The sequence below is a fragment of the Gossypium arboreum genome, chromosome 2 (genome assembly GCF_025698485.1).
Source record: "Gossypium arboreum isolate Shixiya-1 chromosome 2, ASM2569848v2, whole genome shotgun sequence".
Lineage (NCBI taxonomy): Eukaryota > Viridiplantae > Streptophyta > Magnoliopsida > Malvales > Malvaceae > Gossypium > Gossypium arboreum.
Window position 1 is genome coordinate 70863215 of NC_069071.1, and position 72089 is coordinate 70935303.

The following is a 72089-nucleotide window of genomic DNA, read 5'->3' on the forward strand; positions in this document are numbered from 1 at the left end:
ATCAATAAATCAACTAGTTTAACCCTCTTGCTAAACATTCATAATTCAATTACACATGCATATGTATGTTTGTATATTCGCAACCATCCTCACTTATTACCCATTTGGTCAACAATCTAAGCCAAGATAAGGCTTCAATATGGTTGCCTCTAACCGAATACATGCACACCAATCTACTTCCTTTGGCCGAATATGCATGTCTATGTGGAGGCCAATTTTACACTTAATACTACACAAAAAAACAGCATACATTTTCCTAATTAACGATTACATATTGTAGTTCTATACACATCTCTCATTTATTTCATAACCGAAACAACATCACAAGCAAATAGACACCTTAAAATAGTATGCATGTCATACCAATTCATCATGTGCAAACATATATTCATGTAGGTGCAATGGCGAATTCTCAAGTGGCTTATATCCAAATATACACACATATCCAAAGCTTAAATCTTACTTACCATGCAACATGCATGAATCATACTTATGGATATAACATGGTCGAATACCACAACACCATACCGTTTCAATTTGGTCATGGTTAAACAAAGAACTTAGTATCTCATTCAAAATGCTAAAAGAAAATCTAAGAATCCCCAATCCACCATCACATGAATCATTATCAAGCTTGATATTTAGCATGCAATGGCATTAACACCATATTCACTTTGGCGAATTTCATTCCCATGACATAACAAAGATTTGAACCATGGGCTAACAAGAACATCAAGCTAGCAACTAAAATATACATGAATCTCATGGCAAAACATCAAACTTACCTTAATCTAGGTACAAGTATGGCCAAACCTCCTCCTAAACCTCTTCCAAACCAACATGAAACAAGAATTCCTTCCTTCTTCCTTAGAATTTTCAGCCCAAAGGAAATGAAAATGATGAACAAAATTCTTCTTTCTTTCTCCACACTCACGACAATGGGCATGCATGAGACCATTTTTTCTTTTTTTTTTTTTTTGTTCCTTTCATTATTAAATTCCCATGCTCACTATTTTATTTTTTCTTACATACACCATTGTCCCAACATGTTTTATGACATGTTTTACCCATAATCTCTTGTCATGGCCGGCCACTAACTATTAGGGGGAAATTTGACATGCAAGTCCTCCCTTTGACTACATGCACTATTAGGTCCTTATAGATTAGCCTATCACTTTTCAAAAGTGTTACACAAGTCCTACTAACTGAATTCACATGCTATCGGCTAAATCGAAGCTTGAAATTTTCACACATTCATAATTACATATTCTAGACAATAAATATTACGTTCAAACATTTCGGTGACTCGGTTTAGCGGTCCCGAAACCACTTCCCGACTAGGGTCAATTTTGGGCTGTCACATAGTAACTTTGTCCTATTTCCATTTCGGTATTTTCTCTGACTATAACCATCTAGAAAATTTCGTCCTTATCTTGCTAGCATATCCATCATTTAAATACAATTTAAGAAATACCACATTTCATTTTTGAGATACTAATACATATTTTCCAAATCATTATGCATTTTATCATTTCCCAGATAAACAGACATAGTACTACTGTAATCATTCATGTAAAATTTTTAGTACAAGCTCTAGTTTCTTCAGTACATAGACTCTTTCTCTGAACAATAGACATTTACTGAATCTATTCTAAAATTCTAAGTCAGAAATTATTTCATACTGTACTCATTTAACTCACGACTCATTATCACTTTTCTAAGTTTCACTGAAATGCTGTAGAAACACTGGTTTAGCTCTATACTTAGCTAAAATTAAGTTATTATAAGACAATCATATTCGATATCCATGGCTTGCAAAATATATAGAGATTTCCTACTCAAAACATCTGTAACCATATTTATTCTTTCCAAGTGATATACAGTTATCAAGTCATAATCTTTCAACATTTCAAACCATATATACTATCTCAGATTCAAATCTTTTAGTAACATTGGATACTTTAAAGTTTTATAATCGGTGAGTATACAACATTTTTCACCAAATAAGTAATGTTATTAGATTTCAATCCAAAATCAATAACTCTCAATTCTAGATCATATATTGGGTAATTCTTTCCATGTGCTTTTTAATTGTCTAAAAGTACAGGCTATTACTTTGGCTTACTGTATCAAGTCACAATCTAATTCCATTCAATGTTACATTATTGTAATAACAAGTTCCTTACTAAATTATGGCTAAATCAGAATCAATACTTTGATTAACAAAGCTTCCCACTGGTCAAAACTTTACTGATATTTATCGGTCCATTCAACTCTTATATCTTCTCTGTAATAACTATATCATCAATGTAGCTACTCCAATTATTAACATTGAAGCTTTGAGTTTTTCCAAAGCCACAACCATCGATAGAATCAAAACCATAATGTATTAATATGACCGAAATTTCAATCGTATAGATAAAGCAACACTTTAATATCAATACTGTACCTCAAATAGATTCAAATATGATTTTTATTGTCTTTTCATCTTTTTAATTAATTAATTTTTTCACTTTTCAATTTAGTCCATAGCCTTTTTCCCATTTTCCATGGATGAATCATCCAAAAATATCTACATACATTTTATTAATGGTCTAATTACCATATAAGGACCTTAACTTTTGAATTCCATAGCTATTTGATCCTTCTAGCTTCTAGAATCTAACTTTTTCATTTTATGCGATTTGGTCCTTCTCATAATTAAGCACATAATTGGTAAAATTTTCTTTTCAAAATTTTCACATGACATTTCTAGTATGATATGGATCATATAATAAAATAAAAATAAATTTTATTTTTCGGCTCGAATTTGTGGTCCCGAGACCACTATTCTGATTTCAATGAAATTGGGCAGTTATAGTTATGGTTCCTGTAAAACATAAATTTGATAAAAATTAAAATCTAGAATAAAAAATTAGTTAGATATAAAATAATTTAGAAACACTAAAATATCAATTTAAATTATCAGGTTTTATAATCGTATTCATCCAACAGTACCATTAATGCATATAAGGACAGTTCTCTGGTTCTTTCAATGTTAGTCCATCGCCCGTCATGACACTTTACCTTATTCTACTTGTCCCACTCCTTGTACCTATAATTTCGACCTGCATTAATTATAGAAAACACCCCCTTGCTCAATGTTGTTAAGGATAGTTGTAGATATTTCGTAACATGAACTCCTTAAATTATCTTTCTTTACTTTGTCTTGTTCGTAATCACATTTAAAAATCTCATTCTCACCATTGATCTTCATTGTTAACTCATTCTTTTCCAAGTCAGTGGTAGATTTTTATCCTAATAGGATAGGTATCTCAAGGTCTTCCTCAAAATCTAATATTATGAAATCTGTCAGGATAAAAAAACTACACAGTTTGACTAACACATCTTCCAATACTCCTTTTGGTTGTACTGAAGATCTTTCAACCAATTGTAGTGTGATCTGAGTATTTTTGAGGTCCCCTAAACCGAGTTTTTCATATATAGATAAAGGCATTAAATTGATGCTAACTCCTAAGCCACATAGAGTTTTATTAAAATAGATGCTCCTTATCTCTATAAGGATTGTAAAACTTCCTATGTCTTTCAGCTTTCGGGGAACATGTCTAGAAATAATAGCACTACAGGACGTGCTTATATTAACTTGTTCTCCTACCTTAATTTTCCTATGCCTAAACATAATTTCTTTCAAAATTTTGGCATACTTAAGGACATTTTCAATTAGTTTAATTAAAGGTAGATTAACATTTAATGTTTTAAACAAGCTCAAGAACCTTACAAACTCGTGTTCATCCCGTTTTTGCTTCTCTTCCAACCTTGATGGGAATGGTACTTGTGTGTTGGTAGGTTCTTTGTTTGCCTTTTTCTCAGGCTTAATTGTTATTTTAGTTACCTTATCTAGTTCTACTTCTTTGTTAACTTCTCGAGGTCTTCTTGAAGACCGTCTACATTCTTTCTTATCTCCTTTTGTGTTAGAGTTTCTAAGCTATTCAAGATTTTTCCCGAACAGAGAGCGGTTGTTTTCACATGATCCTTCCCTTCCTTTTAATATCTCCCATTATACACATCAATGTGCCTTTTAATATCTCCCATCGTACTCATCAATTGGCTTATCTAATCCTCTAGCTTAGTTAATGTTTTTGCTAAATTGGTGCACTCAGACTGTAATTAATTTATGCCAATCCTCATTGATTGTATTTCCCCTTCGATTAAATCCAAGCATTGATCACATATAGTATGGTCATTAGGGTTGGTCCTTTCCTATAGTTTCTGAAAATAAGGAGGTTGATAGTTCGTATTTTTAACTTAGTTCATATTATTACATCCTCTTTGATTTCCTCCCCATCTTAGGTTCAGATGATCTCTCCATTCAGTATTGTAATTATTTGAATAAGGGTTTTCATCCCTATTTCCTATATAGTTCACATCATCAGTAAGATTGTTAATGTAATGGAAGAGTGGTTTTATCTCCTCCATATATAGATGGTGTACCATTTGAAGACTCAATGTGATTAAGTTTGTCCACTACTTGTTGATATCTATCGTCCTCCTGGGTAGTTTTTACTGTGGATGGTCTTTGGCCATATGTATGTCGGTCAGTTGGCCACTGGTAGGAGTTCATCATCATATTTTCTATTAATTCGTGTGCATCCTTGTACATTCAGTTCATTAAAGCACCTCCTGTGGCTCCATCTAATCCTGATCATGCGTGTACATCCAACCCATTGTAGAAAATTTCCAGTCATAACCACTTAGGCAATCCTTGAATGTGGGCATTTCTGAATCAATATCTTAAAATACTCCCATGCTTCGTGATATTCAGTCATCGTTTTAAATGTTGGAGGAACCATTTTAAATGCTGACTCGAATCTTCAGTCATTGTTCCTCAAAACTACAAATTATTCCAAATCATCTGCATCATTGCTAGCTTGATCTCGAAGTTATTGGTCGTGATGGCTGGCCTCGTTATACTCCCTTGAACCATATCAAAATTTCATAGCGCATATTTCCTCAAAGTTCTTTCATTACGCACCATGAGATTGTTTGCGAGTAGTTGTGGTGGTGTTATTGTTGTCAACGATTCCTTCATATTATTATTTCTAGATCTGTGACTGGCTCTATAGGTGTTCCCCTACTACGAGTCATACACTAAACCTAAAGAGAAAAAATTAATAAGAATAAGAAAATAAAATTGTAACTATAATATAAAAATTTCCTAATTATTCTATTAATATGCGAAAAATAAAATTAAATCAATGACGTTGCCTCCCAAGAAATGGTGCCAACAACTTGACCACCTTTAGACATTCCAACATCAATAGTAGAAATCCTGTACAAAATATATGAAAAGGCGATATCCGCACTTAGATGAGTCAAGCTGTAACATAGTTACAATGGAGTAGATGAGTACTCCGAGGATCATACCCAAGAGAGGCGAGCATTAAATTAATTCTAACCTAAGTAGAAATAGATCTAATTAATACTTTAAATGAATTATATTATGATAAAATAAAAATAAAGGTTTTTGTAATCTATGCTAATAATAATAAAAGGAATAAATCATGAGAAATCAAATAATATAATATATCAAATCTGGGCATGGGTGATTAGCTGGCTTTGGTAATCATAATCCACTATCGCTTCAGGTTTTCTTATTCAATCAACTAGTCGATATCCCAATAGGATCTTTTGATCTTCCACTAGAATAATAAGTCAGCAAGAACAACTTATCTCTTGACCTCACAGTTCAGACCAGTTCAGAGTTAAGGTGTTCAAAGATAGACCATACCAATTTTGGGTTAATTTTCACCTTAATGACTTCCTAGGGTTGTCAGGCCTAGGGTTTAAGTTCTTCCTCTCCTAAACTGTTGATTCGTTAAGACAACCCTACAAAATAGTTAATTAATCATACCTCCACTTGGTAATCCCCACAGGAGGATAATTCCTCATTGATCTCATAAACAATATAAACATGGTAGAAAGAGTAGACATTAATAATAATTAAAGAGTATAAATTTTAGAAGAAGCATGATTTGTATTAGAATGGAATACAGAATCTTCACAAAGTTTGATTATATTTCACAAATATGATTTCTCCCACAAAAACAAATAACAAAAACTGAAATAAACCTAAAGCCTAAGAAAAGAGAAAAACTAAAGACTAAATCTAAAAGGAAAATTATAGAACACAAAAATTGTCCATAACATGTGTTAAATGAGCCTATTTATAGACTTTAGAGTGGTCGTCATCCTTAACCTTAAGTCACCTACTGTCCTCTTGCTTAATGTTTGATTGTGCAAGCTAAAATGCCCTGGCTCGTAATTATTTCCCATATAGAAGTGATGTGAAGACACACCAGGTCTTGCGTCGCGATATCGAGGGCAATATTCTCATCTTTAGGGTATCTTTAAGGGTGTGTCGCGACATCATCAGTGTGTGCCACGACATCCTCAAGCTGTGTCATGACATTGAAGGGAGTCTTGGAATTCTTCTACTCTACTCCCTATGTTGTGACATTTAATGCTCCATGTTGCCACACAGCGACCAATATTGAGTTAGCATGCCTTTTATTAGCCTCCTGCGCACTCATAAAGTATAGTAGCTCACCTTTTGGCCTTATTCGGCCCTTAAAGTCAATAAAAGACTTAAATTACACACTTTATTGAATTTAACTAAAATTGCAAAAACATAATTAAAACTTGACCAAAACGCTTGTAGTCAAGCTCCTAAAGTGAAAAAACTAGTTTAATCTGCTATATTGAATTACGACAGATCAGCATCGCAACATCCCATGGTTGTGTCATGACACCAAAGCCAGACTTGAGACTCCTATATTTTACTTCCTATATTGCAAAATTGAATTTCCCATGTTGTAACACAGCGACCAACCTTGAAATCCTATGCCTTTTAATGGTCTCCTACACACTCACTAAGTACATCAACTCACCTTTAGGCTTCATTTGGCCCCTAAGGTCATTAAAAGACTGAAATACATTTTTTATTAACATTAAAAAAATATATGAAAACTAACTAAAACATAATAAAAATGCATGTATTCAAGCTCCTAAAGTATAAAAACTAGTTTAATATACTACACCGAATTACGGTAGATCGCCTGCACGCTCGCTAAATACATTAACTCACCCTTAGGCCTCATTTAGCCCCTAAGGTGATACAATTACTCGATTTACAACTTTTATTAAATTAAAGCTAAAATAGAAAAACTAACTAAAATATAATAGAATTGCTTGTATTCAAGCTCCTTAATTATGAAAATTAGTTTAATTAGCTACACCATATTATGACAAATCAAGATACGTAAGTTGATCTCAGGCGAATCTAGGATAAAGGCACTAGCAAGCAGTTAAGTATATACTCAAGTATTTATAAAGAACGAGGGATTATATGCTTGTATACTCAAGTATACTCAAGTATATACTAATTCTGACATCCAAACATGTCAAGATTCGAGGAAATCAACATCAGACTATGTTTTATTCCTAAACAGCGGATCCATAGTGTGAAAAAGTGTCAAGCAAGGTTACACCACTAACTTCACTATGGAGGGTCGAATTTGATGTATGCAAAAGCTATAACACTGTAACAATGTGGATATAGCTAAACCTAAAAGAAACCACATAAGGACAAAACTTATTAAGGGAGACGAGAGTAAGTTTTGGCCTCTCAAGTGAGGGTTCGCTAATGTTTCAACTAACTAGGGGTTCCATAATACTTTGGAAAATTGGGAAATTCTCCAAAAGAGTATCAGTAAGGAATTCGCCAATGTTTCAGTGAACTAGGGGTTCGCATGTACTTCGACGAACTAGGGAGTTCACTAAAAGAGTATTAGTAATGAGTTTGCCAGTGTTTCAATAAACTAAGGGTTTGTTAGTACTTCGGCGAATTGGAGAGTTCACCAAAAGAGTATCAATAAAGAATTCGCCAGTGTTTCAGCGTTGTACTATACGCCAAAAGATGTGGTAAATGGGTTTGCCAAATTTATTGCAAGTTAGATTCTCTAGTTGGTGTGGCGAGCTGGTGATCGTCGGTTGAGTTGCGAGCTAGGGTTCGCCAATTAAAGTCAACTTAGGCTTAAACTAAGGAAAAAAAAGGTATTGTGTATCTAGGAATAATTTCGTGCAAGTAACCTTCTTCTAAACTGACTAGGTTTCCTAAGTCTAGTAGGGTATCCTAGGATCACTAAGTCACTTAGCGCCTATAAATAAACCCTTCATCCATGAGAATTCCTTCATCGATATTCTGTTGTCAAGTCTTTATTCTGAACCATGTTCATAACAACCAAGGTAAGCCTCTGTCTTGTTAGGGTTGATTGTTCGGAAAGCTAGGTTTTATTGCATGTGTGAACTCTATAAATTTTTTTCTGCTTAAGTAATATTTGTGTAACACCCCTAACACGTCTATATTACTGATTAAGATTACAGAGTGTTACCCAACAAAACAAGACTTTTCACATCATTTCGAAATAGTTATTCAAATAATTTTAAAAAACATAAAATAAATAGTTCCATTCATAATAAAAATACTATTAAGGCCTTAAATTGGACTTACGAGGCCCTAAAAATAGATTAGAAATAAATCAGGGTTAAATCAAAACAAAACATTAAGTATTAAAAGTAAAAATGAAAGTTTAGTAGTTGGTATCGATACCAAACAAAATACCTTCTAGGAAAATCGATACCAAAATTCAATTTTGTTTTATTTGCAAAACAATGGTATTGATAATTAGTTAATCGTATCAATATTTTATTAAAAGGTATCGATACTCACTTGAAAATCGATACAATTTCAGCATTCTATTTTGTTTGGTTACTGTTCATTTGGTAAAGTATCGAATCCAAATGCCAAAGTCTTGATACTTATCCCAATAATGGTAAAAATCTCATCTTAAGAAATTCAATTCATGCCAAAAATTTACCTAACCACGAAAAAAATAACTAACCAATATATCATTGAAAGGCGCCACAATTAAGTTCACTTATTTAAGTAGCCTAATTTGAAATTCACATAACAATAATCATCAATTCAAATTCCAGTCGCCAGCCATAATAGCCATAATAAAACATGCATATCCATCAATTAAGTTCCTTTAGTGATCGAGCCTCCCAAAGAATATGTGTGCATTAAGGATTTAGCCCAAACAGGTAATCCAATTAGGATCTGAATTTAGCCTGGACTAGTAATTCAGATCCGATCTCATTTGAGTATGTGTCATCGTAGGGGATTTAGCTAGGACTGGTAATCCCAACAATACTCTATGAGTTTATATTACAGGGGATTTAGCCTGTGTGACATCCCAAAATTGACCATAGTCGGGATGTGGTTTCGGGACCACAAAACCGAGACACAAGAATAATTAATTATTATTTTTATTGTGCATGAACGTACATATGTGAAAATTTCGTGCCTTAATTTCGTCATTCGTAGGTGAAATTTATTAGAAGGGACTTATGTGAGGAAATTGAGAAATGTGCTAGGCTAATGTTAAAGTGGCCTATTGATACATATTAGAAAATGCTTGGACTTGCATGTCAAATTGCCAAATTTTCCTTATGGTGGCCGGCCAAGCTAGATTGATGATGGGCAATATATTTGTTTGCCTTAGATATTATAATAAGAAATTGGATTATGGGAGACAAACTAAAATAAAGAAAGGAATTAAAAAAAAAGGGGAATAAAATAAGAAAAAAAAAAAAGGGAGTGTTCATCCTTTACCTTGCCATTGCCGTGAGTGAGGGAGAGAAAAGGGAGGAAAAGAGAGTTCTCTCTTTGTTGAACTTGGCCGGTTAGAAGGAAGGAAGGAGGGGAGAATTTCGGTCACTTGAAGCCTTAAGGAGGTTAGTACATTGTGTTAACTTGTGAGATGCTTACTTGTTTTAAGTGAATGATCATGGTTCTTGCTTAGCCATGCTAAAATGTTGAATAATGATGGGGGAATGAAACATTCGGCTATGGAAAAAGGGGGGGGGGACTCTTTGATTGCTTAAGATAGTTTAGTTAGTATGTGATTTTTTGGGTATTGTGAGTTGAGATGTAAGTGTGTGGGTGCGCTTGGCCATAGGGGTTTGCTAGGAAATTTTGTTGGTTGAATGATGAGTGGTCGAATGAACTATGAAATGTTATGAGAAGAATGTGGGAAGCTAAGGTGCGAACCTTAGTCTCGGTGATAGGAATGATTCGGTTGGTGTTTTGATGTCGTGGTGATGAGGCATGAAGTGTTCGGCCATGATGCAAAAATGTGGTGCTTGTGTTAAACTTAGAAATTATTTTGTTAGGGTTAGTATAGGTATGGATGACCGGATATGAGAGCATGATTAGATGAAGAGTTGGTTAATTGATATGTGGTAAATGTTAAGTGTTAAATGAAATGGAAATGATAGATTGATGTTACGAATAGATGTGAAAATATATGCTAGATTAGGAAAATTTGATTAAATGTTCATGAGATGAAATTAGGTGTTTAAAAGATGTTATATTTGACATTGTATAAATATACATAAGTATGCCGCTCGTGATGTTACCTTTAATTATGTGTATAATCGACTAAATGGGTAATTAGTGAGGATGGTTGCTGAATATACAAGCATACATATGCATGTGTAGTTGAATTATAAATATTTAGCAAGACGGTTAAACTAGTTAATTTATTGATTAAGCTCAAGAAGCTAAAGGTGGAGAATCAAGCAAAGGCAAAGGAAAGAACATCGAGTAGCCGAGTTGGAACCATTTTACCCAATACAAAGTAAGTCATTAACACGTATTTGATATTGCTTAAATGATTGTAAAATTTATGCAATTGTGTTTAATGGGATGATATATATATATAAATGAAAATGTATGTGTATGGAGTGATGACATTTGTTGAATGTAAAAGAAATAGTGAAATGTGTAGAAAGTTTGCTTTCGGCACTAAGTGTCGGGCAATACGTGTGTACGGTGACGAGATCGGCACTAAGTGTGCGTGCTGGAAATATATGGCACTAAGTGTGCGTGCTGGAAATATATGGCACTAAGTGTGCAAGCTGGAAAAATATACGACCTTTGGGTGTGCGAGCTCGGAGGGTATGGCTTGTGTGTGCGGGCTTAAATTACGTGGTACTAAGTGTGCGAAATCGAGTAGTAAGCACTGTGTGTGCGTACTCTATATATATGGAGGGTGTGTCTCCATTGAATTGAGTATGGACAGCGGATTGGGTAAGTACCTCGAGCTCATGACGAATAGAGAATATGTTCATGCTTGGGGTTGAATTTGGTAAGCCTTAAATCTATGTGATGATTGAAATTGTATGGTTGTGCTAGAAAATGAGTTAATGTGTAAAAATGCTTCGATTATCTTGTTGTGTAGAATATGAAATGTGGATGTATGAATTGGTACGAGATTGGACCGAAAGGTCCGAGGTATTATGGTATAGATTCGATATGGACGAGTACCTAGCCTCATTTGTTGTACATGTAGTAGTAACTTTATCAGTGGATTGATGAATGCTTATGACTTACTGAGTTGTAAACTCACTCGGTGTTTTTCTTGTCACCCATTTTAGGTCTCTCGGACTCATATTGTTTGCGTGATCGGGACCGTCGTTGAAGTCATCACACCGGCTGAAATCTTGTGGTATTGTTTTTGTTGTTGAAGAACATTTGGCATGTATAGGCTATTATATTTTGTCGAATTGTGGGTTGTAAACTTTAAGCCATGTGAAAATGGCCTATGTGGTCGTCGAGTGGGATGCTAGAACCTATAGCCACGAGTCTTAGAAACTCAAATTTTGATAAGGTGGCCATAATTTGTGTCATGTATGATGGATGATTAAGGCCAAGGAAAATTCATGAAATTGGCATAGTCTACTGCAGTAACTGTTGCGGACAGCAGCAGTGAGATGAGATTGAAAAATCACTAAAAATAGTAGAAGTAGAATTAAATAGTGAGTAAATTATGGAACTGAACCTTGATGAATCTATTTTTATATGGACGAAACAAAACGACCATATGAGCAGTATACTGAGAAATATTAAAGTTCTCGTGAGACAGGGCCAGAACGGTTTCTGGGTCCCCTGTCGCGACTTTGAAAATTTACCATAAATTATCCAGAAGGAATTAGGAGTCATGCCTTATGTGTACAGATTCCATTTTGAGTCTAGTTTCATTAGAAATAAACGAAACCAGTATTAAAGCCCTGTACAGAGAGATATTCAAGTTGTAACGCGCGAAGGTCAGAGCAGTCGATCCCTGTAACATGGGTGACTTTAACTAATAAACTGTACCAATTGGCCCAACCAAAAATTCTAAAAATAAATCCATGGATGGGTATATGAGTCTAAATTCAGGGAAAATTTACGAAACCAGTTTCCGAGTTTTGAAACTCGAGATATGATTTTTAAGGCGACGGTGATGCAGTTTTCCAGCCTGACTGGTAATGTCAAATTGTTTGGTATCTTGAGAGGATTTGGCCGTTAACCCCTCGTGTCCGACACCGGCGTCGGTCACGTGTTAGGGGTGTTACAATTTTATTGGTATCAGAGCTATGGTTTAGTCGGTTCTAGGACTACCATAGAGCGTGTGAGTCTAGCTATACATGCCAAATTGTTAGTGCTTAATAATGTGATGACTTCTGACGGTTGAAATTTTTGTTTTGATTAGCGATGGAACCCGGGATAGAGAGACCCTTGGCGGATGACGTTGAAAGTGTAGCGGCTGCTCCTGCGCAAGGGACACCGCCTGTTGAGCCTCAGTCATCCGCGAATAATCAAAATGAAGGGGCGAAACAAGCCTTCTTCTCCATGATGAATGAGTGGGTCGCGCAATATGCCGAACCAATCCGGTGTCCAACCATTCCGAATTTAAATAATCCACCCCAAGAGCCCGTGATGCCATCGATTCATCGATCCTGTGAGGCTGAGTAAACCACCGTGGACTTGATTAGGAAGCGTGGGGAGGAGTTTAAGGCCATAGTTACCGAGCGATGCCGAAAGGGCCGAAGTTCGGCTTGATAACACCATTAGAGTGTTTGATGAACTGTCATGCACACCGATGAATGTCTTAAGTGTGCGATATCTTTGTTAAGAGACTCACCTACTATTGGTGGAGGACCTTGATTTCCATAGTCCCAAAGGAACAAGTTACTTGGGATTTCTTTCAAACGAATTTGGAAGAAATATATTAGTCAACGGTTTATCGATCGAAGCGTAAGGAGTTCCCGGAACTCAAGCAAGGCCGTATGATCAGATCTCGAATCTGAACATGAGTTCGTAAGACTTAGTCGGTATGCTCGGAGTGTGTGGCTGATGAGGTTGCTATGTGCAAAAGATTTGAAGAAGGATTGAATGAAGAGTTAAAGTTACTAGTGGGAATTTTGGAGATAAAGGAGTTCGTGACACTAGTCGAACGAGCTCGCAAGGCGGAAGAACTTGGGAAGGAGAAGAAGAAGGCTGAATTTGAAGCAAGAGATTACCGTAAAAGATCAACGAGTAAAGCTCCGTTCTCGATCGTGAAGAGGTTCGGGAGGACACTAGTAAGTCGAGGGCGATCGGAATTTCCATTAGAGCCCGACCATTGACGGACTCCCGAGCTACATCGATAGCTAGTGTGGGCAATAATCGTCAAGAGAGACCTGAATGTCCCCAATGTGGAAGACGACACCTAGGTGAATGTTGGGGTAAGTCTGTTAACTGGCTCATTACGGATGTGGTTCAAGGACCACTTCATTAGGGATTGCACGAGCTAGATGAGAAGAATAAGATGCAAGGTGCGAGATCTAGTGGGGCGACGACTAGAGGTAGACCCCAGGGTTTCAGGAGGTAGGGGTGGTAATCGAGGGGAGCCACCGTCACTACTGTTCGATCCGAGACCCGAGCTCTGCTAGAGCATATGCCATCCAAGCACGAGAGGAGGCATCCTCCCCGACGTTATCACCGGTACTTTTACTCTCTTTGATACTAGTGTGATTGCATTGATTGACCGGCTCTACTCATTCATATGTATGTGAAACTTTAGCATCCAAGAAGACTCTACCGTTGAGTCTCATCGAGTTCGTAATTCGAGTGTCAAACCCTTTGGGTCAATACGCACTCGTTGATAAAGTGTGCAAGAGATACCCCTAATAATTCGAGAATCTGCTTTTTTACCGATCCGATGCTTCTACCATTTGATGAATTCGATGTTATTCTTGGTATGGATTGGTGACCGTACATGATGCAAGGTGGACGCAAAAGGAAAACCATTGTTTTGAGGAGTGCAAATAATGAGGTAGTCCGAGTCGAGTCTCATCGATTTAAAAGGAGTGCCAGCGATAATATCTTCTATGACCGCCGGAGACATGTGAAAAAGGGTGTGAAACATACCTTGCGTATGTGTTGGAAAGTAAAGAGACGGAAAAGAAACTCGAATCGGTATCGATGGTTTGTGAGTATTCGATGTTTTTCCGGAGGAGTTACGGATTGCCACCGGTTCGAGAAGTGGAATTCGCATCGGTTGTACCGGCACTACGCCGATCTCAATAGCTCCGTATCGTATGGCATTAACGGAGTTAAAGGAATTGAAGGTTCAATTGCAAGAATTGACGGATAGAGGTTTCGCTCGACCGAGTTTTTCTCCATGGGCGCACAAAGTATTGTTTGTGAAAAAGAAGGACGGAAGCATGAGGTTGTGCATCGACTACCGTCGACTCAATAAAGTGACGATAAAGAATAAATATCCGTTGCCACGAATTGACGATTTGTTTGATCAATTAAAGGGAGCCTCGGTGTTTTCAAAGATAGATTTGAGGTCGGGATACTATCGGTTGAGGGTCCGAGAATCGGACATACCAAAACCGCTTTTAGAACAAGGTACGGTCACTACGAATTCTTGGAGATGCCGTTTGGGCTCACTAATGCCCTGTGGTGTTTATGGATTTAATGAATAGAATTTTCAGCCATACTTGGATCGGTTCGTAATTGTATTTATCGATGACATTTTGGTCTATTCGAGAGATGAAATCGAACATCTTGAACACCTAAGGCTAGTGTTGCAAATCTTACGAGATAAGCGATTATACGCAAAGTTCAAGAAATGTGAATTTTGGTTCAAAGAGGTTAGCTTTTTGGGGCACGTGGTGTCCGTGACGGTGTCGGTGGACCCGAACAAAATTTCGACCATAGTCAATTGGAAACCTCCAAGGAATGTTACCGAAGTTAAGAGCTTTTGGGGCTTGGGTTACTACCGACGGTTTGTAAAAGGATTCTCGATGATAGCCACACCCATGACAAACCGCTTGAAAGATGTCAAATTTGAATGGACGGAAAAGTGTCGGAAAAGTTTCGACCAATTGAAAACCCATTTGACGAAAGCTCTAGTTCTAGTACAGCCCAAATCTGGCAAAGAGTTTGTCATCTATAGTGATGCCTCCCTACTTGGGTTAGGTTGTGTATTGATGCAAGAAGGTCGAGTTGTGGCCTATGCATCGAGACAATTAAAGGCACATGAGAAAAATTACCCAACCCATGATCTCGAATTGGCTGCCATCGTGTTCGCCTTAAAGATATGGCGACATTACTTATTTGGTGAGAAGTGCCATGTGTATTCGGATCACAAAAGTCTCAAATATTTGATGACTCGAGAGACTTAAATCTGCGACAAAGACGATGGCTCGAGTTGTTAAAAGATTATGAACTCGTCATTGATTATCACCCGAAAGGCTAATGTGGTTGCGGATGCCTTAAGTCGGAAATCACCGCTTGTTTTTCTGACGATGAATGTACACTTGTCTATTCTACCCGACAATGTGTTAGTAGCCGAATTAAAGGCCAAACCATTGTTGGCTCATCAAATTCGTGAAGCTCGAAAGTTGATGAGGAGTTGCTTGCAAAACGCAATGAGTGTGTTCGAACAAGGAATCGAGTTTCAAATTGATGATGACGATTGTTTGAGGTTCGAAGTTGTCTGTGTGTTCCAAAGAATTGAACTTATTTCGATAATTCTAAATGAAGCCCATTGTAGTCGAATGTCAATCCACCGGGTAGTACTAAAATGTACAATGACCAAACGCCAATTTTGGTGGCCCGGTATGAAACGAGACATTTCTGAATTTGTTTCAAGGTGTCTGATATGTCAACAAGTGAAAGCGGAACATCAAGTGCCATCGGGATTACTTCAGCCGATCATGATACCCGAATGGAAATGGGATCGAGTAACAATGGACTTTGTGTCCGGGTTACCATTGACTCAGAATAAGAAAGACTCGGTTTGGGTCATTGTTGATAGACTGACCAAGTCTGCTCATTTTATCCCTGTCCGCACGGATTTTTCGCTCGATAAGTTGGCAGAATTATACGTCTCCCAAATTGTTCGATTGCATGGGGTACCTATTTCTATCGTGTCGGATAGAGACCCAAGATTTACGTCGCGGTTTTGGAAGAAATTGCAAGAGGCTTTGGGTACCAAACGCATTTTAGCACTTTTCACCCCAAACCGATGGTCAATCCGAACGGATAATTCATATACTCGAGGATATGTTGAGATGTTGCATCCTTGAATTTAGTGGTGCATGGGAACGGTATTTACCTTTGGTTGAATTAAACACAACAATAGCTTTCAATCAAGTATCAAGATGGCGCCTTACGAGGCTTTATACGATCGTAAATGCCGTACCCATTATTCGGACTGAACTTAGTGAAGGAAAAATCTTGAGGTTGATTTGGTTAAGGATGCCGAGCAAAAGTTCGAGTAATTCGTGAAAGTTTGAAAGTCGCCGGATCGCCAAAAGTCGTATGCGGATTTGAAAAGAAAAGATATTGAATATCGGGTTGGAGACAAGGTATTTCTCAAAGTCTCACCCGAAGAAAGTGCTTAGATTTGGCCGTAAGGGCAAATTGAGCCCGAGGTTCATCGGGCCATATGAGATATCCGAACGAGTCGGTCCGGTCGCAGATCGTTTGATTTTGCCCCGAGCTCGAAAAGATTCACAATGTTTTTCATGTCTCGATGCTTGACGATATAGGTCGATCCATCGCACGTAATTGCTCCATCCGAGATTGAGATTCACCTAATTTGAGCTATGAAGAGGAACGGTTCGCATTATGATGCGTGAAGTAAAAGAGTTGCGCAATAAGAAAATCCCGTTAGTGAAGGTGTTGTGGCATAAACACGGAATTGAAGAAGCCACTTGGGAACTTGAGGACTCTATGAAAGAGCGATACCCGAGCCTATTTACCGGTAAGATTTTCGGGGACGAAAATTTCATAAGTGGGGAAGAGTTGTGACATCCCAAAATTGACCATAGTCGGGATGTGGTTTCGGGACCACAAAACCGAGACACAAGAATAATTAATTATTATTTTTATTGTGCATAAACGTACATATGTGAAAATTTCGTGCCTTAATTTCGTCATTCGTAGGTGAAATTTATTAGAAGGGACTTATGTGAGGAAATTGAGAAATGTGCTAGGCTAATGTTAAAGTGGCCTATTGATACATATTAGAAAATGCTTGGACTTGCATGTCAAATTGCCAAATTTTCCTTATGGTGGCCGGCCAAGCTAGATTGATGATGGGCAATATATTTGTTTGCCTTAGATATTATAATAAGAAATTGGATTATGGGAGACAAACTAAAATAAAGAAAGGAATTAAAAAAAAAGGGGAATAAAATAAGAAAAAAAAAAGGGAGTGTTCATCCTTTACCTTGCCATTGCCGTGAGTGAGGGAGAGAAAAGGGGAGGAAAAGAGAGTTCTCTCTTTGTTGAACTTGGCAGTTAGAAGGAAGGAAGGAGGAGAATTTCGGTCACTTGAAGCCTTAAGGAGGTTAGTACATTGTGTTAACTTGTGAGATGCTTACTTGTTTTAAGTGAATGATCATGGTTCTTGCTTAGCCCTCGCTAAAATGTTGAATAATGATGGGGAATGGAACATTCGGCTATGGAAAAAGGGGGGACTCTTTGATTGCTTAAGATAGTTTAGTTAGTATGTGATTTTTGGGTATTGTGAGTTGAGATGTAAGTGTGTGGGTGCGCTTGGCCATAGGGGTTTGCTAGGAAATTTTGTTGGTTGAATGATGAGTGGCGAATGAACTATGAAATGTTATGAGAAGAATGTGGGAAGCTAAGGTGCGAACCTTAGTCTCGGTGATAGGAATGATTCGGTTGGTGTTTTGATGTCGTGGTGATGAGGCATGAAGTGTTCGGCCATGATGCAAAAATGTGGTGCTTGTGTTAAACTTAGAAATTATTTTGTTAGGGTTAGTATAGGTATGGATGACCGGATATGAGAGCATGATTAGATGAAGAGTTGGTTAATTGATATGTGGTAAATGTTAAGTGTTAAATGAAATGGAAATGATAGATTGATGTTACTAATAGATGTGAAAATATATGCTAGATTAGGAAAATTTGATTAAATGTTCATGAGATGAAATTAGGTGTTTAAAAGATGTTATATTTGACATTGTATAAATATACATAAGTATGCCGTTCGTGATGTTACCTTTAATTATGTGTATAATCGACTAAATGGGTAATTAGTGAGGATGGTTGCTGAATATACAAGCATACATATGCATGTGTAGTTGAATTATAAATATTTAGCAAGACGGTTAAACTAGTTAATTTATTGATTAAGCTCAAGAAGCTAAAGGTGGAGAATCAAGCAAAGGCAAAGGAAAGAACATCGAGTAGCCGAGTTGGAACCATTTTACCCAATACAAAGTAAGTCATTAACACGTATTTGATATTGCTTAAATGATTGTAAAATTTATGCAATTGTGTTTAATGGGATGATATATATATATAAATGAAAATGTATGTGTATGGAGTGATGACATTTGTTGAATGTAAAAGAAATAGTGAAATGTGTAGAAAGTTTGCTTTCGGCACTAAGTGTGCGGGCAATACGTGTGTACGGTGTGAGATCGGCACTAAGTGTGCGTGCTGGAAATATATGGCACTAAGTGTGCGTGCTGGAAATATATGGCACTAAGTGTGCAAGCTGGAAAAATACGGCACTGGGTGTGCGAGCTCGGAGGGTATGGCACTGTGTGCGGGCTTAAATTACGTGGCACTAAGTGTGCGAAATCGAGTAGTAAGCACTGTGTGTGCGTACTCTATATATATGGAGGGTGTGTCTCCATTGAATTGAGTATGGACAGCGGATCGGGTAAGTACCTCGAGCTCATGACGAATAGAGAATACGTTCATGCTTGGGGTTGAATTTGGTAAGCCTTAAATCTATGTGATGATTGAAATTGTATGGTTGTGCTGGAAAATGAGTTAATGTGTAAAAATGCTTCGATTATCTTGTTGTGTAGAATATGAAATGTGGATGTATGAATTGGTACGAGATTGGACCGAAAGGTCCGAGGTATTATGGTATAGATTCGATATGGACGAGTACCTAGCCTCATTTGTTGTACATGTAGTAGTAACTTTATCAGTGGATTGATGAATGCTTATGACTTACTGAGTTGTAAACTCACTCGGTGTTTTTCTTGTCACCCATTTTAGGTCTCTCGGACTCATATTGTTTGCGTGATCGGGACCGTCGTTGAAGTCATCACACCGGCTGAAATCTTGTGGTATTGTTTTTGTTGTTGAAGAACATTTGGCATGTATAGGCTATTATATTTTGTCGAATTGTGGGTTGTAAACTTTAAGCCATGTGAAAATGGCCTATGTGGTCGTCGAGTGGGATGCTAGAACCTATAGCCACGAGTCTTAGAAACTCAAATTTTGATAAGGTGGCCATAATTTGTGTCATGTATGATGGATGATTAAGGCCAAGGAAAAATTCATGAAATTGGCATAGTCTACTGCAGTAACTGTTGCGGACAGCAGCAGTGAGATGAGATTGAAAAATCACTAAAAATAGTAGAAGTAGAATTAAATAGTGAGTAAATTATGGAACTGAACCTTGATGAATCTATTTTTATATGGATGAAACAAAACGACCATATGAGCAGTATACTGAGAAATATTAAAGTTCTCGTGAGACAGGGCCAGAACAGTTTCTGGGTCCCCTGTCGCGACTTTGAAAATTTACCATAAATTATCCAGAAGGAATTAGGAGTCATGCCTTATATGTACAGATTCCATTTTGAGTCTAGTTTAATTAGAAATAAACGGCACCAGTATTAAAGCCCTGTACAGAGATATATTCAAGTTGTAACGCGCGAAGGTCAGAGCAGTCGATCCCTGTAACATGGGTGACTTTAACTAATAAACTGTACCAATTGGCCCAACCAAAAATTCTAAAAATAAATCCATGGATGGGTATATGAGTCTAAATTCAGGGAAAATTTACGAAATCAGTTTCCGAGTTTTGAAACTCGAGATATGATTTTTAAGGCGACGGTGACGCAGTTTTCCAGCCTGACTGGTAATGTCAAATTGGTTGGTATCTTGAGAGGATTTGGCCGTTAACCCCTCGTGTCCGACACCGGCGTCGGTCACGTGTTAGGGGTGTTACAGCCTGGACTAGTAATCTCGCCATAAGATGTTAGGTTCGCGGGAGTGCATACTTGAGATGATCACTTGTATGACTTGATGGTAAATGGATTATCCATCAAGATTCTTGAGAAATTCAATGAGTATTATAATGAATACTGCGATGAAAGTCCCGAGATGGGCGTGGTGATAAAGGTAAAGTTAATTGATATGCTATGGATATGTACAGGTACGTACAGTATACTCATAAGTGATGCCTTATTGAAATGTGATAAATGATGAGTAAGCGAATTCATCCATATGTATGTGCATACATGATGAACAAGTGAAAAGATTTGAATGATGAACCATCCTTATGCTTATGATTATAAATAGTATTGCAATATCATGTTAACTTACATTGTGTAATTGAATATGGGATTTATGAAATAATGAGTCCATGATCAATGTGACAATGAAATTATGATAGCTATTGCGATTTTGCACCAAAACAGTGTTGAATAGCAGCAGTAGCCCGAATTTGAAAAATCACCATAAAGGGTGGAAGTTGAATTAGTGGCTGAATAATATATGAAATTATAGCTTAATGAGTCTCGTTTCACATAAAAGAAACGACGTAAATATAAGAATTATGTATTATGAGATATTTGAATTCTTGTGAGATAGAGTTGGAGTGATTCTAGACTCCCCTGTCTTAAATTTGGAAAATCACTAGAAATTGTACAAAAATAATTACAAGTTAAAATTCATATGACTAAAATCCGTAATGAGTATATATTCAAGTGAAAGAAACAGAAACATTATCTGAGCCTCGTACTACAAGATATTTAATTTTTAGTTGATAGAGGTCGAAGCTGTCAGATAGCAAAATAGGGGAGAGTTTAAAGAATAAACTGTACTTATTGGATAGTGAAAAAATTCTGAAAATTTTATGGTAAGAATATATATGAGTCTAGTTTCAAATAAAATTAACAGATCTTAATTTAGAGTTCTGTAGCTTGAGATATAAATAATTTATCAACTATGACTCGAGTAGACAGCTTGACCAGAATATGAAGAAAAGTGTAATTATATTTGTTTTACCTAAGGAAACATGTTGTTATAATGCTTATTATTTTCATATGGACTTACTAAGCGTAAAGCTTACTCCCCTTTCCATTTCTTTTAGTGTCCTCAAGTCGGCTCGGGGTTGGAGATCGTCGGAGGTAACCTCACACTATCAAGCTATCATCTTTGGAGTATTGTTGAAACTTAATTTCTTCAAGCGAGTGGCATGTATAGGGACTTAATTATTGATATGTGTTTTTATGTTTTGGCCAAAATGCTGGCTTATATTAATTCATTGTATATAGCCATGAGATGTGGCTTATAATGATTTTGGCTTATAAGCCTATTTGTCCATGGTATGTGTTAATGTCTTGTGATGTGGTTATGTGATTATGCTTGTTCACTATGTATGAGAAGTATATGGCTCATGTACATGATGAATGGCCCAAGACCATTCGAGATGGTCGTGGCCATGGAGTGAATGTGTGGCATGGTAGTAAGATGATAATGATTTAACATGGACAATTGTTCAATGTGTAGAGATTAAGTGTTGGGTAATAAACACATGTATGACAACATGCAAATTATTTAATTGAATTTCACCAAAGGTTGATTAAACATTAAATTGATTTTATAATTTGTGCCTATGATGTGTAAAAGTATGGGGGAAAAACAAGGTCAACATAAGGCTTACAAAATAGCCTAAGTGTTAGCTACATGGGCAGAGACACGGCCATGTGTCTCAACCATGTGGAGGACACGACCTAGTACATGGGCATGTGGCCTGGCTGTATGGTATAAATTATTTTGCTGACGTCATAAAAAAAGAGTTACACAGGTGTGTCCCAAGCCACATGGGCATGTGTGACCATACGGCCCCACCGACACGGGCGTGTGACTCTCCAAAGCAAGAAAATTTATTAAGTTGCCCAAATTTTATCGAATGTTTTTGATTTTGTCCCGAACCGCCCTGATGTATGTTTTAGGACTCGAAGGCCTGTATAAGAAATGATATGCATGTGTTTGAAAAGTTTAAATTTTGGGCGAAATTTGGTGACCCGATTTTGTATGTTTGTGAATGTTTAATCCTGGTAACACCTCGAACCCTGTCCCGAAGTTGGATACGGGTGAGGGGTGTTACACATATATACTCATTAAATTGAACTAATCTCTTGCATATCCCTATGTCAATTCAACAGATTTCTTAAATCTAATAAGCACATAAAAGACTATGTGAGGTAACAAGGTATCCCTCCCTTGAAACAGTTTAATCACAATAATCTTGCAAGTTATGCAAGGCAAGTGTATCGCCAGATACATTGCTAATTTAACCTTCAGCTACCTTAAAAGAATAAACATGCGCTGATTAAGTATTGCATCCATTAATTACAATTTCAATCCATTTAAATAATTAATTCATTAGCTACCTTACAATTGTAATGCAAGAATAACTTAGGCATGATTTTACTTAATTAAGCATTTTACCGAGGCCTTTAACAGCATAAACACAATTTTAATAATTTAAGTAGATGAAATGCAATCAAACCAACATGAATTAAATTCAAGCTAAACTGATTAAATTAACCATTCCAACAACATAAATATTCATAGATATGTTCATCATAACAACAACAAAAATTAAAGAGATAGGGAACAAGAATCAAATCCGGTGTTTTTCGTGGCTTGATCCGTCTTTGTTCTTTGTTGTCCTCTCCAATCAAGGCTGCTATGAACACATCAATGTTGCTCCAAAATGGCTGAAGAATAACCCTTTCCCAAGGGGAGAAATCAACACAAGAGCAAGGGACTTAAAATGGAAAAATAAGAGGAGAAACTGAGAGAGAAGAGAAGAGATGTGAATGAATGATCAGCCAAGGGGGTTTTATAGCTGAATGTGGTAGCTAAAATTTTCTAAAAATAGCAGCCAAAGAGCCACCCCTTGGTCGGCCATCTATGTGGCAAAGTTGATGGCTTCAACTTTGCTAAACATGGCTTGGGGCAAATCCATAAAGCCACCAATTGTGGACGGGCTTGAATGCAACTTTGACAAGTCTTCAAGGGCTTCTTTGCAAGCTTAATTAATCAGCTAGTAAGCTGATTTGGGTCAGCATATGGACAGTTTTGGGCTGCCCAATCCTTGGCTGGTTTAGTTCAATCGGTTCGGTTCAACTGGACCACTTTTTTCATAATTAATTAATAATAATTTATTTAGCCCAAATTAAATTGGGTATAAATTAAAATTAATTATATTATGAATTAATATACATAATTGGACCGTCTTAGGCTAGAAATTAATTCTCCTTGATACTTCAAATTGCTTCTCGGTTTTGTGCTTTTGGTAGTGTCTACCGAGTCATTTTTTTCTCTTTGCGCAAATCTGTCGAAAATAACCAAAATTTATAAAAAAATAATTATAAAATTAAATAAATTTTAACATGTTCATATTTTAAGTGCACTTTAATTATTTTAAAAAATTAATTATTTTTTGAGAAGAATTTAATCGAATTCACATGAATTTAAGTTAAAAAGGGTATGAAAAAGTGTGTAATTTTTTGTGTTTCTACACCCCAAACTTAATTCATTACTTGTCCCGAGTAATGCACAAATTTTGAAAAGAATTTCTCGGAAACACCTTTGAAAAATTCCTTTAGAACACCATTTTTCCCAAAATTATGAATTTAATATACTTGTGCTCAAAGACAAGAAAGTTGATAGTTATGCTACTTAAGTATACATATCGTTCAAATTAATCTCAACAACTATTATGATAGCAAAAATTAGACTAAACACTTCCCAATAAAGTCATGTTAAAACTTACCAATGTGATTTTATTCCCTTTATTCAAGATTAAGCTGCAATCATTAAGTTTAACTTATGTCTTCATATGTTTTACGTAGCATTTTCTCTCCACTAATGTAGGTAGCATTAGAACTTTTGAATCAATAGGTCTTTAGCAAGATTGTAACATGGCTGGGCTTAAGGGTAGGTAAAAGATAGATAAATTTAGTCTTTTAAACCCTAGACTCAGCTTGCATCGGACCTTCTAAATAATTATCTTCAATACATCAATTTTCTATGCTTTCACATGCTCTTTTGTACATTTTATTTTAAGAACTCATTTTTCTTTTTTATAAATCGAGCATCTTGCTGAATGTACTACAATTTTAGAGCATTCGATACTTCTTTTCTTCTTTTTAACTCCCTCAAACTTATTTTTAAAGAATACTTCGAACAGTACTGAGTCTAGTGTTTGGGACAATTTTAAGATAGTTAAGAGAGAAGTGCTGGCTAAGTTTGCAAGGGTTCAAAAAAATCAGGCCATATAGTCTTAAAGTCGGGTTTCAAAGGATAGAAATTTCATCATGGTTTGCTTGAAGGGCTCAAACGGTCCAACAAAAGTTGCCTAAATCATTTCTAATGTTCCATGCTTCCTGGGATTTTGCCTCGAGAAACTACTAAGTCAATTCTAATGACTTAAACTTTCATGCACGCCTAACTTTCGTAAGGAACTAAAAATTTATGGTACGATTTGCATGCTTTATTAGAAATACATTCATATCATTATTAAGCTAACATAAGAATTTTTGAAATAATAGAGCTTTATTTATATTGAAGTTTAGCATACTTAACAGAATTTCAAATTATTGAACAAAATATACCCTAATCATAATTAAAAGAAAATTTTTATTCTGAGTGGAAATAATTCAAATTCAATTTTTCGGTCCCCCTACTTAAGATGAACAATGTCCTTATTGTGTAAAATGAATAGATACGACATACCAGGTAGGATTCTAGAAAAGAAGAGGTGAGTCAAATTGATTGTATAAGTACCAAGCTCTCTATAGATCCAATCCTAGACATGTATATACCTATTGCCACACTTTATACTCTGCGAAAATAAAAATTCCTAATTAGACCTAATCCTAAAATGACTTAAGAAGAGAAATAAAGTAAGGTCAAATCCCCCATTTTAATTATTTGCAGACCCTTTCGAATTTGACTCATCTTTTTCTCATGAATCGCTTCGCTCCTTCTTCGATAATGGACTCCATGGTTCAAATGTAAAATCTGGAGATTCAGGCACAAAAATAAACAGGTCATTGTAAATTTTCTTAAGAGCACTTCACATTGAGTCATCCCTTATTTTTAAGTATCTTCAGTAAGCTTGTTGCTGCCATTGCATATGCTGCATTATGTCCATCAACATTGACAGCTTATTTAGAAGATCTGGGCTAGGCGGTTGAGCTCTGACCATTGAGCTTTCGTCATCAGGTTTAACTTCTGGTTCCAGTGGTTCCACCTTATCAAGGACTTCAGCCAATTGCATTAGTTTGATCTCTATGGAATCTTCTTCCTCTTCTTCGGTATCCTCACTTTTTTCAATTCGCTGCTATAGAACAAAATCTCCAGCTATTCAGTAAAGGTCCCAATCTGTGATTTTGAGCTAGCTATAACCTGTAACACCCCAAACCCGGCCCAGACGTTATGGCCGAATCTGACGTGCCACATTGGAGTTGAAAACCCACGTTCCGTTTTAGTGTTTTAAAACCATACATTTTATTGAGTTAACAAAGTGTATGGAAGTGGGCACCGTGTAGGTATCCGAGACAGAGGAGGTTAGCCATGAAGGTCGCTAAGTACCAAGCTCTTTAATTGGATCCAATCCTAGACATGCCCACAACCATAGCCACACTTTGTTATATCGAGTTTAAATTTGTTTAAGTGGACGTCTTTGATAAATCGATTAATCGTGGTGTTGAGATATTTTGAAAACAAGTATCATTTGAAAACACGTCCTAAGTCTAGCCCATTTGAATAATTATTAACCAATTTTAAAGTTATTAAAATTAAAATAATTCAAAAGAAATAAAAGGAAAGTTAAAATTGGCCTTATTACAACCCAAAAATAAATAATAATTAAAGGAAATTAAATGAAAACCAACACTTATTTAAAAGTCCAAAGACAATCACCGTGGCCACTCTGAATCCCTCCGCCCAAGTCCCCACATCAAGGCTCACTGCAAGGTTAAGGAAAGGGGTGAGTTTGGAAACTCGGTGTGCAACAAGCCCTTCGAGCCCAAAACAATAACTACTGTTGGGTCTAAGCCCAAATCCAATCTCAATCATGCACCGGGTCAGTAGCCCTTTTCATATTTCATATTTCATATTTCATAACATTGGGCAAGCCTTTTCATATTTCATATTCTTGGGTCAAGCCTTTTCATATTTCATATTCTTGGGTCAAGCCTTTATCAGAAGCGGTATGGCCCTTAGGCCCATTTCAATGTCACATATAATTTCAATGAAAGAATGAAACCCATTTGGGAGACTACTCAACCCACCATCCGCTACTCTCCACCGTACCAACCAACACACCATGTGGGGATTAACTCGACCCACCCCGCCAAACTCTCCCTTGGCAAAGATAGTCGCTTTATCATATCTTGGAGGCCTAGCCTCTTTTAATAATCTGGGCAAAAGCCCTTTCAATAATGGGGCATAAGCCCTTTTATAAGCGGGGCATAAGCCCTTTTGATAAGCAGGGCATAAGCCCTTTTGATAATCAGGGCATAAGCCCTTTTGATAGTGGGGCATAAGCCCTTTTCACTTCCTCCATCCATATAAAAACCCAACCCAATGCATTTATGATTACCTCATGTGCATATCATACATATCATGTGCATAGCATACATTTCATGTGCATATCATACATACCATATTTATCAAAATCCCATGTATTAAAATCATACATAAACCCTAGGGGTATAATGGTCATTTTTACCGAGGGGCAAAACGGTCATTTTCATATTATAAGGGTAATCTCGTAATTTTACCAAAATTAGGGTTTCCATGTTCATTAACGATTACTAACAATCCATGGGTGCAAACAAGTGATTCGGCCCATTTTAGCGAAATCGAGTTATTAGGCCTAAAACCCTAATGGGCCCTACTTAGCCAATTCTATCATCTAGGCCCACTTAGCCTATATTCCATAACGGTTTTAACAGTCTTATCATGCAATTTAATAGATTTCCGTTTTCTACCAATTTTACCCAAATGGGCCCGAAAGCCCAATGGGCCCCACTTCGGCCCCTCGAGGCCCAACTTACCAAGAACGCCAAAAATCACATTCTTACCGTTTCCATCGTTCTCGATCACTGTCTCATCGATTCTAACTAACTAGTGAGCATTCGCTTGCTCACAAGTCCTCGAAATGCCGTAATTTGACATTTGACTTTTCGACATTTTATCGCTTTAAGTTATGAAAGGGTTCGTTACACACGATTTGCGATATTCCTTGACGAGATCTCCTATGCGATTTCTCCTATAATCAACCACTTATAGATTAGACCATGTTAATATTAAACCAAATCGAAAACTACCTATTATCATCACTTACACATTCTACCACCATCCACAATGGCCCTTGGGTTCATACCTTTGCGAAGTTGATGACTAGATTTAGTCACTCCGATGATCCAAGCTTTTCACACACCTCGATCGGTAGCCTTTAATCTTCACTAGCACCAACAAACCAAATAACACCAAAAACCCTTTTAGCCTTAGTCGACGAGAGGGTTTTCAGCTTTTCTTAAACCACAAGATACAAATGAAAAGAAGGTTCGAATACTTACCAAGAGATCTACTCATTGAAGAACGTTCCAAATACCTTCCTACCCCATATCCGTTGTGAATCCAACTTAAACGTGCGAGAAAATAGATCTAAATATTAATTCCGAATCACTAAAATATGAAGCTTTGCTTTTCAAAGAAATATTAATCTAAGCTATTACGAGGGTTAGTACACACACATTACGGGTTGAAGTTGAAACGTTTCCAAAATCAATCGCCACGATAACCACCACCGTCACTCAAACTTAACTAATCCAATATCAATATATGTAAATCCTAAGCACATCAGTCATACGGAATATAAGGGCATATTCGTCATTTTACCATACAGGGGTATTACGGTCACTTTACCCTACAGGGGCTTTACGGTCTTTTTACCTTTTAGGGGTATTTTAGTCATTTCATCCTACAAGGGTGTTTTGGTAAATCAACAAACCAAAGGTATTTCAGTAATTTTGTAAACCAATGGTACTTCTATAATTTTTAAAAAGTCAAGGGTATTTCTGTAACTTTGTAAATCAGGGGTATTTTGGTAATTTTACAAATTGAGGGTATTTCGGTAATTCTGTAAATCGAGGGTAAAACGGTAATTCGTAAGTCGAGGTAAAACGATAATTATGTAAATCGAGGTAAAAGCGGTAATTATGTAAATTGTGGGTAAAACGGTAATTCTATAAATCGAGGTAAAATAGTAATTACGTAAACCGAGGGTAAAACGGTAATTCTATAAATTGAGGTAAAACGGTAATTTTACAAATCGAGGTAAAACAGTAATTCTATAAATCGAGGTACTTTGGTAATTTTACAAGTTGAGGTATTTCAATAATTTTACTGTGTCGAGGGTATTTCAGTAATTTCACAAATTAGGGGTATTTTGGTAATTTTACAAACTAGGGTATTTTGATAATTTTACAAACTAGGGTATTTTGGTAATTTTACAAACTAGGGTATTTTGGTAATTTTATAAACCAAGGGTATTTTAGTAATTTTACAAAGCAAGGTATTTTGGTAATTTTGTAAACCAAAGTATTTTAAACATGGATAACAATACTAATGGCTCTAAAGCCCATTTTCGGCCCAAATGGGCCCACACGCTCGTGTGGCCCTTTTAGCCCAAATCTAGCCACAAATATTAGATTCACGTAGCCTAGCCCAAATTTACTACACAATCAAACAACTTATCCAATTGGGCTTGTAGGCCCATTAGGCCCACATGACCCCTTTCGACCCATCGCGGCCCGAAGTAGCCATCCTACAGCTAGAGTAGTAAGAAATACACACCTGATAGGAGACTGGAGTTAATCCACACTCCGAGCACCCTTAGCCGACGCCCAACCCAAACGAGCACGCCATACAGCGAAAGGGATCAGCCAAGAAAGGTACATTTACTCTCTTCATGGTTCCCTCTATTTAAAGCCAGCTTCACAACCACTCTTATGTTAGCTTCCCGATGTGGGATCCTCCAACATTAGAGTTTAAATTCAACACCAACTCTTGCCGCCCCCTGTTAGCAAAATAAATGCTCCTTGCTTGCCATGGGATTCGAACTTATGCCTCCCCTTAAATGCTCCACACGCTACTTGCCACTAAGCCACAAGGCTTTTTGTGTCATATTTTATCCCTAATTAATTATAAGGTCTAAAGGCCAAAGTCCAGGTTCCCTTTAAAAAAGAACAAAATAAATTGCAAGAGCCAAGGCTTGAACCCAGGCTCCCATACAACCTTAATGACGCCACAACCACTAGACTACAAGCTTCCTTGTGTCATTTATTTAACACAATAATTTAAAAACCCTCATCCAAGCATCCAGGTTTTTTTTCACTTAATACCAAAATTTTTGCTAAAGCCCAAGTTTGAACCCAAGATTTCTCCAACACTTCTCAAAGCCATTAACCACTAATAGCAAACATTTAATTGTTTCATTTCATTGCACAATTAAATACCTATATACAACCTCCTTACGGACCCCCACTCAAGGCCCAATACTTCTAGGCCCAAATTCGGGGTGTTACATAACCTGTCTTCTTTACGTTTGCAAGAATTTTAACTTTCAAGCACAAAATTGTTATCGTAAAGGAAAAGTAGGCTGGGCCAGAATGTCTAACAGCACAATTCTGCATCACTCTAAGGATGATTTTTCCCACATCAATGGTCTTTCTAGTTAAGATTTAGTAGAATAAGACCATTCGCTCTAATGAAATTGTAGTCCCATGTGAGCTAGGCATAAGGCTGAAACGGATGAAATAGAACCATACCTTTGCTAGTGGTGTCAGATATTCTCTTCGACAAGTGTAGATTCCTTGCTTTGACACAACCCACTTAGAACCTGGAACTGTAAGTTCCTCAAGAATTTCTTGCAAATTTTCAGGCTTGATATTGCTCATCAAGGAAGAATAATCATCATTTTTTAAATCAGGTAATTCAAAGAATTCATTAATAGTATTTGAAGTTATTGGTACCTTGATTCCACGAACTGGAACTTCCGTCAGCTCGCTTGAGGTTAAATTTGCATAGAACTCGTGAACTAATTCCTCATCCACATTAGGTCTCTTCTCACAAAACAATTCCCAATTGAGGGTTTCAGTAACTTGGCGAATATGTGTCATAAAATCTTTGTAGTTTCTCTCTTTCAATGTAAAGCGCGCAATACAGCGCGCGTTGAGGGTAGGTGTGCACGAGGTGGGCCTACGGCATGCGATGGAGCTGGGGCTGCTGGCTGAATGACTGCTTTTCAGTTAGGAGGTTTCAGCACTTGAAGGTTTTTTGTGCTTTAGGTTTTTGAGTGATGAATGATGAAGAAGGTCGTATTTATAATGAAGGGAATAGGACTTAAAGTAGAATTCTTAGAGAAATTTAATAGCTAAAAACTCTAAGTTCTAATTCTAATCCGAGTTAACAATAATTAATAATTAAATATATGCATATTAAATTATTAATGCTATTAATTTATTTAAAAATAAGATAAACTAATCCTAATTCTATGCTAAATTCATAAAAATTAATATATAAATTATAATAGATATAATTATATATTAAAGATTATCATTTAAAAAAACTTAGCAAATAAAATATGATTAAATTCACACTAATCCTAACTCTATATAAAGTTGATAATAATTAATATATATTATAATGGATATAATTATATATTAATAATTATCATCTTTTTATTAAAATCATTTATTCTAGAAACCTTTTGAAAATATTTACAAAAGAGGCATTTAATTTTATTATTTACAAAAAAGCAACCAAATTTTAAAATACTTCAATTAAGTCCCTAGACTTAATGAAAATTTGAAATTGAGTTGCAATTTAAAAATTGGATCAAAATTGACCCTCTTATTTGGAAAACAAAAAATTTAATTTTATTTAGGGAATAATTTCTCGAAAATTTATGTTAAAATCAATTCCCAAGAAAGATTGGAGGGGTCACAAGCGATCCCGCTTAAGTTCCAATCTCCTAGACAGAAATTTTTTAAACATTCTAATCCCGAAAATATACCCTAAATCATTTATTGAAAAGGAAAGTAAGAAAATTCAAACATTTGATAAAATGAACAAAATTTGATTCCGTTCAGTCTTATCTCCCCAGTAATTTGCCTGGATAGGACCTTAATCTGGAATTAAATAACAAGACTTGCTGACCTGCTTCAAATTCTCAAACTTGAATGTGCTTGTCATGCCATTTCTTAAGTCTCTCCTTGAGTAATTTGGCATTTTCATATGTGAACATTTGGAATTCCTCTAGCTCATTGAGTTGGAGCATCTGTTTCTCTTTAGCAAGCTTCAGATCCAAGTTGAGTTGTCGTAGGGACCAGTAAGCTTTGTGCTCTAACTCCAGGGTTAGATGACAAGCTTTCCCTAGGGTGACATCCCTAAAGGTGTCTTGTATGCTATTCTGTAAGCCCATAAAGCATCATCCAATCTTTTGGACCAATCTTGTCGGTTTGGGCAAACTACCTTCTCAAGTATGCCTTTGATCTCTTTGTTCGCCAGTTCAGCTTGCCCATTTGTCTGTGGATGGTAAGCTGTAGCGACCCTTTATTTCGCTCCATGTTTATCTAATAACCATTTCAACCATTTTTTCACAAAATGGGACCCTTCATCGTTGATAATAGCTCTTGGGGTTCCAAACCTTGTGAGCACGTGTGTCTGCAAAAACTTAATTACAACCTTAGCATCATTTGTCGGATAAGCTTCAACCTCTACCCACTTAAACACATAGTCTACTGCTACTAATATGTACTTGTGAGCAAAAGATGGTGGAAAAGGACCAAGAAAGTCAATACCCCATACATTGAATAATTCTACGTCAATGATATTTGTTCAAGGCATCTCATTTCTGTTGGTGACATTTCCAACCCTTTGACATTGATCACAACTCTTTACGTAAGCATATGCGTCCTTGAACAGTGTTGGCCAAAAGAATCCGGCTTGCAATACTTTGGTCGCAGTACGAGTACCTCCGAAGTGTCCCCACTTGGAGCTGGGTGACAATGGTATAGAACCTTTTGTACTTCATCTTTTTCCCGCACACTTTTTAAACAAGTATGGTTCTTCCCAAAAATAGTACTTCACATCATGAAGAAACTTTTTCCGTTGATGATATGTATTATCAATCGACATTAAACCACAAGCTAAATAGTAAGAAATATCAGCAAACCAAGGGGTATTATGAACATGATTTACCTTCAATATATGCTCATCCAGAAACGTCTCTTGAATTGGTATAAGAGGAGAGTTCCCTTCTTGCAGCTCCAATTTAGACAAGTGATCTATTACTTGAATTTTCACTCCCTTTTGATCTTAAATTTTTAAATCAAACTCTTGAAGTAGAAGTACCCATCAGATCAACCTCGGCTTAGCATCTTTCTTAGAAAGTAAGTACTTAATTGCCGAGTGGTCATATAAACATTCACTTTGGTACCTAAAAGAACACAATAGTAAGTAACTATTTTTCTATTACCGTATAATTCAGTTGAGCTCCTATCAGAGTTCGACTTGCACAGTAGATGGGATGAAACACTTTGTTTGTGACAGCCCTAAAGTGACCCTAGTCGGAAAGCGGTTTCGGGACCGCTAAACCGAGTCACCAAATTATTTGAATGTGATATTTATGGTCTAAAATATGTGAATATGAATGTGCAAAAATTTTTAAGCTTCGATTTAGTAAATTGCATGTGAATTTAGTCAAAAGGACTTGTGTGACACTTTTGAAATGTGATAGGCTAATCTACAAGGATCTAATAGTGCATGTAGTCAAAAGGGAGGACTTGCATGTCAATTTTCCCCCCCTAACTAGTAGTGGCCGGCCATGAGCATGAGGATGGACAAAATGATATGGGGTGAAACATGTTGGAAACATGTTGTGTTAGTGGGTTATGGGAGAAAGAAAAGAATAAAGGGTTTGTAATAAAGAAATGAATGGGAAGGGTGATGAGAAAAAAAAAGTTGTCTCATCCATGTTCTTCCCCCCCCCCCCTTTAGCCGTGACTTGAGAAAGAAAGAAAAGAAGAAGTTGGTTCTTCTTGGCCGTGAATTGAAGGAGGAAGAAGAGGGGAAGTTCGGCCAAGGTGGTTCTTGGGATTAAGGTATGATTAATGCTCTTTCATTGAAAATCTTTGTATATTTGGAGTGGTCATCAAGTATAGAAGCTAGCTCATGGCAAATGTTTTTGTAAATTTATGAAGATGACATTCGGTCATGGATGGTTGTATTTTTTTATGTTGTTTTGATGCTTTAGAGTATTGAAGGTTGATTATAGATAAGTTGAGCTTGGTAAAATTGAATAGATGTGGCTTAATTGCTTAATGACAATCGGCTATGTTGAAGTGAAAATGTTTTGCAAATTGGTTATGGACATTCGGTTAAGGGAGAGTATTTGTGTTAGAAATCAAGATTGGATAGTGAGTTAGGCATGTGATCTTTGTGTTCGATTATTGAATGGAAAACTAAAGGGATGAGGTTGCATGTTGAGCTTGTATTGAATAATACAAATGAATTGCTAATGTGAGATGTTATGTGTTAATATGTGAATTAAGTGATAATTGATAATCAACTAAGTAGCTACATGGCATTTAGATATATATTATAGTAGCTGATTTTGGATTTGATTCTCATTGTGAATTAGTAGTTGATATGGAGATTAGACCGAATGAAATTTAAAATGTTAAAGAAATTATTTGCTAAGTGCTAACCTTGTTTATATTAGCGAATGTGTAAATGTATACCATGAAGTGGTTTAGCTTAAAGTGAATCAAGGTTCTTGGAAGGTGAATTGCGGGGATGGTTTAAGAAATGAATCTAATTTTGTTATGTATGTGATGACATTGCGAATGTAAATTGAGTTGTTGAATTGGTTGATTTAGTTCACGAGCTCAAGGAATCAATCTTGCATAGCGGGAAGGCGAATATAATTGAATAGCCGTTTTGAAATTGTTCAACAGTATCCGAGGTAAGTTCTCAAGTGTTTGAACTTTACTTTAGTATACTTGAAGATTGTATAAACTTAGTAGCGAGAAGGATGAATTTATATAGTTTAAGTGCCGAACTAGTCTTGACAGATTTGAGTTACTGCAGTGTTGTAACTTTGAAAATACACCAAAAATTGTAAAAGGCGAGTTCGAAGTTGAATAAAATATGAAAATGAAGCTTATTGAATCTAGTGTCTTATAAAAGAAACTATGTAAGCAAAGGAATTTCCTATGAAGGTATATTTAAAGTTGTGCGGGACAGTGTCGGAATGACTCGAAATCCCTGTTCTGTTTTTGAAAAATCATTATAATTTGTAAAAAATGGTTATAAGATAAGATTTATATGCTTAGACTCCTTAATGAGTCTAGTTTCAAATGGAACCAAATAGAACACATTATGAATTCTGTAAAATGAAAAATTCGATTAAGTGAGCGAAGAGTGGTCAGATTAGTCAAACAGTGAAACAGGGAAACTTTAAGAAAAATCTGGTATTGATTGGCCAAACATAAAATTCTGAAAATTTTATGGGTGAAAGATACATGAGTCTACATTCGGGGAAAATTAACGGCAATTGATTTTGAGTTTTGTAGCTCCAGTTATAAACAACTTAGTGACTGTTGGTCAGAAAAACTGCTTGTAGTGAATATGTGATTTTGTTGTAAACTTTGATGAAACTATTTGAGTTGCTTATAAGCTATTGCTGAAATTGATGTACAAGAAAATATGAAATATGTATGATATACATATGTGTGTGATAAGGCCGAATGGCCAATGCGATGAATGTGAAAGTGTATGTATATGTGATAAGGCCTAATGGCCGATGTGGTGAATGTGAAAGTGTATGTAAGGCCTAATGGCCGATGTGGTGAATGTGAAAGTGTATGTATATGTGATAAGGCCTAATGGCTAATGTAAAATATATGTGTGATATGCATATGTGGCAAAGCTGAATGGCTAATGTGAATGTTGTAACATGTGATTAAATGTACATTTAACTTGGAATATGTTCCGGGTGAGACCCGATGACTACGTGTGGAGATTATGACCGGGTAAGACCCGATGACTACGTGTGGAGATTATGTCCGGTAAGACTTCTTTTATAAGAATTGCTTATAAAAATACATAATCTGAAAGGTTAAACAGGTATGTACTCCAAGTTTATATGTGAGCTTGATTTAAACTAAACCATAAGGTAGTTATGTGATGTATACGAGAGCAATCTATGAGACTATTCCTATGATTATGATGAGATGTGCATATTTGTATAAAGGGGTGGTATGCCCGAAGGAAGAGTGAAATAGAAATACGAACAACTATGTTATAACTTGATTGTTATCTGTTGACGCTGCTTGAAACTTACTAAGCATTGTAATGCTTACTCCGTGTACTTTGTTTCCTCTGTTCTATAGATCTCATTTGGAAGCTACAGGCTGAGGGATCGTCAGCAACTAGTCACACTATCACTATCCACTGTTTGGTACTGCTATGTTTTGGAATATCTTATGGCATGTATAGAATAGACTAGTAGTGAGAGGATATCTTGGTTAATGTATAGGACTACCCTTTTGGTGTAGGTCATGTACCCTTCGGTTTTGTGTAAATTTGGATAGCCATGCGAAAATGGCTTATATATACTTTGATCATAGCATTATAATCATTGTATGTTGTTTGTCAAGAGGTATGGAAATGTTGGTAACGGTTAGCCATGGGAATGGTCATTCATGATCACTTTTGGTATATGTATGACAAACTCTAGTTGATCCATGAAGGATCATGAAATAGGTAAAGTTTACCTTAAAAATAGATGCTGGTAGCAGCAGTGACGTGAATGTGAAAAATCACTAAAAATAGTAGAAAGGGAATTAAATAGTGAATAAATTATGTAGTCGAATCTTGATGAATCTATTTTCATAAGAAAGTAACGAAACGATCATATGAATAGTATGTTAAGAGATATTTAAGTTTTCGTGAGACAGGGCCAGAACGGTTTTTAGATTCCCTGTTCCAGCTTTGGAAATTCATTTTAAATTAACCAGAGATAATTAGGAGTCATGCCATATATATATAGATTCCTCTTTGAGTCTAGTTTCTATAGAAACAAACGGCATCAGTATTGAAGCCCTGTACAGGGAGATATCCAATTCGTAACGCACGAAGGTCAGTGTAGTCGATCCCTGCAACAGGGGAGACTTTAACCAATAAACTGTACTAATTGGCCTGACCAATAATTCTAGAAAAAAATTTGTAGATGCATATATGAGTCTAGTTTCAGGGAAAAATTACGAAACTGGTTTTCGAGTTTTGGAACTCAAGATATGATTTTTTTTAAAGTGACAGTGACGCATTTAGCCAACTGCCTGGAAAATTTTTAAAATGGACTGTGAAAGTGAATGGTTTAAGCCGTTAACCCCTCGTGTCCGATTTCGGTAGCGGACTCGGGTACGGGGTGTTACAATTTTATTGGTATCAGAGCTACGGTTTAGTCGTTTCTAGGACTAACGTAGCACGCGTGAGTCTATTTATACATGCCATAAAGTGATAAAATGATAGTGTGATGATTTTTGACTATTAAAATGTGGTTCTTGTATTGTAATGAATCTTGATCCCGATCGAAGTGTAGCAAGCTTCGACTATGAGAATTTGTGATATAACTTCACTTAGATGCGCCTAAATTATTAAGTTGATCAGTGCGTATCATGTACTCGTATTTGAATTTCGATTTGGATTGAATTAAGGGTATAAGCGATGCAATGTTGAAAGAGTGTTATGACTATAAATGTGATTTTTTTGTATGTGGCTATGGAACCGGAAGTTGAATGGTCGATAAGCATGTTGTGTTTGTATTCAAGTAATGAAAATGATATACTAATGTGTATTGCTATATGTGTATATGTACATGAGAATTGAGAGTGATATATCCGGACTAAGTTCCGAAGAGCATTCATGCTAGTGATATATCCGGACTAAGTTCCGAAGAGCATTCATGCTAGTGATATATCCGGACTAAGTTCCGAAGAGCATTCATGCTAGTGATGTATCCGGGCAAAGTCCCGAAGAGCATTCGTGCTAGTGATGTATCCGGGCAAAGTCCCGAAGAACATTCGTGCTAGTGATGTATCCGGCTAGGTCCCAAGAGCAATCATGCTAGTGACGTGTATTCGCCTTCGTGCCTAGTAGGCTTCGTCTTGGTAATTTGAGCAAAGTTTAAGTGTTCATTTCTATACTAATTCAAACTTAAATGAGATGATATGTTTAAAAGTGTACATATATGATGTTTTATAGACTTGGTTAAGTCCTTTCAATGGGTAATAACGAATGAATAGAGGCACTATGTGTGCGAGATCAGGAATCGAGGCACTATGTGTGCAAGATCAGTAATTGAGGCACTATGTGTGCGAGATCGAATCGAGGCACTATGTGTGCGAGATCATGAATCGAGGCACTATGTGTGCGAGATCAAGAATTGAGGCACTACGTGTGCGAGATCGAGAATTGAGGCACTTGTGTGTGCGAGTTTTCAACAGAGCACTAAGTGTGTGAAATGAGACTCATGTAAGACCTCGTGCTGGGACGAAGGCATTGACTTGAGATAATGTGTAAGACCATGCAGGACATGGCATCGGCTCGAGATGTGAGAATATGTAAGACCATATCTAGGATATGGCATTGTAAGAGCTATATGTGCTTGAATTAGTTGAGCCCTTACAAGTAAGTATTCGCTCGGTTGATAAACGAGCTACGGCCTTTGGCTAAATTGATCTTTGTGTATGAACATAAGGGTTGGTAATGTGAAGTAAGTTCTTGAGTGAATAGAGCTTAAATTATGATTTGATTAGATCATGTTTTAAGCAAATCAAATCATGCTCTTGGTGTGTGGCTATTGAGCGAAATTGTAAATATGATGAGTGTCTTGTGTTTGAACTTTGGTAATGAAAATGTAATAAGAATGTGTATTGATTGGTTGATATATGTGCTTGGTTATTGAATGGTATCGGGCTAAGTCCCAAGGCTTTTGTTCTAAGTTACTAAATCCGGGCTAATTCGAAGGCAATTGTACGAATCATTATAACCGGCTATGTCACGAGAACAATCGAGCGAAGTCGCTATATCCGGTTAAATCGAAGGTACGTGATTCGAAATGAGCAATCTTGCTGTAAAAATTTCAGCTAATACGCTTGCAAAAATTCCAGCAATGAGGTATGTTCGTATGTGCTGAATGAATTAAATGTTCGGTATGTGGAAGTTGAATATTGAGATACGATGGAGTTATAAAGAATATTTATTGGGATGTTTGAGTATATGTGTATTTTCGGCCGAGTTACGACTTATACGTGGATGAAAATGTGGGTTACAAATATGTGGGTTGATGATATGAATTATACATGTTAGTATGTGCTTGATATGTGGTTGAAATGCAATTGTGAATTAAATTAAGTGATTATTGCTTATGAAATCAAGGAAATGAGATATATGTGCATACTTGTAGAAATGTTTATGTATTTGTTTTGAGATAAGAAAATGATTTTATAGATCGATGTGAAATCAATAATGAATTACAATTGCTATCGATGAGCTAATGTTTATATGAATATAATTCAATAAGAGGACGTTATTCTAAACTATGCATCGGTAGAAATTTTCGGGACGAAAATTTCTTAAGTGGGGAGAGTTGTGACAGCCCTAAAGTGACCCTAGTCGGAAGCGGTTTCGGGACCGCTAAACCGAAGTCACCAAATTATTTGAATGTGATATTTATGGTCTAAAATATGTGAATATGAATGTGCAAAAATTTTAAGCTTCGATTTAGTAAATTGCATGTGAATTTAGTCAAAAGGACTTGTGTGACACTTTTGAAATGTGATAGGCTAATCTACAAGGATCTAATAGTGCATGTAGTCAAAAGGAGGACTTGCATGTCAATTTTCCCCTAACTAGTAGTGGCCGCCATGAGCATGAGGATGGACAAAATGATATGGGGTGAAACATGTTGGAAACATGTTGTGTTAGTGGGTTATGGGAGAAAGAAAAGAATAAAGGGTTTGTAATAAAGAAATGAATGGGAAGGGTGATGAGAAAAAAAAGTTGTCTCATCCATGTTCTTCCCCTTTAGCCGTGACTTGAGAAAGAAAGAAAAGAAGAAGTTGGTTCTTCTTGGCCGTGAATTGAAGGAGGAAGAAGAGGGAAGTTCGGCCAAGGTGGTTCTTGGGATTAAGGTATGATTAATGCTCTTTCATTGAAAATCTTTGTATATTTGGAGTGGTCATCAAGTATAGAAGCTAGCTCATGGCAAATGTTTTTGTAAATTTATGAAGATGACATTCGGTCATGGATGGTTGTATTTTTTTATGTTGTTTTGATGCTTTAGAGTATTGAAGGTTGATTATAGATAAGTTGAGCTTGGTAAAATTGAATAGATGTGGCTTAATTGCTTAATGACAATCGGCTATGTTGAAGTGAAAATGTTTTGCAAATTGGTTATGGACATTCGGTTAAGGGAGAGTATTTGTGTTAGAAATCAAGATTGGATAGTGAGTTAGGCATGTGATCTTTGTGTTCGATTATTAAATGGAAAACTAAAGGGATGAGGTTGCATGTTGAGCTTGTATTTGAATAATACAAATGAATTGCTAATGTGAGATGTTATGTGTTAATATGTGAATTAAGTGATAATTGATAATCAACTAAGTAGCTACATGGCATTTAGATATATAATATAGTAGCTGATTTTGGATTTGATTCTCATTGTGAATTAGTAGTTGATATGGAGATTAGACCGAATGAAATTTAAAATGTTAAAGAAATTATTTCGGCTAAGTGCTAACCTTGTTTATATTAGCCGAATGTGTAAATGTATACCATGAAGTGGTTTAGCTTAAAGTGAATCAAGGTTCTTGGAAGGTGAATTGCGGGATGGTTTAAGAAATGAATCTAATTTTGTTATGTATGTGATGACATTGCGAATGTAAATTGAGTTGTTGAATTGGTTGATTTAGTTCACGAGCTCAAGGAATCAATCTTGCATAGCGGGAAGGCGAATATAATTGAATAGCCGTTTTGAAATTGTTCAACAGTATCCGAGGTAAGTTCTCAAGTGTTTGAACTTTACTTTAGTATACTTGAAGATTGTATAAACTTAGTAGCGAGAAGGATGAATTTATATAGTTTAAGTGCGAACTAGTCTTGACAGATTTGAGTTACTGCAGTGTTGTAACTTTGAAAATACACCAAAAATTGTAGAAGGCGAGTTCGAAGTTGAATAAAATATGAAAATGAAGCTTATTGAATCTAGTGTCTTATAAAAGAAACTATGTAAGCAAAGGAATTTCCTATGAAGGTATATTTAAAGTTGTGCGGGACAGTGTCGGAATGACTCGAAATCCCTGTTCTGTTTTTGAAAAATCATTATAATTTGTAAAAAATGGTTATAAGATAAGATTTATATGCTTAGACTCCTTAATGAGTCTAGTTTCAAATGGAACCAAATAGAACACATTATGAATTCTGTACAATGAAAAATTCGATTCAGTAGCGAAGAGTGGTCAGATTAGTCAAACAGTGAAACAGGGAAACTTTAAGAAAAATCTGGTATTGATTGGCCAAACATAAAATTCTGAAAATTTTATGGGTGAAAGATACATGAGTCTACATTCGGGAAAATTAACGGCAATTGATTTTGAGTTTTGTAGCTCCAGTTATAAACAACTTAGTGACTGTTGGTCAGAAAAACTGCTTGTAGTGAATATGTGATTTTGTTGTAAACTTTGATGAAACTATTTGAGTTGCTTATAAGCTATTGCTGAAATTGATGTACAAGAAAAATATGAAATATGTATGATATACATATGTGTGTGATAAGGCCGAATGGCCAATGCGATGAATGTGAAAGTGTATGTATATGTGATAAGGCCTAATGGCCGATGTGGTGAATGTGAAAGTGTATGTAAGGCCTAATGGCCGATGTGGTGAATGTGAAAGTGTATGTATATGTGATAAGGCCTGATGGCTAATGTAAAATATATGTGTGATATGCATATGTGGCAAAGCTGAATGGCTAATGTGAATGTTGTAACATGTGATTAAATGTACATTTAACTTGAATATGTTCCGGTGAGACCCGATGACTACGTGTGGAGATTATGACCGGTAAGACCCGATGACTACGTGTGGAGATTATGTCCGGGTAAGACTTCTTTTATAAGAATTGCTTATAAAAATACGCAATGTGAAAGGTTAAATAGGTATGTACTCCAAGTTTATATGTGAGCTTGATTTAAACTAAACCATAAGGTAGTTATGTGATGTATACGAGAGCAATCTATGAGACTATTCCTATGATTATGATGAGATGTGCATATTTGGATAAAGGGGTGGTATGCCCGAAGGAAGAGTGAAATAGAAATACGAACAACTATGTTATAACTTGATTGTTATCTGTTGACGCTGCTTGAAACTTACTAAGCATTGTAATGCTTACTCCGTGTACTTTGTTTCCTCCGTTTTATAGATCTCATTTGGAAGCTACAGCTCTGGGGATCGTCAAGAACTAGTCACACTATCACTATCCACTGTTTGGTACTGCTATGTTTTGGAATATCTTATGGCATGTATAGAATAGACTAGTAGTGAGAGGATATCTTGGTTAATGTATAGGACTACCCTTTTGGTGTAGGTCATGTACCCTTCGGTTTTGTGTAAATTTGGATAGCCATGCGAAAATGGCTTAGATATACTTTGATCATAGCATTATAATCATTGTATGTTGTTTGTCAAGAGGTATGGAAATGTTGGTAACGGTTAGCCATGGAATGGTCATTCATGATCACTTTTGGTATATGTATGACAAACTCTAGTTGATCCATGAAGGATCATGAAATAGGTAAAGTTTACCTTAAAAATAGATGCTGGTAGCAGCAGTGACGTGAATGTGAAAAATCACTAAAAATAGTAGAAAGGAATTAAATAGTGAATAAATTATGTAGTCGAACCTTGATGAATCTATTTTCATAGGAAAGTAACGAAACGATCATATGAACAGTATGTTAAGAGATATTTAAGTTTTCGTGAGACAGAGCCAGAACGGTTTTTAGATTCCCCGTTCCAAATTTGGAAATTCATTTTAAATTAACCAGAGATAATTAGGAGTCATGCCATATATATAGATTCCTCTTTGAGTTTAGTTTCTATAGAAACAAACGGCATCAGTATTGAAGCCCTGTGGGGAGATATCCAATTAAACGCACGAAGGTCAGTGTAGTCGATCCCTGCAACAGGGGAGACTTTAACCAATAAACTGTACTAATTGGCCTGACCAATAATTCTAGAAAAAATTTGTAGATGCATATATGAGTCTAGTTTCAGGAAAAATTACGAAACTGGTTTTCGAGTTTTGGAACTCAAGATATGATTTTTTTAAAGTGAGTGACGCGCGTTAGCCAACCGCTCGGAAAATTTTAAAATGGACTGTGAAAGTGAATGGTTTAAGCCGTTAACCCCTCGTGTCCGATTTCGATAGCGGACTCGGGTACGGGGTGTTACATTGTTCCTTCGCTGGACCATGACAGCTCCTATCGTGAAGTCACTTGCGTCACACATCAATTCAAATGGCAAATCCAAGTCTGGTGTGATGATTATGGGTTCCGTAACTAACCGACTCTTCAAATCTTTTAAAGCCTTTAAGCATTCCTCATCAAACTTGAACGTTGAGTCCTTCCCCAATAATTTGCATAAGGGTTTAGCAATTTTAGAGAAGTCCTTGATAAATCTTCGATAGAAACCGGCGTGGCCCAAAATGCTCCTAACACCCTTTGCAGATGTTGGAGGTGAGAGTTTCTCAATAACATCTACCTTTGCTTTATCAACCTCTATTCCATGTCTTGTTATCCGATGCCCTAGAACAATACCTTCTCGTACCATGAAATGGCACTTTTCCCAGTTGAGTCAGGTTTGTTTCTTCACATTGCTTTAGTACCTTCGCTAGATTGGCTAAGCAATTGTCATAAGTATGTCCAAAAACTGAAAAATCATCCATAAAACCTTTGAAATACTTCTCAACCATATTAGTAAAAATAGACATCATACATCTTTGAAATGTAGCAGGTGCATTACATAAACCAAATCGCATGCGTCTAAATGAAAATGTACCGTACGGGCAAGTGAATGTTGTCTTGTGTTGATCTTCTGGTGCTACTGTAATCTGATTATACCCTCAGTATCCATTCAGAAAATAGTAGTAGTCTCACCCCTCGAGTTTATCCAGCATCTAGTACAAAAACGACAAAGAAAAGTGATCTTTCCTAGTCACCTTGTTTAGCTTCTGGTAGTCGATGCAAATTCTCCATCCCATAACCGTTCTAGTCTGTATCAACTCGTTATTCTCATTATCAATGACTGTGATACCTCCTTCATGATGGGGCTCAGTCTTCGTTATCCATCAATCGTCCCTTTTTCGCCATCTTTAAGGATAATCTTCTGCATGCATACAGATGGATTAATTCCGCGAATATCGGCTATAGTACATCCAATAGCCTTATTGAATTGTTTCAATACAAGGATGAGTTTCTCATCTTGCTCACTAGTTAATTCTGCTGAAACAATCACAGGCAGAGTAGAAGCATTACCTAAATAAACATATTTCAAATGTGAAGGTAGTACCTTGAGTTCTAATTTAGGTGGCTCCTCGATTGACACTTTTGGTTGGGTATAATCCCTTTTCTCTAATTCCAAAGATTCAGAATGGGATTGCGAATTAAATCTCTTTTGATTAGCTTCTAACAATGTTAAGTATTCATCCTTCTCTTCATCATTCGGAGGATCTGATGTCAAAATTTGTTCCAATGGATCCTCAACATAGTTGAGCTCCTTCTTCACTATTAAATCCTCTAAATCAGACATTACAGAACAATCATCAATTGTGTCAGGAAATCTTATAGACTTAAAAACGTTAAATGTTACTTGATCATCCTGAACACGCATAGTAAGCTCGCCCTTCTACACATCAATAAGGGTCCTTCCGGTTGCTATGAAAGGTTTTCCTAAGATAATTGGCACTTCTTTGTCTGCTTCAAAGTCTAGGATAACAAAATCAACAGGGAAGATAAATTTATCTACGCGTACCAATACATCCTCGATTTTTCCTTCTGGATGTGCTAAAGATCTATCTGCTAATTAAAGTGTAACCATAGTTGGTCTAACTTCACCCATCCCCAACTTCCTAGATATTGACATAGGCATTAAGTTAATACTCGCACCTAAGCCACATAATGCCTTACCGCAATACGTTGCTCCAATGTTGCAAGGTATGGTAAAACATCCAGGATCCTTCAACTTTGGGGGTAATTTGTCTTGAAGATATGCACTGCATTCCTTCGTCAGAGCTACTGTCTCAAATTCTCCAAGTTTTCATTTTTTGGACAAGATATCCTTCATGAATTTGACGTAGTTTGGCATCTGCTCAAGTGCTTCAACCAACGGGATGTTGATATGAAGTTGCTTGAGTAGGTCTAGGAACTTCTTGCACTGAATCTTCTGCTTCTGTTTTTGAAGCCTTTAAGGGTAAGGTGGTGGTGATTTCTTTACTAGAACTGGTTGATTCATCTTCTGTGGCAATTCTACATCTAACAGAGTTGTTAGTTGATCAGAATTAGCTGGTTTTGAAATTACCTTATCAGGTTTTGCAGATTCTGGTTCTTGTGAAACTAGAATTTCAATACTCGGTTGAACTTCCTTTGAATCTTTAGCGTTAACTTGCTCCTTTTCAGCTTCGATAGTGTTGGGCTCTATTGTCTTTCCACTCCTCAATGTCAACGCTTTGCAATGCTCCTTCCCCATATTCCTTGGATTCTCAGTATCACTAGGTAAAGCACCTGGTGGTTGGTTCCTGAGTTTAGTTGCAAGCTAGCCCATTTGGTTTTCCAGGTTTTTCAATGTAGCTGCTTCGCTTTGGATTAAGGCATCATTCTTGGCCATATATGTCTTCAATAGATTTTCTAAGCTGTTGGATGGTTCAGGTTGGGTTGGTTTCTGAACTTGTTTGGGAAAACTAGGCGGCTGGGTTGGTCTAGGTTGGGCATAAGTGTTACTAGTTTCAGCCCCTTGGTTACTCCAGGAAAAATTGGGGTGATTTCGCCACGATGGGTTATAAAAATTGGATTTCAATCCTTGCCTTCCTCGATTTTGGTTCTGGTTACCTATGTAGTACATGGATTCTGGGTTTGATGAACATTCTTCAAATAAATATCCTTCCTCACAGTAAACACCGGCTATACTTTCAAATTGGGTTGGTGGCTGTGCTGCAAAACTGTTAGACCCATTAGTAGTAAGGTATTTTAACATTAAGGATATTGATGATACCTGAGATGCGAGTGAAGTAAAAGCGTCTACTTTATGTATTCCAGCAACTCGTCTTCCTAACGCTGCTTGATTGGTTGGTCATTGGTAATTGTTGCTGGCAATCCTCTTAATGATTTCATAAGCCTCATTATAAGAATTAGAATGGAGAATAACATTAGCAGAAGCATCTACTACCATCCTTGTGTGAGGATTGAGACCATTATAAAATGTCTCAAGTTGGATGCAATGTAGGATTCCATGATGAGGGCACTTTTGTAATAACTCATTGTATCTTTCCCATGCCTCATACAAGGACTTATCATCCATTTTTTGGAAGCCAGTGATCTCGTTCCTTAAATTAGCATTCTTGCTAGGCAAGAAATACTTAATAAGGAATCTTTCTGCTAACTCTTGCCTTATGGAAATTGAGTTATACATTTTGGCATGAAACATATATATATATATATATATATATCTTTCACATTTCATTTAGACGATACACTAAAAAACTTGCCAAAATACCTTCATTTGATTCTCATATTGGTTCTGTACGTACCTGTATCACTTAATTCAATTTCACGTTCATTCTCATCTTAACTTTGCTCGTTGACCCGTTCGGAACCGTTAAGGATACTCAGCAATCACATATAGCTTGTACAACGCCATATCCTAGATATGGTCTTACATGTTATCACATATCGATGCCACTATCCCAAAAAATCAATTAACGATGCCAATGTCCCAGACATGGTCTTACACGTAATCATATAATGATGCCAATGTCCCATACATGGTCTTACACATAATCACAATACAATGCCAATGTCCCATACATGGTCTTACACATAATCACAATACAATACCAATGTCCCAGACATTGTCTTACATGTAATCTCATCTCGGGATCCTAATGTCATGACATTACTATCCTATATTATTCCTAAGGTTCATACGGGACTTTCGAATGTCGTAACTCTGTTGATCTCAAGTCGTAATCATGACCATTCAGCATTCAATTCAATTCAATAATAAATAAGCATTTATAACACAATTTAAATACGTTTATTAGCGTACGAACTTACCTCGTTCGCTATAACGACGAATTGGATCGACTAATCTGAAACTTTTTTCCCCCGTTCTAAATCCAAATCTTGATTTTCTTAATCTATATAATAACAAAATTTCCATATTTAATCATTAATTCATTCAATTTAACATAATTTACACTTTTTGGTAAAATTACACTTTTGCCCCTATTATTTCACATTTTTGCAATTTAGTCCTTAACACATAAACTATAAAATTCATGAAATTTAAACAATCCCATGCCTAGCTGAATATTACTCAATCATATATCAGCCCATATTTTCACTTTATTCATACTTTTAACCACATAATTTTATAATTTCACAAATTAGTCCATAATTTGCAGTTTTACACAAAATCACTTTGTAAAATATGTGAAACTATCATCAGACTTCCATATTTTATCATCAATCACCAAAAATATGAATATTCATCAATGGCATCTCAAAAATCTATAACAGTTTCAAAAACAGAGATACAGGCTAGCTAGATTAAGCTGCAACGAGCTCAAAAATGTAGAAATTATTAAAAACCGGGAAAAAACCAACTCCAAAGCTTGGCCAAACCTAAATCACTCCCATGGCTGATTTTATTGAATTTTTTGTGGAGATGGTGATAGAAATAAAATATGGCTTTTGGTTTTATTAATTTTAACTTAAATTACTTATTTATCTATTGAACCATTAAAAACATTTAAGTTACACCAAATGCAATTCCACAATCATCCAATAACTCACAAATGGGCTATTTTCCACATAAGGATATTCATTTTTAAGTTCTATAGCTCTTTGACACCTTTAGCTTATAGAACACAACTTTTACGCTATACGCGATTTAGTCCTTTTTACCGAATTAAACACTTAAACAATAAAATTTCTTCACGAAATTTTCACACAACTCTAATATCATGTTGTGAATATTAAAATAATAATAAAATAATTTTTTTCGACTACATATTTTTGGACCCGATGTAACATCCTAAATTTGGGGCCTAGAAGAGTTGGGTTTTGAGTCTGGGATTCGGATAGAAGAAAACCTGAATAATTAAGAAGTTTTAATTATTATCGTTTAAGAAAGAATTTTTACTACTAGGAAATTCTTACTATATTTATTATTACGGATATTTTAAATTTTTATGAAATTTTAATTAGTATTATGAGATAAAATTATTATTATTAGAAAAATATTATCAGTATGTATGTTTGAAAATTTTATGAAAATTTTTATTATTTACTTATATTATTGATATTTGAAATTTTATTATTAGATATATTTATAAAATTATTATTATTATTGGAAAGGAAAAAAAATATTAGTTGTAACATACGATTTTCGGGATTTTTTGGGTTTTGTGATTTTAGTAAATCTTGAAATTTTCACGTTCTAAATATTGGAATTATGTTTAAATGTGTTAGTAGACCTTTAGAAGGCCCAAGACTAAGCTAAACACGGTAAAATATCAAGGTGGGATTTTTAAGTGAATAGGAGATTTGGTTAAGTGGGCTTTTAAGAAGAACTGCGTAAGTTATGACACAAATAAGGCCTTGGTAAGTGGCAAGGTGACGCCACTAAGTTCCTAAAAAGTGGCGCTGGGAAGGAATTGGAGGTCCAGGTTCAAGTTGTAAGGTAGGCATATTGTTTTTCTTTTAATTTTAGGCATGTACTAGGCATGTGATCACACAAGTAAATTTCGACAAGGGCCTTAGAGATGGGCGATTGCTCTAATTTAATATTAGGGTTAGGTTCTTTTCTTTTCTATCTTGGAGAATTAGGGTTAGCCACCGAAAGCTTTCTTTCATCTTTTTCGAATTCTCACAAAAGCCGAAAACACAAGTCTATTTCTCATTGTGCGAATTTTCTTCTTCTCTTTTCCTCCATGTTTTCTCTTCCTTTATGCTTCTCCTTCTAGCCAAACCTTTGACCATCTTATTCACCTTCTTTGTCGATCCCATCTTCCATTAAACCTTCATCACCAATCGCCATTAAAGGCCGAAATCCTGAAAACTCACTACTTATGCCGATTTCTCCAAAGCCAAATCCTTCAGTATTTTTGTTCCTTGTGATCAACATTCATCTTCTCTAAACCCTTAATATCGCTTCAACAACGTTACTCCAAGGTTATAGCCTCAAACCATCATCTTCTTCATCACCTAAAAAGCGAAATACCATAGATTTAGGGACTTATAGTGAAACTTCAGATCTTCTAGATTCGAGCTCTACCATCATTTAGAGGATAAATCTGCATCAGATCTGCGTAGAAATCAAAGAGGAACAAGTGGTAAGTGCTCATCACTTCAGATCTAGTCTTATTTTACAACTTGAAAAAGCCAAGCCCTAAAATCTAGGGAGGTGTCGATTTGGGCATGTGGCTCTAAAGGCTTTTAAGCGATGTTTTCGTCAATTATTAGTGTCTTCTTAAGTGTTGGATTGAAGGCGTGGGAGTTGGAGGAATCGGATTCGAGATAGCTATCGACTTTGGTAAAAAGGTAAGGTTTCAAAGGCTTTTTAGGGATATGGTTCGATCATGGATAAGTAAGTTTTGGGGGTTTAGTGATTATGGTTTGTAAATAAGAACTGTGCTAATAAATTGTAGGACATCGAAAGGGATCTCAAAAGCAGTCGTCGCAAATCAGGTGTGTACCGAACACCCTTTCTTAGTTCAATTCGGCAAAAGCCAAAATGCCGAAATTCCGGCATTTCATGGTCATGTGAGTATGCGAATACTCTCAAGTCATAGAGTAATTGTTAGATCCGCACCGCAAGGTGGTAAGCACGTTCAGCGTGACGTTTTAGCGTATTTCAAAAAAGGGCTCGATGGCCAAAAGCGGGCCCAATGGGCTTACGGACCAATATGGGTAAGAGATGGGCAAATTAGCTTGTTAGGTAGATGGTGGAATCAAATTGCATAAAACCGATAAAATTATCTGAATTAGCTCGTGCGATGGCGAGATCACTAAATTACCCCTAAAGAGCAAAATTATCAAATTACCCTAAAGAGCAAAATTACCGATATACCCTTAGGGTTTTAAATTGGTGAACGCATGATTGATTACTACTGTATTTTGCATGATATGCATTTATTAATATCTCATTGCATGGGATTGGGGTATTAATGGAGGAAGTATGAAAGTGGTTCATCCACGTCTCGGAGGCTTTGCCTCAATCGACTGAATTTGAGCGCGTTCTGCAACTGTGTGTGTGTAGGGTGGGTGGGTTGAGATATTCCCACATGGTGTGTAGGGTTGGTACAGGCGTGTAGCGGTTGGTGGGTTGAGTAGTCTCCCGGATGGGCTTGCATTCATTATTCTTGTTGTTACTCATGTTCTTGAATTGGGCCTATGGGCCACACTTGTTATGTAAAAGGGCTAAGGCCTTGCTATCAGATTGAAAGGGCTTGACCCTCGTGTATCGTTATCTGAATAGGGCTTAGGCCCAATGGGCTCGAGCTGATTTGGGCTTTGGATGGGTTTCAGATACACCGAGTTTTCCCAAACTCACCCCTTCCTCTTTCATCCTTGCAGTGAGCCCTAGAATTGGTGGACTTGGAGTCAAGGATTTGAGTGGCCATGAAGATTAATTGCCGATTTTAAAGAAGTTTAGCCTTTAATTGGATTATTTTATTTTATTATGCTTAAAGTTGTAATAAGGCCGCTATTTTTAATTACTTTTATTTTAGGGATTATTAAACCGGTTAGCACTAGGGTTCGCTTTTATAAAATCTACTTGCTTTTAAAAGATCACGATGATGCTAAAGTTTCCATAAAGTAAATGTTTTCCCAAGAAAATAAATAATTTAAGCAAACGTTTTGCAACCTTAATCATTTTCTTAAGATGGTCATAATCAAACGGTTTTTTTCAAAATTATACGAGATGTTAGAGTGTGGCAATGGCGGTGTGCATGTCTAGGATTGGATCCGAAGAGAGCTTGGTACTTAAGCAGTCTGACGGACTCACCTCCTCTTCTTCCTGGTTTCCTACCTGGTGCGTAGCTTCCATTCACTTTAACTTACTTTTAAAAGTGTCTTTTACAACACCAACTCAGCTTTTCCAAACTAAGTGTTTTGAACGCATCAATGTGGCGCATCAGATCCGGTCATAACATCCAGGCCGGGTTTGGGGTGTTACACCCGAAACCACTGTTTCGATTTGACCCAAAAACAGGTTGTTACACATATGCCCCTGTCTCTGCCCGTGCGCTCAATTCCGAGCATTCTGTTTTACAAAAATTGGTACAGGGGACACACGGCCTAAACACATGCCCGTGGGGTAGACTGTGTGTCACACATGGCCTAGGCTCACGCCCATGTACCTACTCATGTGGACAAAAATAAGGCTATTTACCAAGCCATTTTGCCACCCTTTGATGTACACACCTACACAATACAACATAGCACTAATCTAAGCATTTACATACAACCAAATCAGCCACAACCAAGACATCAACTCATCATTCACTTGCTACTATCCATCATACACAAACATCACATACTTATCAACTCAAATCAAGTGAAATCCCACATCCATGACAGGCATCATCATATAATTTACTTATACCAATAGTAGCCAATTTCAAATGGCCTTATACAAAATGAACTTTCAACCAATATCAGCCAACACATTTGGCCAAATCAATTATGACACAAAACAAAATGACGAAGTCCCTTATACATGTAATAACTCAAAAATGTTGAAATCATTGGTACCAAAATAATTGTTGATAGTGTGAGTGGATCTCCGACAGTCTCCGATCCCCGAGCTAGCTTGGTGACACTTTAAGACAAGGGAAAAGAAGGGGAGTAAGCTATAAAGCTTAGTAAGTTCCTATGCAAATAATAAGCATCATAACCATACATTTAACATACAATTAACATAATGACGCTTGGCATGAATTTTCTTAAAATCATATAGTCATAACTTACTCAATCACCACCTTACCAAGGTTTCATCACATACCAAGCTCATTACGTATGAGTTTTACGTACATACCTGTACCATCTCGCAACATAGCCATAGTCTTTCACAACTTTGATATTCCCATTGAAGACTCGGAATATTAATCAATACTCGGAAATCTTGCACATAAGTTCCATATATGTAGTCAAAGCTACCTCATATCTCATATTACATATAGGCTCATTTTTGAGCTATTCATGGGCTTGCTCACACAAGCTGTTAGTTAGGACGTAGCTACACAGTGCTGCTCACACAAGCTGTCAGGAATCTGCAACACATGTTGAACTACCCAGCCATTGGTAGGACGTACAAGACCAGCACCTGGATCACATAAACACATGGGTTCTTAGTGACATGTCACTCATATCCTATTCTATTCCTAAGGCTTAATTGGAAATTCTCGCTTGTCGAAACTTTGTTGAATACGCCAAAGAGTAAATCACAATTCATACAATATTAAAGTATTTAAAACATAAATATAACACTGCATCATTTACATACGAACTTACCCCGATACAAAAATAATAGATTTTGACCTAATCATCACACACTTTGTTTTTCCCCCTATCTAGGTCCGACCCTCATTTTTCTTAATCTATAATGACAAATTTAGCTTATTTAATACTCACATTGTTTAATTCAGTCCAAAAATCATATTATGGCAAAATTACATTTTCCCCTAAGGTTTCACATTTTTACAATTTAGTCCCTAGGCTCGTAAATTGAAATGTATTCAATTTCTTCAAAACCCCAGCCTAGCTAAATAATTTTCATACTTATACCAGCCTGCATTTTCCACTTAATCACACTTTACTACTTATTTTATAACTTTTACAAAAAGGTCTCTTTTGACATTTTTACCGAAAATCACTCAGCAAAAGTTATTTTTCTAACAACAAACATGCATTTTCTACCATAGGCCATCAAAAAACACACATATCTAACATGTGTCAAACCCTAGACCTTAATCATACCTCAAATTGGTGCTAGAAATAGGTAGATCGAGTTATAATGACTTCAAAAATGTAGAGGGCATTAAAAATGGGGCAAGAACAGACTTACAATCGAACTTGAAAGATGAAAAAACCCTAGCTATGTCTTCCTTTTGTAAATTTCGGCCAAGGGGTAGAAGATGAGCAAAAATTGGCTTTTATTTTGCTTATACTTCATTTATTAACCAAATGACCAAAATGCTCCTAACTTAAAATATAAAAATTCTCTTACTTCATGTCCATTTTTGTCCACCAACTTAAGTTATGGTCTAAGTACCATCTAAGGGCCTGTAATTTAAAATTTCATAACAATTAGACACCTTTAACTTATAGAACTCAAGTTTTGCACTTTTTTGCAATTTAGTCCTTTTTGCTAAATTGAGTGCTTAAACGTCAAAATTTTCGAATGAAATTTTCACAGAATCATTCCATAAAATTGTAGACCATAAAAATATAAGAAAAATAATTTTTTCTACGTCGAATTTGTGGTCCTGAAACCACTGTTCCGACTAGGCCGCCCAAAATCTGGCTGTTACACATAAAAACTAGCCATACTAAAGCATTAGAACCAACCTTAACCTTAAAGATTCACCTACCAAAAACCAATTTAAGTATACATTCAAGGCTAACCATTCAACTAGATATAACATTATAACATAACATTTAACATATTAACAACCTAAAGCCTATATACATGCCACTTGACAACTACAAAAGAGCATGAAGGAAAAAAATAAGCTTAAGAAGCTTAGTAAGCCCATAATTAAACATCAAACTAACTTACCTTGATTGATAAATATATACAAAGAGATAATATACAAAGCTTGATATTCAAGTACAAAATTCACAAATTACATTAGTTCATGTTCTCATATCAAAACATATAATCATAATCTTCATCTCAAATAACTTATCACATTCACAACCAACATCTCATCCATGTAAATGTCTCACATATAAAAAAATAACATCTAACATCTTAAATAAGTATTAACATTTATATCCATAACTCAATTGTACCTTCCATTGTAACAACTCGATTTAGGGCCAAAATGGAATAGTGGTTTCGAAACCATGAATTTGAGGTTGAAAAAAAATTATATTGATTAAGTTTTAGTGTTTATATTATGATTGCATAATCGTGTGAAAATTTCGTTGCGAAATTTTATCGATTGGGTGTTTAATTTGACGTTTAGGACTAAATTGAAATAGGTGAAAAATGTGTGTGTTCTAGTTCATAAGGTACTTGATTGAAATGGGGGGTTTTAATTAGAGGTCCTTAAATGGAATTTAGACCATTATACTTTATGTGGACAAAAATTTGGACATGGATGGAATTTAGAAAGTTTAGTAGTAAGGGTATTTTGGTCATTTGCATAATAAATGAAATAAAATGGGAAAAATAACACAAAAATGTGTTCATCTTCATTTAGCTTGGCCGAAACTTGCATGTTCTCCATATCTAGGGTTTGTTTCAAGCTTTCAAGCTCAATTGTAAGTGCATTCAAGCCCTGTTTTTAATGTTCTTTACATTTTTGAAATCCTTGTAGCTCGGTTTACCTATTTCTACCATTATTTCGAGTTAGGGTTTATGTTTAAAAATTTACCCATGAATGATATGCATGTATTTTGATGTTTGATGGTAGAATATGAATGTTTGAGGTTAGGAGAACGATCTTTTCTAAGCGATTTTTAGCGAAAACGAGCAAAACGGTATAATTGGTAAAAATACCTAATGCTCATAACTGCATGTTACAGTGAGAATTTGATGTTGTCCTAGAATAGAAAAATGATCAACAGGTCATAAAACATAAGAATAAGGGCTGAAATTAAATTTCCGAGGCTAGGGGTAAAATCATAATTTTGTAAAAGTTAGGAGGCAAAAATGTAATTTTTCCATAATGTGATTTTTGGACTGAAATAAATAGTATGAGTATTAAATGAGCTAAATGTGTTGTTATAGATCAAGAAAGGCGTGGAATCGACCTCGAACGGAGGAAGGAAAAGGTTTTGGACTAAATTGCAAAATTTCCATATTTTGCACCGAGGTAAGTTTGTATGTAAATAATACATTAACTTCATTTAAATTTTTATATTTCAGCCTATTATATATATTTTAGCTGATTTTGAAGCATAAATCGACTATTGGAAGAATGGAAATAAGTAATAGAGAGAAAAATCTCGGTTGAACATTTGAAAAGACTGAATAATATAGATGGAGCGTAGCTAGGTCACAAGTATGGTGCTGAGTGCACATCATGTGTACAAGAGAGCTACGAGGTACTATGTAGTAGCTAGGTCACATGTGTGATACGGGATGTATCCCATGTAGACAAGAGAGCTACGGGAGAGATAAATGTAGCTAGGTCGCATGTGTGATTCCAAGTGAAGGACACCATGTAGACAAGAGAGCTATGAGATAAATTGGCTAGGTCACATGGGTGGTACTAAGTGTTCACCATGTGTACAAGAGAACTGAATTATATGAAATATGATGGTGGGGCTGTGTGCTGAAACCATCAAGTATCGAGGATTGATCCAAATTGTTCAACGGGATAGTTTTAAGGTGACATTGTAATCATGGACCTATACTTGTGATGTATGAAATGTGATGAAAATGAATTGTGATATGCATGTTAAAATGAGGTTAATACAAAGAAAGTGTGAAAGAGTGAATTAGCAATAATACTGTTTTGGACAGTCACAGTGATGTGAATTTGAAAAATCTCCAAAAATAGTAGGAATTTAATTAGAGGCTGAATGAGATATGAAATTAGAGCTTAATCAGTCTATTCCCATGTAAAAGAAACAGAGCAAGTAAAGGAACTCTATATTTTGAGATATTTATATTTTTGTGTGACTCGCTCAGAATGACTATGTGATCCCCTATTCTAAGTTTGAAAAATCCGTAAAAACTGTAAAAAAGAAATTAAGAAATATAGTTTATATGTCTAGATTCCTTATTGAGTCTAGTTTTAAATGAAATAGATTTCATGGATATTTGAATTGTGTACTAGGATAAATTAAATTCGTAGTGAACAGCGGTCAGATCAGTCAAGCTGTATAACAGGGGAAACTTTAACTAATAAACTGTACTAATTGGCTGGACCAAAAATTCTAGAAACATTTTAGTAAGAATTAATATGAGTCTAGTTTCAGGAAAATTTTACGGATTTGAATTTCGAGTTTTTTAACTCGAGTTATGATTTATTTAGTGAATATGATGCAGGAGAGACAGCTTGACCAAAGTGGAGTAAATAGTAAAATTAAAATGTAGATACACTTGAGTTATTGTGTAAACATATTAAATTCTTTATTCATTATTTATATTCTTGCTTACTAAGCTATAAACTTACTTTCTTTTCTCTCTTTTGTCTTATAGTGTCGTCCGACTTGCACAGAGTCAAGGATCGTTGAAGATCGCGCTACACTATCAATACTTTTGGGTATTTGAACTGAACATTTTGAATTATGGCATGTATAGTAGACTTAGTTATTTTGTTACATGTCATAATTGTCTAGGTTTAAAATATTAATTATAGTATCTGACCGATTATTTTGTACGAAGCCTTTGAAATTGGCTTGTATTGTTAAAGGCATATGTTATAATGATTCATGATCTAATTGCACGCCATATTTTTGTCTTGGTTTTATTAAATAGTATGTACAATGATTTGTTAATACCTCGTACCCTGTTCCGGCGACGGATACGGGTAAGGGGTGTTACATCCATTAACATTTAGCTCGATGAACTAAGTAACTCGACTCGGATACTCGAATAACTACACCACACCAAAGGCATCATTGATGCAATAAAGAGGCACCAAAGTGCAAACACAGGCACAAATGTGCAAGCAGAGGCATCGTAGTGCAAATTAGAGACATCAAAGTGTAATAGAGGCACCGAAGTACATAATATAGGCACTGAATTGCAAATCTCGTACAAGTGCATATTTTAACCCTATTGGCATATTAAATGTATCTTAGTGATTACTATGTTAAACTGAGCATTACATGTGACAGCCCAAAATTGACCCTAGTCGGGATGTGGTTTCGGGACCACAAAACCGAGGCATAAAAATAATTTAAAATTTATTTTGATGCCTATGATATGTGCTAAATTGTGTGTGACATTTTTGATGATTTGATTTAGTGTTATAAATGTGAATTTCACTAGAAAGGGGCCTAGTAGTAAACTTTGAAAGTATGATGGGAAGATGTGGGATGACTAATTGATCATGCATGCAAAAATAAGGGATTTGCATGTCAAATTTCCCCAAAAGAAGCATAGTGGCCGGCCAAGGTAGGTGTTGATGGGCAAGGGAAACATGTTTCCAACATGTTTGGTTAGTGAGTTATGTATGAAGAAATAAAATAAGAATTAGCATTAAAGAAATGAACAAAAAAAAAAAAGATGAGCATGGATGCCCCCCCTTGCCGTGAGTTGTAGAGAAAGAAAGAAAAAAATTTTGTTCATCCATTTTTCACTTCTTTGGCCGAAAATACTAAGGAAAAAGGGAGGATTTTTGCTCCATTTTTTGGTTTAGAAGAGATCTAGAAGGAGATTTGGCTATACTTGCATCAAGATTAAGGTATGTATGAGGTTGTGTCATGAGATTCATGCATGTTTTAGTTTCTAACTTGATGTTCATGCTAGCCATGGTTCAAATCCTTGTTATGCCATAGAAATGGTATTTGGCCAAGGTTGATATTGTGTTGAAGCCATTGCATGCTAAATGTGAAGCTTGCTAATGATGCATGTAATGATGGATTGACTACTCTTGAAATTTCTTTTTAGTATTCTTGAGTAGGGCATTGAGTCCTTTGTTTAACCATGACCAAAAATTTAAAAGGAGTATGGTGTGTGAGGTATTCGCCATGGCATGCTCATGAGCATGGTTTATGTTTCTTGCATGTTAGTTAAAATTTGTGTTTTGGATGGTTATGAACACCTTGAAATTGCCTTGCACCTATATGTGTATATATGTTTGCACATGATGATTTGGTTATGAAGTAAATGATAAATATGTTTGTTTAAAGAAGAAATGGTTGAAGAATGTTTGTGAAACTTGCATGTATATTCGGCCTAGTACTTATATGGTGTGAAAATCTCGAAATTTATTGTTGATTTGTGCAAGTATGACTAAGTATAATCGGCCATATGAGTGCTTGATGCTATGTTATAATTATTGAGCTTAAGTATGTGGATGTAAGTGTGTGGCCTTATAAGGGCTAAGTACCTTGGATTCCCTTTGATATTCAAAACGATTAAATCAATTTATTTGTTAACATTAAGCTCAAGAGCAAAGGGAACTAGCTCCAATAAAGGAAAAGAAAAGGTGATTGAATAGCCGTTGGAAGCGCTCGATAATCTCCAAGGTAAGTTTTGAGTATCGAAACTTAGATTTTGATTCGATTGAATGAAGTAATAAGCAATCGAAATTGTGCCCTTGTATGTGGCCATTGAGCCGAAATGATATTCTTGATTAAGTAAATTGTGCATAAAAGTTTGTTATGAAATTGAAACAAAGATGTGTATGAATGTGCGATTGTGATATCCGGGCTAAGCCCAAGGCAATTGTGCGAGTTGTGATATCGGGCTAAGCCGGAGGCAATGGTGCGAAGCTATGATATCGGGCTAAGCCCAAGGCAATTGTGCGAGTTGTGATATCCGGGTTAAGTCCGAAGGCATTTGTGCGGGTTACCATAACGGGCTATGTCCGAAGGTGTTTGAACAGTAGCTATATCCGGTTAAACTCGAAGGTATGTGATTTGAAAATTATAAGCTTGCTGGAAAATTTTCAGTTAATGCACTTGTGAAATTCCCAACAACAAGGTATGTGTTGTGTGTGCTTTGCACACTAGGAGTAAGTGCGTATGAATATTTGCTCCAATGATAAACGAGTTATCGGCCTTAACTAAGCCGTTATTTGTGTATGAATATAAGTGTTGGGATTGTGAAGTAAGCATGTCATTGAGAAATTGTGCATATGAATTATTGTTTAGCTACTTGAATGCTATGCTTTGGTTGTGTGTAAATTATGGCTCAAACTTACTAAGCATAAATTGCTTACTCCGTTCCTTTGTTTCTCTGTTTTATAGATTTTGCTCGTTAGCGATCGGATTCGGGATCATTGAAGTGAAGTCATCCACACTATCAAACCCCTTTTGGTACTCTTTTGGTTGAACTTTGGATATGGCATGTATAGGACTACCCCGATTGTTTTAAGTTCTTTGTGATGTATATGTGTACGGCCATGCGAAAATGGTTCGTAAAAGTGGAGGATGGAATTTGACCATTTGTGCTTTGTAATTATATTTGGTTTCATGATGTGATTATGGTTTGGAATGAGAGTGTTGGTCACATGATCAGCCATTGGAATGGCTAAATATGATCATATGTGGGCCTATGTATGTCAAAATTTTAGTTGGCCCATGAAAACCACAAGATAGGTAAAGTTTACCTTGAAAATAGATGCTGGCAGCAGCAGTGGTGCGGATTTGAAAAATCGCTAAAATTTGTAGGATTGGTATTAAATAGTGAATAAGTTATGTAAACGAACCTTGACGAGTCTATTTTCATATGAAAGTAACGAAACGATCATATTAACAGTATACCGAGAGATATTAAAGTTCTCGTGAGACAGGTCCAGGACGGTTTCTGGGTCCCCTGTCGCGACTTTGAAAATTTACTATAAATTATCCAGAAAGAATTAGAAGTCATGCCTTATATGTGCAGATTCCATTTTGAGTCTAGTTTCATTAAAAACAAATGGGACCAGTATTAAAGCACTTTACAGAGAGATATTCAAGTTGTAACGCGCAAAGGTCAGTGTAGTCGACCCCTGTAACATGGGTGACTTTAACTAATAAACTGTACCAATTGGCCCAACCAAAAATTCTAGAAATAAATCCATGGATGGATATATGAGTCTAAATTCAGGGAAAATTTACGGAATCAGTTTCCGAGTTTTGAAACTCGAGATACGATTTTTAAGGCGATAGTGATGCAGTTTTTCAGCCTGTCTGGAAAGGCCAAATTGGTCGGCAATTTAAGAGGATTTGTCTCGTTAACCCCTCGTGTCCGACACCGGCGATGGTCTCGGGTTCGGGGTGTTAAAATTTTATTGGTATCAGAGCTACGGTTTAGTCGATTCTAGGACTACCGTGATATGTTTGGGGTCTAGCTATACATGCCATTAAGTGATAATTGATAGTGTGGTGATTTCGACATTCGAATATGTGTTTGTTTATAGCAATGGATCCGATCCCAATCGAGCAATAGCTGATGATGTGGAGAGTGTGGCGCTGCTCGCGCAGAAGGGACAATGGCCATGGACTCTCAACCTATGGCCAACAATCCGAATGATGAGGCTAGGCAAGCCTTTTATAGCGTGATGAATGATTGGTTCAACCAATACATTCGAACTAACACTACTGTTCCACAACCTCCATTCCCGACTAACGCAACCCCGCACCTACAATACCTCCGAGAATCGACCAAATAAGGTCAAGTAAGCCCCAATCGACAGGATTCAAAACATGGGGCCATTGAATTTAAAGCTACGGATGACGACGATGCCGAGCAAGCTGAATTTTGGTTGGACAACACTATCCGGGTGCTCGATGAGCTATCTTGTACACCCGATGAGTGCTTAAAGTGTACTATCTCCTTGCTACGCGATTCCGCCTACTATTGGTGGAGTACTCTAACCGGTTGTGCCTAGGAGCAAGTAACTTGGGAGTTTTTCCAAACCGAGTTCGAAAGAAGTATATCATCGAGATTCATCGACCAAAAACGAAAGGAATTTCTTAATCTTAAGCAAGGCTCTATGTCCGTTCTCGACTACTGAGCGAAAATTTGTTAGACTCAAGAGATACGCCGGGAATGTGTTTCGTCCGAAGCTATTATGTAAACGCGCGAGGATGGGCTGAATGATGATATAAGGATGTTTGTTGGCATTCTCGAAATACGAGAGTTCGTAGTACTTGTTGAGCGAGCTTGTAAAGCCAAAGAGCTTAGAAAGGAGAATCAAAAAGTTGATGTGGGAACTGGAGAATTTCGGAAAAGGTCCTCGGGAAAGTCTCTTCAACAGGCATCGAAGAGATTTCGAGAAGATGTGAGCGGTCTAGAGGCGCGGGCCTTTTAGACGAGATCGTGATCGACCCCCTATGGGTATACGAGGCACTTCGGTCTTCGGTGTTGGGAATGATCGTCGAAACCGAATGGAGTGTCAGCATTGTGGCAAATGGCATTTGGGGAGCTGTAGGTTCCGTGATCGCTCCTGCTATAAGTGTGGATCGGCCGACCACTTTATCAAGGATTGCCCGAGGTTGCTTGAACAAAATGTAAGTCAGAGTGGAAACCCGGGTGCTACCACTGCTCGAAGTAGGCCATCCAGAAATACGGGCAATGCTAGTGGCGGTCAGAGAGGGTCGAGAGATGCTACAACAAGACCCGAGGCTCGTGCTCCTGCTAGGACTTATGCCATACGCGCACGCGAGGATGCTGCCTCACCAGATGTCATTACCGGTACTTTCACTCTTTTCGATACTAATGTGATTGCTTTGATTGACCTTGGTTCTACTCATTCTTATATATGCGAAACCTTAGCATCCAGTAAGACTTTGCCTATTGAGTCTACTGTGTGACAGCCCAAAATTGACCCTAGTCGGAAGGTGGTCTCGGGACCACAAAACCGAGGCATAAAAATAATTAAAAATTTATTTTGATGCCTATAATATGTGTGTGCTCATGTATGACATTTTATGATGATTGATTTAGTGTTATAAGGGTGAATTCCACAAGAAAGGACTTAGTAATGAACTTTGAAAGTATGATAGGGAAATGTGTGATGACTAATTAAAGCATGCATGCAAAATGATGGACTTGCATGTCAAATTCCCCTTTTATAGGTGGTGGCCGGCCATGACAAGGAGGATGGGCTAAACATGTCATGAAACATGTTTTGTTGGTGCATTAGGGTGAAATAATAAACAAAGGTGTATGGGTGATAAAAAATGAAAAAAAATGTGTGTGAGTGTGGTAATCCCCCATTGCCGTGAGTTGTAGAGAAGGAAAGAAAAAATTTTGTTCATCCTTTCTTTGAGCCAAAACTAAGGAAGAAGGAGGATTTTTGCTTCATGCTTGGTTTGGAAGAGATCTAGAAGGAGATTTGGCTAAGTTTGCATCAAGATTAAGGTATGTATGAGGTTGTGTTAGGAGTTTCATGCATGCTTTGGTTGCTAACTTGATGTGCATGTTAGCCATGGCTCAAATCTTTGTTAAGCCATGGAAATGGTATTTGGCCAAAGTTGTTATGGTGATAAAGCCATTGCATGCTAAGTGTGAAGCTTGATGATGATGCATGCAATGATGGATTGTCTACTCTTGAGTAAGATTTTGAGTTTTCTCTTTGTTTTATCATGATTGAAATTGAAAAGGAGCATGATTGTCATATTCGCCATGATGCATTCTTGAGCATGATTCATGCTTCTTGCATGTTAGTTAAAATTTGTGTTTTGGATGGCTATGGACACCTTGAAAATTCGCCATGCTCATATATGCATATATATGATTGCACATTATGTTTGGTTATGAACTAAGTGATGAATATATTGGTTTAAAGAAGAAAATGTGGAAGAATGCTTGTGAAATTGCAAGCACAATTCGGCCTAGCACACATATAAGTGCTTGATGCTATATTATAAGTTTTGAGCCACAATGTGCAAAGCATTAATTAGTAAATTGCATGCTGTTTTTGTGAGGTATTAAGTGCAAAATTGACCTCAACATGTACATGAATATTCGGCCTTGGGTAGCCTATTGAAGGCCTTAGCTTTTCCTTGATGCTCGAATAAATTGTATTGAATTGCTTGATGTAGTATAAAATGTGCATGACCATTGTGTATTCAAGCTAAAGGGTGGCCATATGACCATTTAAATTCCTTGTCATATTCGCCATAAGCTAGCACAATGAGGTTTTGATAAATTGAATTTGTTTGAATTAGCTCAAGAGCTAAGAGGGCCACAATTGGACAAGGGAAGGAAAAGTAATCGAATAGCCGTAAAAGCCGTTCGACAACATCCGAGGTAAGTCCTCAAGAAGTGACCTTACTTGAATTATGTGAGATGAAATATGGATGTGTATGATTATTGATTATGTGTGTATGAGTATTTGAATTCCACCGGGCTAAGTCCCGGCGAATATGCTAATGATTATAATTGTGTTTGAGCCTTAGTAACGAAAATGAAATATGTATGTCCAATGATTATTGATGTATGTGTGCATGAGAAATTGAATGATATCGGGCTAAGCCCAAGACAATTATGCTGGAAATTATAACCGGGTTAAGACCCAAGGCAATTGTGCTAGTGGCTACATCAGGGCTAAGACCGAAGGCATTCGTATGAGTCATTCTATCCGGGTTAAGACCAAGGCAATTGTGCTAGTGGCTACATCCGGCTAAGACCGAAGGCATTCGTGCGAGTCATTCTATCCGGGCTAAGACCGAAGGCATTTGTGCAAATCGTGATATCCGGGTTAAGTCCGTAGGCCTTGGTGCGGGTTACCATAACAGGGCTATGTCCCAAGGCGATTGATCGAGTAGCGACATCGGTTAAACTCGAAGGTATGTGATTTGAAAATTATAAGCTTGCTGGAAAATTTCAGCTAATGCACTTGTGAAATTTCCCAATGACAAGGTAAGTGCGGTGTGTGCTTTGCGCTAGGAGTAGTAAGCGTGTGAATATCCGCTCCTATGATGGAACGAGTTATCGGCCTTAATGAAGCCGTTATTTGTGTATGAACATAAGAGTTGGGATGGTGAAGTAAGTATGATTATGTGAATGTGCATTAATGAAATGATGCATTTAACTATGTGAATGTATTGCTGTAATTAGAGTTGATTATATTCCTTGAGACTTACTAAGCATAAAAATGCTTACTCCGCCGCTTTGACTCTCGTTTTCTAGATTTCGCTCGATAGCAATCGGATTCGGGATCGTTGAAGTCAAGTCATCCACACTATCAAGCCTCCATTTTGGTATAAATTTTGGTTGAACTTGAGATGGCATGTATAGGACTACCTCTTGTTTGTTAAATATGTTGTAATGTAAGTATGTACGGCCATGCGAAAATGGCTCGAAAAGGAAGCATGAACTTAGACTAATTGTGGTTTGTATGTATATATTTGGTGTCATGATGTGGCTATGGATTGGAAATGGGAATGTTGGTCATATGATCAGCCATTGGCATGGTTAAAATGATCATATATGAACCTATGTATGGCAAGACTAGTTGGTTCATGGAGACTACCAAATAGGTAAGACCTACCTTAAAACAGATGCTGCCAGCTGCAGTGGCGTGAATGTGAAAAATCACCAAAATTCATAGGAATGGAATTAAATAGTGAATAAGCTATGTAAATGAACCTTGATGAGTCTATTTTCTTATGGAAGAAACGAAATGGTCATAGGAGTTACAGGTTAAGAGATATTAAAGCTATTGTGAGACAGGGCCAGAATGGTTTCTGGGTTCCCTGTCGCAACTTTAAAATTTACTATAAATTATCCAGAAAGAATTAGGCGACATACCTTATATGTACAGATTCCATTTTGAGTCTAGTTTCATTTGAAACAAACGGCACCAGCATTAAAGCCCTGTACAGAGAGATATTCAAGTTATACCGCGCGAAGGTCAGAGCAGTCGATCCCTGTAACATGGGTGACTTTAACTAATAAACTGTACCAATTGGCCCGACCAAAATTCTAGAAATAAATCCATGAATGGATATATGAGTCTAAATTCAGGAAAATTTACGAAACCAGTTTCCGAGTTTTGAAACTCGAGATATGATTTTAAGGCGACAGTGACGCAGTTTTTCCAGCCTGACTGGAAATGTCCAATGGATGGGCAAAACAAGTGAACTTGGCTTGCTAACCCCTCGTGTCCGACACGGCGATGGTCTCGGGTTCGGGTGTTACAATTTTATTGGTATCGAGCCACGGTTTAGTCGATTCTAGGACTACCGTGAGGTGTTTGGGGTCTAGCTATACATGCCATTAAATGATGAATCGATAGTGTGGTGATTTCGACAATTTGACTTTGAGTTTGTTTATAGCAATGGATCCGATCCCAACCGAGCAATAGCTGATGATGTGGAGAGTGTGGCGCCTGCTCCGTACAAGGGACAGCGCGGCGGACTCTCAACCTATGGCCAGCAATCCGAATGATGAGGCTAGGCAAGCCTTTTATAGTGTGATGAGCGAATGGTTTAATCAATACATTCGAACTAACACGGCTGTCCCACAACCTCCATTCCCGACAAATGCAACCCCGCACCTACAATACCTCGTAACTGACCAAATAAGGTCAAGTAAGCCCCGATCGATAGGATTCAAAACATGGGGCCACTGAATTTAAAGCTACGGATGATGATGATGCGAACGAGCTGAATTTTGGTTGGACAACAATATCCGGGTGCTCGATGAGCTATCTTGTACACCGATGAGTGCTTAAAGTGTACCATCTCCTTGCTACGTGATTCCACCTACTATTGGTGGAGTACTCTGACTTCTGTGGTGCCTAGAGAACAAGTGACTTGGGAATTCTTTCTAACCGAGTTCAGAAAAAAGTATATTAGTCGAGATTCATCGACCAAAAGCGGAGGAATTCCTTGATCTTAAGCAAGGTTCTATGTCCGTTATCGACTACGAACGAAAGTTTGTGAGGCTTAGCCGGTACGCGAGAATGCATTTCGTCCGAAGCTATTATGTAAACGCTCGAGGATGGGCTGAATGATGATATAAGGATGTTCGTTGGCATTCTCGAAATACGAGAGATCGTAGTACTTGTTGAGCGAGCTTGTAAAGTCGAAGAGCTTAGAAAGGAGAAACAAAAAGCTGATATGGGAACTGGAGAATTCCGAAAGAGGTCCTCGGGAAAGTCTCTTCAACAGCAATCAAGAGATTTGAGATGATGTGAACCGGTCTAGAGGCGCTTTGGGCTTTTCTAGACGAGGACGCGATCGACCCCGTGACCACACGAGTCACTTCGACGCATGATGGTGGAAATGAACGCAGAGAGGCGGAGTGTCAACATTGTGGCAAATGGCATTCGGAGAGCTGTTGGTTTCATGATCGCTCCTGCTATAAGTGTGGATCGGCCGACCACTTTAGGAAGGATTGCCCGAGGATGCTTGAACAGAATGTGAGTCAGAGTGGAAACTCGGGTACTCTGCATTTCGAGGTAGGCCACCTAGAAATATGGGCAATGTCGTTGGCGGTCGAGGAGAGGATCTAGAGATGCTACCATCGGATCCGAGGCTCGTGCTCCTGCGAGGACTTATGCCATACGCACGCCGAGGATCTTGCCTCTCCGGATGTCATTACAGGTGCTTTCACTCTTTTCAATACTAATGTGATTGCTTTGATTGACCCCGGTTCTACTCAATCTTATATATGTGAAACCTTAGCATCCAATAAGACTTTTCCTATTGAGTCTCTCGAGTTTGTAATTCGGTGTCAAACCCTTGGGTCATTACGTGCTTGTCAACAAAGTGTGCAAGAAAAGTCCCCTAGTGTTCGAGGTTCTTGTTTTCCGTGAACTTGATGCTTTTGCCGTTCGATGAGTTCGACGTTATTCTTGGTCCGGATTGGTTGACCATGCACGATGCGGTTGTAAATTGAAAGAGCAAGACTATCGATTTGAGGAGCTCGAATAACAAGATAATACGGGTTGAGTCTACGGACTTAAAGGAGTTGCCGGTGTAATATCGCGATGTTGGCCCGTAAATATGTAAGAAAAGGGGGAAGCGTACCTTGCGTCGTGCTTTCGATGACAAGGAATCGAAAAGAAACCGAATCTGTGCCCGTGGTTTGTGAATACTCGGATGTTTTCCAGAAGAATTAAGACTTACCACTGTTCGGAAGTAGAATTTGGCATCGAATTGGTACCGGTACCTTTCCAATTTCGATAGCTCCGTATCGTATGGCATTAACGAAATTAAAGGAGTTGGAAGCTCGGTTGCAAGAATTGGTGGATAGAGGTTTTGCTCACCCGAGTTTTTCGCCTTGGGTGCGCCGGTGTTGTTCGTGAAAAAGAAGGATGGAACCATGCGGCTGTGCATCGATTATCGTCAGCTTAATAAAGCGACAATAAAGAACAAATATCCGTTGCCACGTATCGATGACTTGTTCGATCAACTAAAGGGGGCCTCAGTGTTCTCGAAAATAGATTTGAGATCGGGCTATTATCAATTGCGAATCCGAGATTCGGACGTACCCAAGACTGCCTTCAGAACGAGATATGGTCACTATGAGTTCCTAGTGATGCCGTTTGGGCTCACTAATGCCCCTGCGGTGTTTATGGATTTAATGAATAGAATTTTCAGACCATACTTGGATCGGTTCAGTAGTTGTATTTATCGATGACATTTAGGTCAATTCGAGAGATGAAACCGAACACCGAGGCTAGTGTTGCAAATCTTACGAGATAAGCGTTATCATAAAGTTCGGTAAATGTGAATTTTGGTGAAAGAGGTTAGTTTTTTTTGGGGCACGTGGTGTCCGTGATCGGTGTCGTGGTGGACCCGAACAAAATTTCGACCATAGTCAATTGGAAACCTCCAAGGAATGTTACCGAAGTTAGGAGCTTTTTGGGGCTTGCGGATACTATCGACGATTTGTGAAAGGTTTTTCGATGATAGCTGCGTCGATGACGAAACTACTCCAAAAGATGTTGAGTTCGAGTGGTGAACGCTGTCAAGAAAGTTTCGATCGACTAAAACTTGTTTAACCGAGGCCCCAGTGCTAGTACAGTGAGTCCGGTAAAGAGTTTGTCATATCTGATGGACGCATCCTTGCTTGGGTTAGGTTGTGTGTTGATGCAAGAAGGTCGAGTTGTGGCTTACGCTGTCGAGACAACTAAAGCCGCATGAGAGAAACTATCCGACCCATGACCTTGAACTAGCGACCATAGTGTTCGCCTTGAAGATATGGCGGCATTACTTGTTTGGAGAAAGGTGTCATATTTATTCGGACCACAAGAGTCTAAAATATTTGATGACTCGAAAGATTTAAACCTGCGACAACGACGTTGGCTTGAGTTGTTGAAAGACTATGAACTCGGCATTGATTATCACGGGAAAGGCCAACGTGGTGGCCGATGCTTTAAGTCGCAAGGCCTTTCATGCGCTTTGAGAGCGATGGATGCTCATTTATCCGTTTCACCCGAGGAGGTGCTAGTAGTCGAATTAGAGGCCAAACCATTATTGATTCATCAAATACTTGAATCTCAAAAGGTCGACGCTGAATTGGTCGCTAAGCGAGCGAATGTGTTCGGATGAAGAATCGAATTTCAGATTGACGACAATGACCGCTTGACGTTCAAGGGTCGATTATGTATTCCAAGGATTGAACTTGTTTCGATGATTTTGAGCGAGGCTCACAGAGTCGAATGTCAATCCACCGGGTAGTACTAAAATGTACAATGACCGAAACGCCAATTTTGGTGGCCGGTATGAAATAAGATATTTGAATTTGTTTCAAGGTGTCTGATATGTCAACAAGTGAAAGCGGAACATCAAGTGCCATCGGGATTACTTCACCAATCATGATACCGAATAGAAATGGGATCGAGTGACAATGGATTTTATATCTGGATTACCCCAGTGTCGGCAAGTAAGAAAGATGCGATTTGGGTCGTTGTTGATAGGTGACCAAGTCGCTCATTTTATCCTCGTCAGACGGATTTTTCGCTCGATAAATTGGCAGAATTATACGTCTCCCAAATTATTCGATTGAATGGGGTGCCTATTTCTATCGTGTCGGATAGAGACCCAAGATTACGTCGCGATTTTGGAAAAAAATTGCAAGAGGCTTTGGGTACCAAGTTGCATTTCAGCACCGCCTTTCACCCCCAAACCGATGGTCAATCCGAGCGGATAATTCAGATACTTGAGGATATGTTAAGATGTTGCGTCCTCGAGTTTAGTGGTTTATGGGAACGGTATTTGCCGTTGATTGAATTCGCCACAACAACAAACTTTCAATCAAGTATTAAGATGGCACCCTACGAGGCCTTGTACGGTCGTAAATGCCGTACACCATTGTTTTGGTGAGCTCGGTGAAAGCAAGATTTTCGGGTGGATTTGATTAGGGATGCTGAATGTAAAGTGAAAGTAATCCGTGAAAGTCGAAGATAGCCTCCGATCGCCGAAGTCGTGACGCGGACCAAGCGTAAGGATATCGAGTATCGTGGGTGATAAAGTGTTTCTCAAGGTATCGCCTTGAAAAAGATACTCGATTCTACCGTAAGGGCAAGTTGAGCCCGAGGTTCGTTGGGCCATATGAGATATCCGGCGAGTCGATCCAAGTGGCATATCGTTTGATTTTGCCCCCGAACTCGAAAAGGTTCACGATGTCTTTCACGCTTCGATGCTTCGACGCTATAGATCCGATCCATCGCACGTGATTAGTCCATCGAAATTGAAATTCAAGCTAATATGAGTTATGAGGAAGAACCGATTCGTATCCTATCACGAGAAGTGAAAGAGTTGTGAAACAAGTGGGTTCCGCTAGTAAAAGTGTTATGGCTCAAGCACGGGATAGAAGAAGCTACTTGGGAGACCGAGAACTCTATGAAAGAGCGATATCCAAACCTATTTACGGTAAGATTTTCTGGGACGAAAATTTCTTAAGTGGGGAGAGTTGTGATGCCCAAAATTGACCCTAGTCGGAAGGTGGTCTCGGGACCACAAAACCGAGGCATAAAAATAATTAAAATTTATTTTGATGCCTATAATATGTGTGTGCTCATGTATGACATTTTATGATGATTGATTTAGTGTTATAAGGGTGAATTCCACAAGAAAGGACTTAGTAATGAACTTTGAAAGTATGATAGGAAATGTGTGATGACTAATTAAAGCATGCATGCAAAATGATGGACTTGCATGTCAAATTCCCCTTTTATAGGTGGTGGCCGCCATGACAAGGGAGGATGGGCTAAACATGTCATGAAACATGTTTTGTTGGTGCATTAGGGTGAAATAATAAACAAAGGTGTATGGGTGATAAAAAAATGAAAAAAAAATGTGTGTGAGTGTGGTAATCCCCCATTGCCGTGAGTTGTAGAGAAGGAAAGAAAAAAAATTTTGTTCATCCTTTCTTTGAGCCAAAACTAAGGAAGAAGGAGGATTTTTGCTTCATGCTTGGTTTGGAAGAGATCTAGAAGGAGATTTGGCTAAGTTTGCATCAAGATTAAGGTATGTATGAGGTTGTGTTAGGAGTTTCATGCATGCTTTGGTTGCTAACTTGATGTGCATGTTAGCCATGGCTCAAATCTTTGTTAAGCCATGGAAATGGTATTTGGCCAAAGTTGTTATGGTGATAAAGCCATTGCATGCTAAGTGTGAAGCTTGATGATGATGCATGCAATGATGGATTGTCTACTCTTGAGTAAGATTTTGAGTTTTCTTTGTTTTATCATGATTGAAATTGAAAAGGAGCATGATTGTCATATTCGCCATGATGCATTCTTGAGCATGATTCATGCTTCTTGCATGTTAGTTAAAATTTGTGTTTTGGATGGCTATGGACACCTTGAAAATTCGCCATGCTCATATATGCATATATATGATTGCACATTATGTTTGGTTATGAACTAAGTGATGAATATATTGGTTTAAAGAAGAAAATGTGGAAGAATGCTTGTGAAATTGCAAGCACAATTCGCCTAGCACACATATAAGTGCTTGATGCTATATTATAAGTTTTGAGCCACAATGTGCAAAGCATTAATTAGTAAATTGCATGCTGTTTTTGTGAGGTATTAAGTGCAAAATTGACCTCAACATGTACATGAATATTCGCCTTGGGTAGCCTATTGAAGGCCTTAGCTTTTCCTTGATGCTCGAATAAATTGTATTGAATTGCTTGATGTAGTATAAAATGTGCATGACCATTGTGTATTCAAGCTAAAGGGTGGCCATATGACCATTTAAATTCCTTGTCATATTCGCCATAAGCTAGCACAATGAGGTTTTGATAAATTGAATTTGTTTGAATTAGCTCAAGAGCTAAGAGGGCCACAATTGGACAAGGGAAGGAAAAAGTAATCGAATAGCCGTAAAAGCCGTTCGACAACATCCGAGGTAAGTCCTCAAGAAGTGACCTTACTTGAATTATGTGAGATGAAATATGGATGTGTATGATTATTGATTATGTGTGTATGAGTATTTGAATTCCACGGGCTAAGTCCCGGCGAATATGCTAATGATTATAATTGTGTTTGAGCCTTAGTAACGAAAATGAAATATGTATGTCCAATGATTATTGATGTATGTGTGCATGAGAAATTGAATGATATCCGGGCTAAGCCCGAAGACAATTATGCTGGAAATTATAACCGGTTAAGACCAAGGCAATTGTGCTAGTGGCTACATCCGGGCTAAGACCAAGGCATTCGTATGCGAGTCATTCTATCCGGGTTAAGACCAAGGCAATTGTGCTAGTGGCTACATCCGGCTAAGACCAAGGCATTCGTGCGAGTCATTCTATCCGGCTAAGACCAAGGCATTTGTGCAAATCGTGATATCCGGGTTAAGTCCCGAGGCCTTGGTGCGGGTTACCATAACCGGGCTATGTCCCAAGGCGATTGATCGAGTAGCGACATCCGGTTAAACTCGAAGGTATGTGATTTGAAAATTATAAGCTTGCTGGAAAATTTCAGCTAATGCACTTGTGAAATTTCCCAATGACAAGGTAAGTGTGTGTGCTTTATGGCGCTAGGAGTAAGAGCGTGTGAATATCCGCTCCTATGATGGAACGAGTTATCGGCCTTAATGAAGCCGTTATTTGTGTATGAACATAAGAGTTGGGATGGTGAAGTAAGTATGATTATGTGAATGTGCATTAATGAAATGATGCATTTAACTATGTGAATGTATTGCTGTAATTAGAGTTGATTATATTCCTTGAGACTTACTAAGCATAAAAATGCTTACTCATTGCTTTGGCTCTCGGTTTTCTAGATTTCGCTCGATAGCAATCGGATTCGGGATCGTTGAAGTCGAAGTCATCCACACTATCAAGCCTCCATTTTGGTATAAATTTTGGTTGAACTTGAGATGGCATGTATAGGACT

The 72089-nt window shown here is 37.1% G+C and overlaps 1 long non-coding RNA gene and 1 other non-coding gene across 2 annotated transcripts; both read left to right on the forward strand.

Moving 5' to 3' along the window:
• Positions 1–33540: 33540 nt before the first annotated feature.
• On the forward strand, positions 33541–34630 carry LOC128285506 (uncharacterized). The gene is made up of 2 exons (XR_008275951.1): positions 33541–33699; positions 34477–34630. It is a non-coding gene; the product is annotated as an uncharacterized LOC128285506 (long non-coding RNA).
• An 11533-nt stretch (positions 34631–46163) lies between these two features.
• LOC128289586 (small nucleolar RNA R71) lies at positions 46164–46270 on the forward strand. The gene has a single exon (XR_008279231.1). It is a non-coding gene; the product is annotated as a small nucleolar RNA R71 (small nucleolar RNA).
• The last annotated feature ends 25819 nt before the right edge of the window (positions 46271–72089 follow it).